The 72,089-nt window shown below is 37.2% G+C and overlaps 1 long non-coding RNA gene across 1 annotated transcript; it reads left to right on the top strand.

Annotated features, from left to right (window-relative positions):
* Positions 1-20,987: 20,987 nt before the first annotated feature.
* LOC112990958 (uncharacterized) lies at positions 20,988-31,291 on the top strand. Its single transcript, XR_003261195.2, has 3 exons — positions 20,988-21,306; positions 29,625-29,791; positions 30,935-31,291. It is a non-coding gene; the product is annotated as an uncharacterized LOC112990958 (long non-coding RNA).
* The last annotated feature ends 40,798 nt before the right edge of the window (positions 31,292-72,089 follow it).

Here is a 72,089-nt window from a genome sequence, read left to right as displayed (position 1 = left end):
ATCTGGCCAACTCAGGAGGCAGGAAGGGAACTCCTGGATCTGCCTTCAAAAGGCCGTGTTGACATACTCTTATAAGTGTTAATGGGAAGGCATGGGTGGTGGTGTCTTTAATTCTGCATTGCTGGAGTTAGGGCTATGGAAAAAAATATCCAAGTGCTTGAAAGGCATTGGGCTGGGAGAAGTGTGAAATAGCTGAACTTCAGTCCATGACATGAGGTAGCCTGCAAAAAACTGTTAGTAGAAGTAATGTTACTACATATTTCCTAATCCAAGGTATGCCACTATTGAGTGTGATCTTCCTCAGTTTTGGATGTTCATGGATGCTCTAATAACTATGGGAATATTTTTCCATTTGTTATTGTCAGTATGCTGCAGGTCTTTCATACATGGACCTTGCTATCAGTCACCTACATTTTTATTGCGTTGGGATGACTTTAATGAACATCACTCTGTGTAGGGCTGACAGCTTAAGACCGTGTAGAAAATAAAGATGTGGTGCAAGCTGAATGCCATTTATTATTTGATGCATGAGTCAAGCTTCAGATCTCTCTATTCTATAAATATACAATACGATATACCATATACTATACAATAATCTATATACTATACTGTAGCATGTCCTAAACAAAGCCGTTTATGTTTTTGGGAAGGAAGCTACATTGCTGAAAATGGGTATTTACTTTTTTTTTTAATGGCATACTATATTGTTTTGGTATGCGTAAATTGTTAGATATACTATGAATTGTTATCTTTTATGTCATTTATTTTAAAATACTCCAGAATAGACGCTTAATAAATCAAATGTAGCAGTAAGTATGTTTTGAATATGTGAATGTAGTGCTTGCACAACCTCCTGCCATAAAGCAATTTATAATAAATCAAACTCTCTTTTTCAGGTATGCTAGTAATTTATCAAAACCAAAATAAGCTGCTTTAATACAGTCAATAAGGGCAACTGAATTGTGGAAAGAAGAAAATAGATAAGAAAGTATTATTTCCAGTTTCCTACAGTTCACTAACTTGAATAACTTCCAGGACAGCAGCAGTGAAAATCTGTTTCATTCATACCTAATTTAAAGCTGGTATCTCAGGCTATGGATTTAAACTTTGTTGGCCATAAACTTAACATCAGCAAAGCTTATTCTTTCATACAGTCACATGTAAATGTTTATGAAAACCCATTCACTCTTATTTGTTTCCATGTCTAAAAACTGGATCTGTCTCATCACTTCAGCCATTTAATTTTCTCTTAAGACTTTATTCCTTTAAATTTCTTCCATTTCTGCAAATTTAAAATACAAAAACAGAGACTTCCAGGAGGCCATGTGAAAATCACTGCTTAGCTCATGTTAGCAAAAGGTACTTATAGGTTATATAAAATATAGCTATTACTCCCTATGTTTTCCTGTATGTCTAATGTACCCCTAGAGTGTTTTAGGGCTTCATCATGTAGCATATGAAATCAACAGGAGAATCTTGAATGAATCTTCATTTCATTGGACCTTTACTGAATCTATTCAGCAGGCTTTTGGATGTGACTAATCTAAGCTTTTGTCAGTATTTTATATCGCAGTGCTTTTAGAAGAATATTATTCCATACTATACAGTATAGACTGCTTGTATGAAAAACATTTTCCTCTAAAAAATGAAATTAAGTCTCATTTCAACCATGTTGATAGAGAAAAAAGAAATCTTTTCCTTAGTGCCTTACTGAAATCATAAGTAACCTGTGGTACTTTAAAATCATAGGTATAGGTGCCATCTGCTTTACTAAAGGGAAGCAAAAGCTGAAAGGCTAAATTGCTCAAAGACACATATTCAACAAAAGGAAGAGTCAGAAGTCCCAACTCTCAAGTCTGTGCTTTAACCAACAAACATAGGGGCATCCATACTTCAACTTCCTGTCAAACCTTGGGCCTGTAATTAATCTTTAGCTTAATCCAAAAGAAACTCCCTATAGACACCTATGATTTATTTCTTAGAAGCCCACCTTCTGACCCTTTCCTGAAGGTCCTTTGCAACTTGAAATAATTTCACTTCATGCACCAAAGACATCATTACAGGCCTTACTGATGAGATGTCATATAGTTACTGGCACAAGTAATTCCTTACATGCCATGGCTTGATAGACCTAGCAAAGTGGAAAAAGCCAGGAAATCTATTTTCCAGTCTTCAGTAACCTGATAGACAAAGGCATCTCTGTATATAAAATCAACCTTATAAATATGTATAGCTCTTCACATATTGAAAACTTGCAGTGTTCCATTTGAAATCATAGTGTAAACATTTTGTAATATGAAGCATGACTTTAAGAATACTAACAGTATGTGCTTATTTTATGCTTAGGCTTGGTGCATCTGCCTATGACCTTGAGTGGCATCTGATGGCTAAAATGGAAATAGTTTTGGGAGTACCTGGGGTGTGTATTATGAAATCTGAAAAGTACAGGCAGGTCACCCAAATCTGTACAAATGTCACGTTCTTCTCAGCAAAGGCCCAGGATTTGTTTATGCTATGCCTAAAATGCTCATAGAGAGGTTAGATTTTCCAAATCAGGCTTCAAGTTGTTGGTGTGGCAGTTGTGGGAACATCCTTGCAGCTGTTTGTACCATATTTGGCCTGCAGTATATGGCTGAACAAAGGACTACAGTTTCCACTGCAGCATTCAGAAAGTAAATGTTCACTAAGAGAGAATTATTTATAAAGGCCTAAAGACTGTTTAATTTATATGGTGCTATTCTTGATTCCAAAATCCCCATCAGGACAAATGAATGCAATCGTTCACATTAAAGCACATTGTGAAAATCATTTCTACCAACCATGAAATCCTTTAGAATGTCTGCTCCTGTAGAAGTTGTTCTAACAGAACAGAACAAACAAACTTGCTTTAAACTACTTTGTATTTGTCTGAAGTGTAGTCTAATAACAAAACTTCCTTACTGTTGGGTAGTGGCTGATTAAATTTGAAGATTGATGTGATCTTAGATGTCATATTGATGGAAATATAGATCATTTCCATAATAATGAACGTTTTTGCCAAGTATAGTTCAAAGCAAATCAGAAGGGAGCAGGTTTTAATGGGGATCATTCCAGAGGATACTGGCAACATGTTCAATAATCCCAGAAATAAATTTATAAAACTGAAGTAAGGAAGTAGTACACTAGGGTGGGTTTTGTTTTTTGTATGTTTCATAAAATGTGTGTTGATGGTCTTATACTATCATTTTACTTCTCATTGCTGAAGATGTAAATTGAAATGATGGATTAGAGAGGATACACATTTCTCATTCTGTTTAAGAATCAAGAACATTCACTATTCGTGCATTTTCAATTCATTAATCTAGCAGGATACTAATTTGCATGCTTCTTTCAAGGGAGAAAATCTAGTTGGTGGTATGTCATTGTTTTTCTAAAGGTGCATGCATAATTTGTGGTGATTGAATTGCTTCGAGAAATTAGATTTTTCTTTCTTACAAAATGTCAAGACAAAGTCACAATTTTTTGAAGCAATTCCTAGCTAAAATATTAGCCTAATCATTTTTCCATCAGTAGTTCCTCTAATATTCAAATTTTGTTGGAAATACTTGATCAAAGAAGAGGTCATAAGTTTTATTTTCTCTTCATAAATGAGCCTTCTTAAGAAACTCTGCATTCAGCCTGTCATGCCTCTTGCTCTGATGTGACAGATTTGTGAAGATCTGAAGTGTGTTGTGTTGTGGTAATTCTCTTTGTATTGGGACACACATTTTTGAAGATGATTTTTTATTCGCCAACTGGAAGAGCTGGAGCAGAAAACAAAAACTTGTTCATTGTGTCCAAGGATTCATTTTTTTCCCCATTCAAATAATGGCTACCCATTCCATAATATGTGATTTTTAGATAGGTTTCTCCAGAATACTATTAATCTTGAACAAATCCCCTGGAACTGAGCCAAACTATTTGAAAAGCATTTTAGAGATCATTCAGATTAGTGAATATTTTGCTCACAGTATTACCATGAGTTAGTGCTCTTATCCAAAAGCATAGATGCTACTGTACAACTTTCTTAAGGAAATGGCTGCATCTCTGTCTGTAATTACTGTTTCATTTTTTATAGACATAGTTTCCAGAATGCTTTCTAGTAAGCTGCTTTATCATGCTTTGTGAAATTACACTTTCCTTTATGCAATCCTATGTTCTCAGTTTGGTGATTAGTTTCAGCTTATGGGGATTATAAGGTGTCAAACTTTTTATTTGATGCAAAAGAAAAAAAAGTCTATTTGTATGCCTCTGTCACAAAGGCTCGTATTATGTTTTATGGCCTCTAGTGCACCAAGACAAAAAAACCTCAAAGTTTATTCCTATCCTTTGAGAAACTCTCTCGGGCTTTTAAAATACCTGGTCACTTGGCTAGACTTCACTATGATCCTGGGCTTCAAAGTTTTATTTTATGAGGAAACCCCACTGTTTCGCTGTCTCGGTGTGCAATTTTTCCTATCATCCACACTAGAGGCCTGCTAAGTGTGGCTTGCTGCACACAGATTGTTTGTGTAGCTGCCAAACGGAAGCCAGAAGCTCAGTTCAGCTGAAAGAGATAAAAACAACATTATTTCGTAGCTATAAAAAACACAATAGACTTGTAAATGGTGCCTTGTACAAACAGGGCTTTTCTTCAGGAAAAGAATAGCTCCTTCAAAAGAGACTGAGACATTTGTATTGTTCATTCACCTCTTGTGCAGTGAGTTGCTATTAATAGCTCCCCATTAGAAAATCTTGCTATAAATAACATCTGAAATCCACTCCCATAAATACCCTTTGTCCTTGATATGCCTTCATCTGGACATTTGTATACTCACCACGAACAAAACAACTTCGGATTAAAAAGATTATGACTATATTCAGTGATTCAGTTCCTGGGATGGCTTTTGTTGCAGGGCGGGGGGAGGAAGAGAGAGAAGAAAGATATAAGCAATAAACATCTCTCTGACTTCTCTCTAATATTCTAGCTAGACTAACAGGCAAACAGACACAGCTTGACAGACAGATGATTGTCTTATCAACTGTAACCATCTTGGAAAGAGTATATCCAATTCTCCTAAAATAGCTAATTAATTGGGAACTAGTCCCTCTGTTCTCTTGATATGGGAACTTTTCACAGCAGATGGTCTGTTCCATGATACAAACTGTATATCAGTTTTCAAGTCTTCCTGAAATGGAACACAATGTATAACAAACCCTTCCAAATGAATGGCTCCAGTAGGAAGAAGTTGATGGTTTATCTCCTGGGAATGATCTGAGAAGATGGTTTAGAAATTTCATTTATACTTCTTGTCAGTCTTTCTGATTGCAGAATGGGTTTGTGGTATGTCTTTTATTACTTGTTTTTCATCCTTGAATATGAGGTGTATACAGTTTCATCTTCTCTGGTTTTATTGACAGTAGTGTTTACTGCAATTGCAAAGGGGCAGATTTTAAGCTTCAACAAATATTTTCCTTAGATGTGTCCATTAGTTGTTGAGGTTGTTAACCACAAATCAAAAATGTTGTATAAATTGTTTGGCTATGAACATATCAACTACTTACATTTTCAGGCTTCTGTTTCTTGCTGAATTTTAACTTCATTGCACACTCCCTACTGTGTCTCACAATAGGGATTAGATTAAAAAAAAAAAAAGGAAAGTGAAAAAACTGAGGAGAACCTGATAAGAGATTGAATCCTTTTCTTCATGTCCACAGAGAAAAGGGCAAGAAACCAGTTTAACTTGGAACAAGCACAGCCTGTCTTTCCGTTGTGTCTCCTGAAATCAGTCCTGCCTTTATTCACACAGAATGTTCAGTCCACCTTTCATTGCTGGGTCTCTCCTGGGTTTGCAGGCTTTGGATGACATCTTTCTAAAGCAGCTCTTTGCAAAATCAACACTACCTTGTGCTGCAGCTGTTTTTCACAGCTGTTTCATTTTTGAGGTAGAAAATACTCTTCTTATTCTACTCCCTTCCTGTCAGCTGGTTTCCTACTTCCAGGATCATACAATATTCAGCCTTTTAGTCACTCCAGCGGTTTGGTATCTCATTGTACTTTCTCCAGGTGCCTCTGCTGTGCACTGATGAGAAAACGTCACTGTTCTAAAGTAACAAATTTGAGAAAGATGATATACTTCCAGAGGATGCCATTGTTACACTTTTTTTTCCCTCATGTCTTTTGATAAAGAAGTCAGCCGGGTATCAAATCCTGCAGTAATACAGCAATGCAATACTACAACTTCATCATAGCCTTTTATCCATGTTTCCTAAGAGGTCCCACCAACAGAAGTCTTACATACACTATTAAGGCAAAACACCATAGTAGGGACAATATATTTTCTCCTTTATGTCTTTGAGCGATCCAGCTTGCAAACATCACATTTCTGTACAGCAGCATTTCTTTTCCAGACACTCCCTAGCGTGTATGTGCATGCAAATATTCATGAAAATATTATTCTTGAAGGTCTCAATCTAGACTGCAACTCCATGGTACCAGGACCATAAGCAATTCAGACAGTTTAGGAAATCACAGTTACTTCTCCTTTTTACAGCTTCATCAGTCACCTATGACTTCTGTAGCCAATAGTGTATTGATAGTGTCTAATTTAGTAGTTCCTTGCTTTTCCTGAGAATGTTTAAGTATGTATTCATTTTTAGGCAATGCCTATACCTCATTGGCTGAGCATGACTAGAAAGTAGCTGAGTGACAAGAGACTAAGAGACAGAATTTAACAACATTTTGTCCAGCAGAGAAAATAAGGTGGTCAGATGAAGAGATTCAGCTAACTCATGGGAGATGTCACACAGCTAGAACTTCAGAAGAGCGTGTATCCTAAATGCTCTATCTTCAGAAACCCTCTAATAATTAGTTAGTAGTGATATGGGACCTGGGTCTAAAAGTCACTTATGATCTTGTTTTACTTAAACTAGGCTACTGGTCATGTTGAATAGCCTCTGGCCAGACCTACTACTAACAGAGATGACTTGTAATATAATGCTACACATGAAGTTTCAAGCAATAGAACATCCTCTGCCATGCTGTGATGATGATAGAGTGGGATGTTCAAGTTAAAATGTATTTGGAAACTTTATTAATATCTCAGTTCTTGAAATCATTACTAGATTATGAATAATTTTGTGTAGAAATTGAAAAAAAAAAATTCTTTTTTCTCCTTACCCCTAGAAATCCCTACTCTGAAGAAAGTCAATTGTTCCACTGCAGATATATATTATAGTACTTTTTATTCTAAGTGAACTGATCACTCAGAATAGCTATTCTTGCATTGCTCTAAGTGAACTTCCTAATATTTGTGAATCCACACCTGAATAATGTTGGTTGTACATTATATATTTGAATTGCCCATTGTAGTTTCCTTCAAACACTTGCAGTCATTGTAACTAAGGTAATAATTTCAAAATGCATGGCTTAGTTAATATCAGCTCTCTGGGATATGATTCTGTGCCTGCTGACCCTGTGAGATACATATTGGCAAAACACAAAGACATGATTCTGATATACAAGAAGAAGATGTTTATGAATATCAGAAGTATCTAGGGTCAATAGGACTTCCAAAGCAGACAGCTTGTCTTTGTTTATTTAAAGACAGTACAAAAAATATTTCCAAAAGAAATCAAGCAGTGATTGTAAAATAATATTGTAAAGTTTTATTTATCACAAGCCAAAATTATTTATATTTCTTTTCCCAAGAAATAAAATGCACTGACGATCTTGAAGAAGATGAATTCTTCAGTGAAACATTTTGCTTTTCCTGATAGTATTGGTGATATTAAATATTGAAATCAACTTATAGAATAAAAGTATATGAGATGTAAATAGAACCTTTTTTGTTGCATGGGATAAATTCTTATTGGAATGAGTTGAGAAGGATGCATTATTCATGAGCTGTAATCCACAAGCAAGTTATCTAATTTTCTCAAGCAAATATTGATAAACTTATTTATGTTGCATATGTTATAGCTGAATAAAATCAAAAAGGAGCTTTTAAAGGAATTTTTAAAACATTTTTGAGGATTATTTTTACATCTCATTTTCAAAGAATGGATGCCTTGGTTATCATGAACCAAATTTATAGGGCTTTGAAGAAACCATCAACCTCTAAATTGGTCTTAAGCAGGTTTATGTTGCATTTAAAATGTCACATTAAAATATTACGCAACTTGTGCTCTCCTGCCATGTATCCCCTCATCATCTAAATCTTGAGATATGTTAGAAGACACAGCAGCTCTCTTCTAGCCAACATGCCTAGATTTACTTCTCAGGGAAACCAGAGGAAATGGGGAGGATGAATGATATATATCTAGCCCTCAGCCCATCATCATGTCCATGACTGGGTAGTATGTATATGTACATCTCACAGTCACAAGGCTGATATCTTCGGAGGCTGGGGAGGAAAAGCTTTTTTCTTCAAGTTCCAAGTATCTTATTTCTGTTTCAAGGAAAAATATTTTATTTATTCTGAGCTTTCTCATTGGTAAGCATGAGGGGTTCCAAACTACTTACTATGTGAAATAATTTGGCAGGTGGTCCTTGCCAGATATTCCAATAATTCCAGAAATTCCAGAAACGCCAAATTCCAAGTGACAGATAATGATACATTAAACTACAGAAAGAAGAAGCTAAAACATGAAGGAAAGAGGAAGCCACTCCATGTGGGGTGGGGGGATTATTTTCCTTTACCAAAATCTTACAAAACCCTAAACAGGTCTGACTCTTTTACAGTGTGAGTGGAAAAGCCTTTTACTTCTTATCAGGCTCATTGAGAAGTCCATGTTCATGTTCAATGAAAACTAGTTTGAGAGGGAATGATCAGCTCCCCTTACTTCTTTTTTCTTCTCTTACTTAAGCAAGGTTGACTTACTTACCTGGACAGAAGGAGGCACTCCAGTTTCTAGTTTGGATAGACTGTCCCAAGATCACCTCAGATAGCAGGTCCACCCAAAACTCACTCCAGGGCTGCTCATTTCTGCCTCTGGTGTTGACCGTTCTCCAGATTATGTTTTAAAATATTTGATATTTTAATTAAAATCCCAGATCATGGAGAGATGTATATCCTGTCTTTCATTAAGAAATAAAAATTAACAAAAAAAGAGTTACTGAGAAAAAAAAAAAAAAACTTGAAAATATGATCTTAAAACACCTTGAAAACACCAGAAGCCAGAAAGCAAATGAAAAATAATCAGCTAGTGGAGTGTTATAACTTTTAACTTAGTTTTGTGACTTTTCAGAGCCTTACTAATGAGTGTTTGAACACCTGACAGTATTCTTTTCTCACTCTTCGGCAGCATTTTTCCTATGTTTACCTATTTTATTCTAGTTGCCAGTAAAATGTTTGGGTAAGACAAAAGTGTATTAACTTCCAAGACATCTGAAGTATGAGTATACCCATCTGGAAGCTTCAATTGCTATGCAGCATTTGTGCTGCAATGCAAGAGCTAGCAAGTCAAGCGGAAAAAAAGAGAAACTGAGATCCCTCTCAGTGTCTCATGAGCTCAGTGCTCTGGTTCTGTGTTAAACCAATGAATGAATAATATGTCTCTAACTAAAGAAATTATCTGCAAATAGTGGCAACTATATGATTTATGAAGGAAAGCTTTGGATGCTAATCTGTTATGACGTGAGTATCTAGCTTTCCAGTTGGGAAAAGGTGATCAAGTTATCGGAACAGTGACAAAATAGATGAGAGAATTTATGTGTTTGGATTAGAAAAAGCTACCAGTACGGAGAATATAGTGAGGTAATAGTGTTTGTTTTGTATATCATCTCTGAATTACAAGGACTGAATGAGAGCAGGATACCATTCTGTGTGTTTCTATCAACTTTCTTTTTCAATAAGGAAACAGCTCACTCTTGAACTCCAGATTTTCATTTTGGTTTAGGACAATCTTTATGTCAACAGTGACACAGTACAGAAGAATAGGAAAAAAAGTTTGGAAATTGTAAATAAAACTGCTTCACTTTGCTAAATGAAAGTAGTAATATAGAAATACCAAAACACCGATTTTTGCTTGGATTTTCATCCTTTTACCTGAAGAAGTAAGATTAGCCAATCTGGCTTCCTGACCGTATCTTTGGGGCTTAGAACACGATTTGAGTAAATGATAAAAATATCACCTATCGGTGTGCATTGTGTATAATATATTTGTATATATAAACTAATGAACTGAGGTATTGCAGGATAATAAAGTCTGCTCATAATTTTAAAACTTGGATTACTGAATTTGGGAAATTATATCCTGAATTTAACCATGAGTTAGTACCCCAGATTAAGTATAACAAAGATTTTTAGGAAGCAGGCAAGTCAAATATTTCAAAATAAATGAAACCTGGAATGTTCAGTTCCCTTAAATACTTGAATTACTATTTAAATAATAAACCAAATATTAGTGGGCACATTACAGAATACTTTGGAAAATGTTTGTGGTCACACCATTCCATTATTTAGTGTCATGTAGAAAATCAGAATGGCTTGATCTATGTATCACAGGCAGATTCTGTAAGTTAAAAGAGATATATATACATACATATAAATATATATATGTATTTGTGCTTAAAATACAAAAGGGACTTTTCCTCTGATTATCTGCTCCAGAGGTGTAGTTTGAGTAAAGAGGTCTGAGAACACAACACTAAAGGAAGCTTCTCTTCTCACTTAGCTCTACCTGGTCAGTGGATTTTCAGTTTAATGGCCAATGAATCTGTATTTTGAAATATTCAGAACATGCTGGACTTCCTGCATAAGTGCTGGCCATGCGGCCATGCAGTAGATCTACTGCAATGTGGACGATTCAGACTATACACTGCAAGGTGCACAGGCCCACAGGTCGGTCCAAGTTCTCACACTGATGGCTGTGAGGCAACATGTCCCAGTATAGGAAGAAGATTAAGACAAGAAGGGTGGTTTGATATATTCACTAGAATAAAGCTGGCTAAAATATGTAATTTCAACAGTTTAAAACTGAAAGAAACACGACAACTAAATAATCATTGCAACACATGCACTTATTTTGTTCTTTCAAACTTTTTATTCTGTTTAGCTATGCTTTCCTATTCTTCACGCAACTCCCCTTTCCCTAAGCTTCCCTAAACTAGGGAGAAAACTTCTGATGGTTGATGATCAAAATTTAATGGTTGATGGATGATCAAAAATGCTGTTTCTGGTGAAATAAATTTATATCTTGTTTTTTCCTCTGCCTTTTTGTATAACTTATTTAACTATTTCCAACTGCTTTTCATCTTGTTCCTATCAATCACCCCTGTCATTCCTTTTTATTTACTCTGATTCCCTGAGCTGTTTCCCACCTTCCCCAATGCAACATGTTCTAGCTCCTGATGGCAGCTGAAGAAAAAGAGTGGTATTTTCAAAAGCTGGAGGAACTATTATTCTGAGTTTCCATTCATTGTGTGACCCTCTATAAAGCTTATAGGGTTTACTCCTCAACAAGATTTATGTATACATATTTATATACACAGATGAACGTAAGACTATCTCATTAATAAATATCCCATTCATTAAAATATATATATGTTTTGTGCTTAAAATGCTCTATAATGTCTCAAATCTGTAAGGGCACATACGTTATGAAATAAAAAATGTAGATGTAGTCCTTATTTTCTTCTTGCAGTACTTTGATTTTAATATATTTTTTGATTTCCTTTCAGCTTCTCATACTTTTACCAATAGGTGTTTAGTCCTGTAAGTGTTTTCTTCATATAACCTTGAAGCCTATTTTGCTTAGATATGCCTACTGATTCCCCTTTCAATATCTTCAACATCTAGGAAACTTATACTGAAGATTGTTTTTTCCTCTTTTGTTCTGTTTCATTTTGCTTTCTGGGTTTTATACGGCTCCCACACAACAGCATGTCCTGTCACATGTCCTTCATCTTCCAAAACTGATGATGCATTTTGCACCTTGCATAGTTGCTTTAAGCTCTGGGGATGCCTAAACACAGCATATGCTCATGTACAGAGAGCTACATATCACATACAGTGAGCTCAGGCAGCACAGCATCCCTGTAGTCCTTTGCATTTCCAGTTTGCTATATAAAGCCTGAGATATGGACCTTGTGAACTCAAACCTCAAAATGGTGCCGGGACTCTGTGGATGCATCTAGATTAGTTACTAAGTGCATAGGAGGGTTTGTTTTTCTGTTTGTTTTCGAGGTGGTTGTTTTTTAAAACAGTTGTGTTTTTACTTAGAGCCTTGCAATATGTTTTTGAGTGAACTCCTGTTATGTTCAAACCAGTTTTCCTCCACATGTCCTTGAGTATGAAGCCCCAAACCTGAGAAACATGTAGAGCACCTCCCTTGCACTGTGGATGCAAGGTTGTGCAGCAGCTGGCTTTCTGTATGCATGACCAATGCACACCTAGAAGTGGCAACTGGCAAGGCCTTTTTTGCCTGTAAAAATGCAACATAATCACACAGTTTTGGAACCATACCAGATTGCAGCAAATCAAACCCTAATACTTCCCTTTTTGCATTTCAGCAGTCACTAAGCATTCTCGTCACAGCTTTATAAAACAACAAAAATTACTTAGTCCTTACTATATCTTATTTGGACAAAAACCTCAGGTTACAATAATCTGAATTTCAATGCTTTCTGGCTTCTACCAGTGTAAATCTTTGACATCCCCACTACCTGCACCAACTACATTGATCATTTCTTATTTTCTTGTTAATTCAGACACCTCTGAAAATGTTTTCACAACAAGAAATAATAATTGTAGCTTGGATCCCTACTGCCGAGCAAAAAAGTTGTTTTATATAAAGGATTATATTCATTTCAGCTTTTACAAGATTCATAAGTCCAACCCCCTCAGAATTCATTGAAATAAAATGTAAGTATGGTGCCTAAGTGAACTACTAATTTCTTGCTAGTGAATTCATATATTCTATGTGGGTGGGCCAAAATAAAGCCCGTGTATATCTATGCAGTGGATCAATTCATTCTTAGATTTATAAGCACATGCTTTTACAAGTGTAGGCTTCACTGATCTCTCATTTTGTGCTGGCTACCAACTAGTAATGGACTGTGTAGCTTGTTCTTGGAGATTCTCAGTCTTGTGGAAGAAAGCAGTTTGGGGCTTTTGTTTTATTTTAGTTTTTTTTTTTTTTTCTAGACTGCAGGAAAAAAAATACAGAAGACAGCACTTCTAAACACTCCATGAAAGCTTTTTATTGTTTATTGCCCAGCCTCTTTTGCATTCACTGCAGAGATGTAAACCAGTCTCTGATACCAACTCAGTGAATCAGTGCTCAATAGCATGAATGAGAATCCTAGAATATGACCCCTTATAGATCTATAAGGTACCTGTTGATGATGACAGATGGTGGATGTTCAACACTGTACTTCAACAGTGGCAAAGAATATAGTAACTTCCAACTGCAGTAGAAACTCCAATAGACAATTTTTTAAACTCTTTCTAAGTTCTCCAAAAACATATTACTCACTGTAAGAGTAAGCATTCCCCTTTTTAAAGAATAAGAAACACTCGTCTTGTGGCTCTGAAAACTGGTAGGGTTTATGTGGTGTCTTGGAAAATCAGTGGAGAAGCTGGAGACCTAGCTAACCTTCATTTATGCATAAATGCCAAAAAGGACAAATGATGTGCGGGTCAACCCCTTTGTCCATAAGTATGAGACCAATACCAATGCCCTAAGAAAAAACCAGGCCTTAAAAACAGGTTGTCATCAGACTTTAAAGTCTCTGTCAATTTACATAGCCCTCTCTTTCCCAGGGCCTGATATAGCCAAACAGAAATACCAATTCAACCATTTGTTCCAGCACTAAAAATCTGCTTGAATATCAAGAAAAAAAAGACTGGAAGACTGGAAAGCAATATGCACTTGTGCTGCTTGTCTAAGCCCTTCTTAACATGATCCTTACTGGAATCGAGAGCCTAGCATGCAAGGTGCTGAACAGATTGCAAGAGACAGTCCTTGGGTTAGTTCAAAGGCACACAACTAGACCATTGGCCTGCATAAGACACTTGACAAATTCACCCCTCAATTTTCAAATAATTTTTCTACTGAAATGAACCATTAAGACCAATGCATGAATCTGTATTGTGTATAGTATACAACCTAGCACTGCATTTTCAAACATGAGAAATGTGAGCATGTTCAGGCATCTCTGAACAAAAATTGCAAGTTATGGAAAATAAACCCCTTTGTCCTAAAGAGCTTTCAAGCAATAATTCACTCTTATAGAAAGGTCTTTCCTAAGGTCATGCTACCTTTATTTCATAATCCCAGAACACAGCAAGAAAGTGAATCTGGACATGACCTCTTTCAACTCCTGTTCATTAGAGCAGATGATGCAAACAACACAGGCCTTTCACTGCAAGGTCTGGGAACAAACTGAAATCCTGGCATAACCTAGCTGACAAGAGAAAGCTCTTGAAATGGAAGCAGCACTGCTTATTAGCTTGTGTTTTTGTTGTAATTATCTTTACCCAGAATGAATTATTGTATCATTTTGGACAAGAACATGGACTCAGGTAAAGCAGACTCTTAATTAGCATTTCTCCATTTAAATGATAATGCATGTGCTATAGTAGTTTTAGTCTAGTATTAGTGGTTGACTATTTCTTAAGTAGGCCCATTGATTTCAGTGGGACTAATGCCTTTCACAATGAAAGGCATCAGAAGCAGGGCCTTGAGCTTCAGGGAAGCCAAATTCTTCCTTTCTGTTTATATATAAACAGAATGAGTCAGTCCTGTCTTAAAAAAGCAGAGAGTGTTTAAAGGCAGACTACCAAGGTAACCAAGAGAAGGGATTTAGCGTACAACTAATGGGATCTTGGGACGGGCAGGCACTAGAGTGATTTCAGGTACACTTTGTTAATTCAGCATCTCTTTTCCCTGCTATGGTAGACCAATGAATTTCTTGCAAACAGTTGCACCAGGTTCCATACATTGTAAGTAGGATCAACTTAATTCAATAGTTTCTTTTTAGACTTGGGACAGCAAGTGTCCATCTTTCATCATAAGTCGCTGAGATAACAGACAGAAAGTGGCTGTGGCCGAAGGGCAGAGTAAAAACAGAAAGCAGACAGCATTATTATTTTCAGCTTATCCCTGAAGAGTGATGATAGAAATGTGAAGTACTTTTAGTTAAATTTAAGAAGTGATCATTCTTTTGTTTGAAACAGTTTATTTCTTACCTATATCAATTTGTTGTAAGTTAGAATCCCTATTAGGATAAAACACTGGGATCATATTTACTTTTTCAATGTAAAACTGTAGAAAAATCCTGGATTCAGAAAACCTTCCAGGGTAGAGTTTATACTGGCAGAGGGCAGGTATCTCTTCCTTTTTGTTCTGGGGAAATGACACAGTGGGACTGATCCTGTGGGTTATGCAGTGTATTTCAAACTCTCCTCACACTCTGTGGGAGTACATGAGAGGAGGTGGTTTTCCCCAGCTGCATTAGGGAGCATGGTGCTAAATGGAGCTAGCACCAGTCTGAGCTTCAACGCACCACAACACCAAGAGAAGGTACTAGATTACTCACTATAGTGTTGACTTGCTCTAAAGCTTAGAAGGTCTTGCTGGGAGACTTATCAGGGCTACACTGTAGCTTCAATCTCAAGCTGGGGCAGTTTCTGCTAATTTGACTATTTCTGAGCCATGCGTTTAGATAGGACGATTGTCTGCTGTCCTCCAGCTTGAACCCTCTCTGAAGAGGCAAAAGACCTGGCAGGCAAACAGAAAGGATTTGATATCTTTTCTTTATGCAGCTTTACAAATATTTTGTATAAAATTCTGGAATATGTGGCCTAGGGAAAAGATTCTTATTTCAGTTTTCCATTTCAAGAGCAGCAACACCGGAACACAGCCTAACCAAACTTTCAGTATGTTCTCTTCCCTCTTTGTGAAGTAAATAGTTGTTAATGTCAAACACAGTTATATTACTGGCTGTTAGATTGCATTCGTTTGTTTGTTCACTTTTTTGTCTGGATAGGCATATTTATCTACAGACAGACTATTAGACATATCATGGGTTATAGAACAGCAGAAAAAGAAAGACAAACTACAAAAAAGGTCTCACAGTTACTATCTTCTATTTACCTGATGAGGAGGATTTGGGGGCAGATGATACAGGGCACATTTTAGAAAGTACAAAACTCCCAGCTGAAAATTACCGATGAATGGGAACCCACTTGGTAATACACAGGAAAGAAAATCTGGAGTGGGATTCAGATATTTAAACATAGACATCCCTTCTGTACCTAAAAGTATCCTCTCTAGACCTAAGCCATGTAATATTCTCTAGTCCCGTGTAATATATGCCAGCTCCATGTGGATGTCTAGGACACCCTAGGGAGTCTCAAATGACCTAGTTACCTCTGTTTAGGTACTTTCTGTTAATCAGATAGATTCACTGATTGCAGGGATGAAACACATGCTTCCCTTTTCTAAGTAATCTGGTCTTTCTTTACTCACTCCTTTTATCTTTTGTTTAACACTTAGTACATCCTCTGGACCCCAGGAAATGTTTGATCCAAGAAGGCTTAATTCAAGGAGAATGCTTGATTCCAGAAACCTTCATGGAAAAAGTCCCTAAATTTTACTAGCTGAAACACAACTCCATGGCTTCTGCCTCTCCATCTATTCTCTAGTGTAGCTGGTGGTCAATATTTTACATGTGCAATACGGATAATCAGGCTTTTTCCGTCAGTCTGAGCAAATAATTATCCCTTTATGTACAGACATCATGCATCCATAATGAAGATGACAGGTTATAATCTAAGTAATGTATTAATTATTCATATTCAGTCAGCTACATGCTTCAACCACATTATGTGAGTAAGAAGTTACATGAGTGGTCTGTCCAGCACTCAGATTCTGGGAGTAGAACTCTTTTTTACCATTCTCTATCTCCTGGAAATGTCACAAATATCCTGAAAAAATAAACAAAAATGATAACTCATTTTACTGTAGTTTTGTTGCATTATTCAGTACAGTTGTTAAAGGTGAAATTAGAGGTGAACTATTTCAGTGATTTTCTTTTCTTAAAAATGAGTGCTGCTTTAAAATTTGAAGAGAACATGCATTTCTAAACACTCCAGTAATGGTGTTAAAGGCTAGAAAATTGGTTCTACTTCTCACTAACTTTTTCTTTAAATATTTTAGGTTTATATAATGCATATTTATAGTAAAGATGTATTTGCAATAATGGACTTAGATGTTGCTCAAAGCAAAGACAGTGAATCTGTTTCAGGCCAGACAGCCTTTAAATCAATTGTCAGGAAATACTGAATTACTAAAGATGTTTCACCTTATTCTAAATATAGAAATTATTTAAATGAGGAGAAAATTATCTACCCAACACTTATGTACCAGCACTTTTTTCTAATTGCTGCAATCATATTGCACATGCTTCCAGCACTAGAACTGATAGCTGAAACTGAAGAAGGGATTAGTTTCACTGCACCATTGAGGACAGTGATACTAGTGCTCTGAGACATATATAAGCAGTGTCCTGGCATTACAGGGCATTATACCAACAAAATGGAAAAAGTGCTGGAGAAGTAGATCAGGAAGCAGCAGTGCTGAACAACTAGTGAGAAATGAAGTTTTCATTATGTGTGTGGATTTTAGGCCACATCCCAGTGAGGGATCTCTGGGCTGTATAAAATGGCCGTCATCATGTGAGTAGGAAGACTAATGATGGAGCAGCCAGCCACTGAGTGTTAGACTGGCCATTCTATAATTGTCAATCTAGCAATTTTTCAGTTTATAGAAAAGTGGTGTGTGCTGTTAACAAGGCAGGGGAACTGGAATTTCTTGCTCTTGAGAAGAAATCCAACCAGCAAAATTAGACATAGTCCACATGACTGAAATCACTTCTTAAAAGCAGTGCAGAAAAAAGAAGTTAAAAGAGTTCTACAGCAAGGGATGGAATTCTATAGAAAACGCACTATTACATAGACACCAATTTTAGTGGCAAATAAATGTAAGTGAGCTATTTAATTTGTATAAAAATTAAAAATGGGCAAAGTTATCTCTTAAGTGTTTCCAGGAAGAAGAGGTTAATTCTGTATTTAAAATCCTATTGAATAATCTCCATTAATCTTCATTACCCTCATCTACACATGCCTACTTCTGTAAACCTGCTGCTAGAGACACAAAAGAGATGGGAGACTTCCTTTCTTGGAAAGGGAGAATTAACATGACTGCTAAGTGTGGGTAGTCAGCTTGGGGCTAAGATTGATGTAAGTATTGGAATAAAATGTTTCTATTTTTCTTGTAGATTTACAGAAAGGCAAGTAAACTGTACTTAATAATGTCCAGTAAGGGGTCATCTTAACTTCACCTCAGGCTTACAGTATATTGAGATGAAAACTCCAAGAAAATGTGAAAAGTCCTCTACTGGTTTTCAGTGGTAGGAGAGCAGAGAGGCTATGCAGGGGCAAGGTATTTCTTTCACTTTTCTTCCAGCTATATTCCCCCTCCTAATTCTTCTAAGGGCCTATGCTCTGGGATTTGTAAACCTCTGACAATAAATTGCGAGGGGAATATAGAAGAGGAGTGTAGGAGACAGGTGTTTGTTCTTGCTGTGTCATCACAGCCTGATGATCCCCCCACAGCTTATCTTCCCCCTCTCCTTAATAAAACTTTCTTTGTCTCAGAGAGGAAAGGGGATTGCCTTGCCTGTGCCAGGATGATGCCAAGAGAACGTTTTTCGTCTTTCCACTTTTCTGAGGCATGTTAACTTTCTGTTGTAACTCTGACAGAAGCCTCTATTAAATCTAAGGCTTTTTAGTGTCAGTAATATGTGACAGAAATGGAACCTTTTTGGGACTGTTAGATTACTGAAAACAAATATCAGAAAGGGAGTCTGGCTGAATCTGCTAGGCAGTATCCAGTTACTTTTTGAAGGTATTGCTCTGGCTCTGTAGTCCTTGAGTATCGATGTGAACCTGGATGTGATGCAGCTCTTGGCAGAGGTGAGCATCCAAGGTTGTGTTTTTAAGACAACCAGCTTGAGGGGAAGTGGGTATATGACCAACCCCTGCCATAGGGAATGAGATTTGGATGCTTTCTTGAATTTGAGAACTTGTTTCCCGTAAAATAAACATAGCCTTAAAACCCACCAAAATAAACAAGAAAATACAGAAAGTAACTCCTTAAACATCTTTTTATCTTTAAAGAAAAGGCATTTAATGATAGGGAACTTCAGCTGGGGAGACACAATGCAAAAGTAAAGCCAATTTTTAAAAAGAAATCTATACTATTCTAAAATAAAATGTATTGCTCTTAACTAAGTGTAGCTTTATGAGACCTAGTTATTTTCAGAACTAATTATGATACATAAAAGAGAATTAATCACCTATGAGACTAAATTTTATGATTTACTGAGGACTTTTTCACAGTAGTATACTAGATCTCTGAGAGCACTCTCACCTTTAAAATGATATAAATTGCATGCAACATTCACTAAAATGGAAAACCCAGTCTAAAAAGAACAACAACAAAAACCTTTGGGAATTATTTAAGAAAATGGCCCAAAAAGTTATGATCTCACTATCAAGAAAGAAAGTTTGACGCAAGCTCATCTGAACCAGGAGTGAAGAGAAGGAAGTAATTAGATACAAGAAAGCAATTTACTGCTAACAGAAAGAAAAGGAAATGCTGTTGAGATAAATGAGAAGTTCAAATGTGTAGAAGTAAAATAGGAAGGTACCAGAGAAGTTAATGATACAACAGGAAAAATAATCAAATCAGGTACAGCTAAGAAACGTCAGGTTGTTTTTAGTGGTATTATGGAACCCTGCTCTAAAATACTAGTAAATGGTATTAGATGGAAAATTATTGAAAATGAAACTAAGAAGGCAGTGTTGTTCAACAGATGTATCTGTAATTTGAAAACAGCAAGCATGGCAATGTATTTCCTTACACAGCTTTAGATGGACTAGACTATAAATTAAGACTATTAAACAGCAGTTTCTAGGCAAAAATATTTTTTAATAGCTAGCCTATTTAATAGCATATCCCTAACAATCTTGGAGGAGCTGAATCTTGGTGAGCTTTTAGCATCCGGATAATTTTAAAACACTTAACAATGTTGCAGAAATACTAAAGGAACAGATATTATGGCAATATTCAAAAACACAAATATAACCCAGATAGGTGTAGGTGGAAGCCTGAGACTAATACAGGGCACTACTATTAACACCTGCTTTTAAAAATGTAGTTTTACTAGATTTCTTTTAAAACTCAGCTAAAGAGGACTTGTTGCTGCTCAACTTTTTTCCTAAGGAAACAGGTGAGGGATGTGGGGTTTACTGTTTGTGGATTACCTAGTGATTTATATGTTCATTTCAGCTATAGAAGATCCATGTTCTTGGGTCTTGTTTGCCTGAGGAAGTTTGAATTCATGTCCCATCTTATGGAAGAGTGCTGGCTCTCTCTTAACTAGTGGTTCCACAGAAAATGCAAAAGCAATGGGAGTGGGAGCAGCAGCCAAAATTCATGGTTTTGCACCAGCTGAGTAATCCCAACACTGAGCTAGAGCACCATGCTCCCACTTGCACTCTCACTTCCTTGACCTAACAAATCTTGAATTCTTACAGCACAGTGTCACAACTTCAACGTGAGGTCAGAGTACATGGGTGAAGTTCAATAAACCACAGGTCAGAGCAAATGAAGGTGTGGTTTCTTCCGGCCCTAAATGTTCTTTGACTTTGAAAGCTGGTTGTCATCACTGTGGCAAAGGTGATCACAAGTTTACTTAAAGAAATTTCCTACCAGCTTCACACAGATATTGATGAAACAGGTGATAAGGCTAAACACTGCACTATCCCATAGAATACAGTAATCAGGACAAAGAAGATCATTTCCTAAAAGTATGCTCTGGCATAGCTCAAAGAGGAGAACTAGTGAAGAGAGATTCCATCCAGCTCTGTGAGTGAGCACCACCTAGTCAACAGCTCTGCCCATACCAAAGCAGGACACAGACTCATAAAGTTAATGGATCATATGAATCTATTTCAGAAGGTAGCTGACCAACACTACCCTTTCACTTTCGGCACCATACGTTGACATCTGGTCAACAGATCTGAAAGAAAAATTCAGTCTCGGTCTATAGATAGGCATAGGATTTTGTTTTGTTTTCAGGCTAGTATGAATCTCAGGTTCAGTGAAGAACTGAAGCTCTCAGCTGTCAGGAGAGACAGAGTTTGAACTGAAAACCTGATTTCTTTCTTCCTGCACTTCTGCGTTAAGATATGCTCCCCATGAACCTGCTTCAAAGTTGAATGGAGCTAAAACACGGTAAGGTGCTTAAATGGGTATTGTGTCAACCAATATTAAGGACCAATATTATTGATTAAAGAATTAATGTAGTAATTTAATAGTGATATAATATCTAGAGTAATACAAAACATTGCCTTTTATATAAAACCAAACATATTTTACATACTAACAGATTGATAGTTACACACAATTTGGGATAAGACACTTTTTTTTCCACTCCAGGTTCAGGTAAAATTTCATTAAAAACTGCACTTCTTGTAGCTGTGAGCTCTGCAGAAAGTCTTGAAAATCAGAAATCTAATTTAAGTTTAAATACTTATAAAATTTGAAATCTATCGCAAATTTAAGGTTGGTCTGGATGCTTGTACCCACTCCTCATTGCACTTACATTTTGTTTACATTACCATAAATAACAGAAAAAGTTATATATAATTAAATAACAAGCAGGTAGAAGCTTTGAATTCTTTTCGCAGCTGCTACAGTGGTATGGAAGTTCAGGGGAGTGGTAGGGAAGTTCATAAAATTTCTCTAGTGGGAAATTATTATGAGAGGAGAAACAAAACTTGACTGGAAATCAGTGTTTATCCATTAATGATTTATAAAAATTTGGCTAAAATTCTTCAGTGAAGATAATTTATTCACAGATATCTTAAAAGTTTTAATTTTCTGGATGAGTGTAAAATATATATATCTATTGCAATTATTATAGTGATGTTTCACCAACATACAGGCCAGAAGATTTGCATGAATAAGAAAAATAATTACGATTATTACTAGAGATATTTAATAATTTCAGATTGACAGGAGAATAATAAATAATGTTTTATATGATCTCCCACAAAAATTCTGACTACACTGTATATTTATAGAGCAAAATTCACCACATCTATTCTATTTTATGCAGTATTTATCAAACTGAAAAAGGAAAATCTTCACCCATGATTCTTTTGATTTAACCATTCCTGATTATCACCACTGGAAATCTGGTAACTTGGTTGCTCAATTATTTCTGTGTATTTTTGTCCTCAGTGGACAAAGATCCGAAACTTGGCGGTGTGCTGATGATGTAAATATTGCTCAGTTCTCATGAAAAAGTAAAACATTCATGCCTGTAGGGAACGGCGATCGGAAGATCTCGCGATGGCACGGAAAGAGGAAGGAAGAGGAAGGATATGACGTAGAGATAGCAGTATGCTTATATACCTACAAGCATACTGCTATCTCTACGTCATATCCTTCCTCTTCCTTCCTCTTTCCGTGCCATCGCGAGATCTTCCGATCGCCGTTCCCTACACATGCCCACATCTCTCATTGGGAAAGACATCATTCATTTCAGTTTTAAAATTACCTCTGTGTCACATGTTGTATGTTGCTTCACTACAGAAAAAGTTATTTGCAAGAAAGGAAAGAATCCCACCACATTTTAATTTTTCTCCTGGAATACATTCTTATTGTGTGTCTCTTTTTGGGTCACTGTCACACACTGCGTCTCATTTTCAGGCCTTGGCAGGTTCAGAGGGATGCTTGGATTTCTTATATGTTGTAATTTCACAAAATTTATTCTAGGAAGTACCAAAAATAGATTACTGATTATCTTCCTGCAGGCAATTATTTGTTCTTCGGGTCTTTTGTCATGAAATCTACTTTCCTAAGAGGAAAATTTTGTATTTCCTTTTCATTCCAGACAGTAAAGCCTCCCCCCCACACCGTTTTTTGTTAGCTCTTTGAAACCTACATTTTGACAAGTATTCTTTACAAGATGCAGTAAAATTAGTACCATTAGCTGGAGTCTACACAGCATCTGACCTTTCAGAAAGAGACTGGAGCCTTTTCTTAATTGCCAGCCTCCCTAATTATCCTTCTTTTCACAATGGTTGTTGCAGTTAGGAAGCATTTCAGCCTGCTAGCCTCTCTAGGCTATTTGCTTCAATAAACTCAATGTCCTTTTTCTATAAACTAGGAGATAGATAATCATGTTGACAAGTCACATTATATAGTGGTTAAACATACAATCCTCTTTTTATCTCAGCCTAAACGACATCTCACTCTGACAGTAAGAAAGCAGTATTTTTACAGGTACGAGTATACATCAGAGGCAATCATAAAACAGAGAAAAAGTTATTCCTTGAACAAATATTCCTGGACACTATTTTATTGTAAGAGGAGTTATATGGCTTCTTATACACAAATGACACTTAATTACTGAATTCAAATTACAAAATGAAATTTAAAATTAAAAACTCCTCTTTATGGGCAGTGTCTTGACTTTCTCACTGGCTAAGCCATCTGATCTTTTCTATATCTTCTTAACTATTTCATATTGCTAGCTAAATCTAGAATACTTCTCTTCTGACATAGTAGGACTCTGTGTGCATTAAGGGAAAGAGAAAAGACACCTCTGTATATAGAGGCACAAGCAGAACACTTTATGAAACTCCTCATCTGGCTATTTTGGACATGGGTCTTACCCATCTCAAACTCTCTACCTATTCCTGCCTCAGAAAATCCTTGCTGCAATTCCCTGTCAAACTAGAGGGACAGGCGCAGGGTAATTTCTCCCCAGATTTCTCCCCAGAGCCAGGCACGGCCCATTGACGGCCCATCTTTGGGGGCACCCTGTTCTGGGGCCGATGGCTGAGGGAAGGTCCACATGCTGTGGTGCACCACTTACAGCTTTTGTCTTCTTCTGTGCGTATCCTAACTGCACAGTTCCCTAAATCTTGACTTTAACTGACTTGGAGAAATTACCCTCAGGCCATAGACACAGAAAGCCTGTATCCTGAGGGGATGATGGCAGAATTTGTCTTTTTATTACATTATAGGGTAAATAGCACTGCTAATAATTATGCTAAAGAAAAGGTACATGCATGTATTTTATTAATTTCCCATAATTTAATGCTGCCTCACAAAATTCTGCTCACCCGGGCAAGTAATTTTTTCTTTTGACAGGCCAGTAAGATATCATTAATTTTTCATTCTCATCAGTCACCATGGTAAAGGACGCCTGAGAAGGTTTTGTGCTTTGGCTGGTAATTTGTCATGACAATTTTGCAAGGCTGTTTTAATGCCTTCTCTTAGCTGATTGAAAATGTCTTATTTACTTCAATTAGTTTTGCCAGTGAGACACTGCGGTTTTATACAAAATGAATTGTTAATTGCTCCCCAAAGCCTAGGTAGACACCTGCTTTTCTATTAAAATCCAGATCAAACCGCATACGTGGTGAGGGCTAAAATCAACTCAATTGTACAGGCAAAGAGGAAACTTAGGGTCTTCTAATTTGTAATACAGTCAGTACTATTTATGTCATAAAATTACTGATTTTCAGTCGGATATTATTTTTGCAATATATAAAAAACAAAACAAGTGAGAGGTAGCTAGTTTTTCCTTACTTAGTAGGTACAGTTATATTAAATATATATTTATGTATATATCTGCATCACTCTAAGTGGTAAGTGCTTCATAAATCCTTTGTAAAGCTGGTGAATTAAACTACCTTTCAATGACAATCTTTTAAGCTTAACTACTCAGCTCTTTATAACCTATTTAATACTGACAGATGATAGAGAAAGCAATAAAGAAGATTTAAATGTCTACATTAAACATCTTCAAGGCTCCATGGACCAGCCTCTAATCATGCAGCAGTATTTGTTTTCTGTACATACTGCATGCAATTCTAATAATGACATTAATATCTCCACACAGTGAGGTCGTACCACCATAATAAGGAAAAGAATTCTCCACAGCTGATTTCACTAGGTCACCAACACACTCTGCAGCTGGTATGAGGCCATAATTAGTGAAATTAATTAGCCTTAGGAAACTAAGCCATGTGACCTATACTTTAATACACATGCTCGTTGCTATGGCATCCCAAATAGGAGTAACTCTCAAGCTGTTAGGGCCCCTGGTTTCCTTTCAAATTGAACAGCTACAGGGTGTGGAGCTGTAGATAAAGTAAATCCATTTGTTGGACATGGTAAACTGCAACAAATAATAAATGAAATGACACTGGTAGCTGAAGGCATCATTTGATAGAAACCTAAACATAGCTTTTATGCTTTTCAGATGAAAATCTTGACTATTTTTAAACTTCAGACATTGTCAGAACGTTATGGCTCCAGTCAGGAAGAGTAGACAGAAAGTGAATGTTAGGCTGATTTTTTTTTCTCTATATTGATTTCTCTGCTTATATTCTAAATTCCTCTAAATTCAAGCAAATATATGCTGTCATGCAGTCTTGGAATAATGACCTTCTAGTTTTGGATCTATATCTTTTTAAACAACACACCATTTCCAGAGCACTCCTATACACCCTGCTCCCTCTTATCCTCTAATTCTCCAGAAAATCAGATCTACATACTAGAGACCAAATTCTCTGTGAGGAAAAAACTGTTAAATCAATAATACTTTGTCAGCAGAAGATATATTCTCATATATCTAAGCATTAAACAATTGCCTTAATGAAATGACACTGCAAAATTTTTCCAGGTACATTTTCCAGGACAGATTTATTTGGAAAAAAACCCAAACATCAACAGTAAAAAAACATAGGATATAAAGCCTAAATATAGATTATTTAACTGTAGCAAGATCTTATTTTTAAAAAAAGGCCCCAGAAAATTCTATAACCTATTGCATTCAGTGCAAACTGTGGGTGACTGACACAGAATTACGTGATATTGGGATTTAGAATACTATTTTTCTCCATTATTTTGACAACTGTGACTTTGAAGATTAATAGTAAACTTTTAACAATTCAAAAAGTTTTGAAAGAAAACAGGTTGAGGATGGTTTGGTTTACACTAAGTATTTATAGTTACATGCAGGTTGAAAAGATAAAAATAATACTAGCAGGTAGCTGGAGGTCTCATGCATTACAGTTGCTGGAATACTCTCTATGTAATAAGTCAGATTTAGCTGTGGGTTATATTTGGCTTTGTGGGTTATATTTGTTTCTTGAGATATAGAGCAGAGGCAAAGGAGCAATACAACTATCTCTTCTTTACTCATGTGTTTAGACAAACAGAACTGGCACTGTTAAGAGGGGAAGATAACGCCCTCTTAACTGCTTAAGTATTTTGGGAGTATAACGCTGGTTTTGGACATTGTATTTAAATAAAAAGACACACTTTCCTGAATTCAGGTCTCAAACTACAGAGGGCAGCTTTTTTCCTCACAGCCCTAAATTCTTTTCCATTTAGCGCTGAGACTTAAATGCTGTTTTTACAAATTTTTAAGGTCTTGTTTTTTGGTTCAAGATACCTTGCTTCTGAATCTGGAATCTGATCTTCCTCTTGCTTTCCCCAGTCTCATAAATACTCACACACAGCTCCAACAAACAGTGCCTCAGCTCCTGAGTTTGCTGAGTAGTTCCTCAAAGGCTTTGCTGACGTACATGGTAAAGTTTTTACCAAGATCTTACACTATGCTTACATTCCAGCTGTGATTCAGTGAAGGAGTTTATCTGCTGTGAAGAAGTTTATCTGCTTTCTGTAATTATCTTGAAGGAAAGTTGGCTTAGGTGTCCACCCACTTCATGAAGGTTTAACATCAATACTGTAAAAGAAAAAAAAAGGGCAGCGTAAATAGATCTTGGTTAAGGACTAAAAATAACTTCACTACTAGAAGTTCTTAAGAGGTTCGTGAAGAATTTTGAAAAGCTGGAAAACGAGAGCCCTTCTAAGAGTTTCTTTATTTCCATCTTCAAGCGGAAACATTATGCTATTATTAGAATTACAGATTTTATAATACCTAGGGTATAGGAAATTAAGAAAATACACTCAAAATTTTAGACATTCCATATGTAAAGGTAAATATTACTGCATTTCTGGAAATACTATCCAGATCTAAACTTCGGTGATAGTGAAATGGGAATTATTCTTTTCTAAGCCAACACAGAATGAGGCTTGATTATCTGAGAGGTGTGGGATGGTGCTCCAAAGTGGAGTAGATAAGGTGCAAACATTTAGGCAAATTATATGTGCCTTCCTCTGTCGCATACAAGAACCTATTACAAATGCCAAAGAAAGAGAGCCTTACCTTGCTAATGTTAGCTAGCTGTTTCTTTAGATCCCACTTTTTATGTTTGCTTTGTAAAACACAAGGGAAACTGCAGAAACAATTTGAAAATGGGACATTCGGAAATGTTTGTGGACTGTTTAATGTTCCAGCTTGAACATTCCTACCCTGTGCTCTGCTGAGATAAATTAAGACTTGTATGCCCACAAAGACTGATCCATGCTAGCTGCTACAAGTCAAAAAAAAAAGACACAAGCTGTAGGGGCTTTATCAAATCTAGTTATAAACACGTTTAAAGATCAACAAAGAATATACATGATTCAATTTCTAGTGATTAGTAAGCAATCCTCAAATATTGTTTTTATGTAAAAGACTGGAAAAAATGAATTTCCTATATGCAAATACTTTAACATAGAGAATGGCATGTCTCTGTCTTACATTTGGAATTAAATACACTGAAATAAATAACAAATATGTCATTAAAATAAACTATATAGAAAATAAATATATGAACTATAATGCAAATTTGTATTGATGAAGCTTAATTATAATTTTTATACAATTAACAGTGCAGTAATGAAATAGTATTGAAGCAGACCTTGAAAGTAATAGACCAAATACAGTTGATACAATTAATACTCTGAAAGGCAATACACTTTTAATAATGTAATAAAATTGTGCTTATCTAGCAGTATTTCTCTGTATATCAGATGTTCTCAGATCATCTGGCTTCATCTTTCTGCTTTCATAAGCCACCTCAATATCTTAAATCAGATCATTTAAACTTTCTGAGGCTCAATGTATCATTTTATAAAACATAGTCTCATTTCTGCCACCTGATTTGTTAAGCAGTTCTCAGCCTCTGTTTCCCGTCTTAGTCATTCTCCTATCTAATTAGATAAATTCTCTAGGGCAGGGACTTTCCTTCACTGTTTGTATGTACAGCAGTTATGTTACCACTAGGCAGGGGCATAAATAGTAATGAACATATAATAATGATATTGATGTTGTGGTTTTAATTTGTCAGTGACTGTGGTCTTCAATACGTGCTGTTATATAAGATTAGCATGTCATTATTCTCCTCCTTTGAGCAAACTGAATAATGCTTCCACTTTTCAGAAAGAGAAGGAGAAAGCAAGACACAGGCAAGAAAGAAGACTATTGATTTAACAAAATATTGCATAAGAAGTTTATGGCAGAGCAAAGAGCAGAATAAAGAAATCTCTTGGCTTCCCGCCCTGTGTCTTAATTATAAAATCATCGTTTCTACTCTTTACAAATGAAGTTATTGTGTAATACCATCAATAGCTTCAGTATGTTAAAAATAGATAATTCATTTAGTGTAAACAGTGCCACTAAAGGAGGGTGACAATGTTGAGATCACTCACTATTTTTTTCCTTGATTAGATTTTTCTGGAAAAGCTGATAAAAATTAGAAACAGAGTGAGTTTTAGTACAAAGAATTTTAGTTAATAGGAGAATGTGGTACTGTGGCAGATGAAACATCACCATTGTGTTGTTCTTGACTTCTTTCTTGACCTTCTCGCATAGATCATGTCCACATACTGAGTGAAGTAATCTTTTTTTAATTGATTTGAAATGTACTTTTTAAACTTAATCTAGATTCTCTTTAGAATCTTTAGTTAGCATCTCCAGAGCAGAATTACACATTTAAGACAAAATATTCATAAATATTGCACCAAAATCATTGTGAAATTGTTAATGTTATTTAAATGAAATTTAAACTCTCTAATTATAACTCAAAGAACACATGACTGAATTAACAGAAGTCAATACGTAAAGGCAGCTGGAAGGCTTTACAAGAAGTTATCTAGTCTGTCTACTTCCATGAAGACACAATTGCCTATGTCTGCACCATTCTTGAGAGTTATTTGTTCAATGAATTATTTTAAAAAAGCTTGAATGGTATTTTGCAACCCTCCTAGAGCATTTACTTCAGTGTTTAAATATTGTCACCATCAGATGTCTGACCTACACCTCCCTTGCCTCTCCAGTCCCTAAGAGGCAAGTACTAGCAAGCCAAAGCAGGTATTTGAGTTTGAAACATTCCTGTTCCTAGAAATGGTGGTATAAGTGAATGTAAGCCTGTGTCTCAGATGCTTGTGTTTACAGTCTGGCATCCTAGCTAAAACCTCAGTCTTAGCTGAGGCCACTGCAGAGCTTGTGATTTAGCCACAGTGGTTTCTTACTGTATTTCTTCTTCTTCCTCTACCTGGGAAGAGTTTGCTTATTCATGTCCTCCACATTACTCCTGAAGCAACCCCCATCTCTCCTAAACCTCTTTTTTTCCCCTTAGATTTATTTATCTTCTGAGAAGATTAAATGCTTCAAATCTTTGATTGCATTGAAGTCTGCTTTGCTGAATTGTGTATACTCTTCTAATATTATGAACCCTTCCAGTGCAGCAAGTATTGCTGGACATACTGTGAGTTTGATTGTTTTGCTATCCCAGAAAACCTCAAGGTAAGATCCCTCTTTCCCACCAGCTTCTTCTTTACGATGATTCTGCTGCTTGTTTAAAAAAAAGTTTCATGACCCTAACGTTCCTAATTTAGTGTTGCATAGAAGGCTTTAATATAAGAATGTCTTTGATCTTTTTCCCTTTTATCCTTCTCCAGAAATGTTATCCAGAATGTATCTCCTCTTACATGCTGGGCCCTAAAATGAGTGTTTTGCCCTTTTGTTCTTGCTCCTTGTTGCTCAGTAACATATATCCTTCTTTACTGATATTCAAGTCATATGAAATACCCCTGCAAGTCTCTCCAGCTGATATGAGATCATGGTTTTGTATTTAGCTCCTTCTGTTTATTGCTTATATTTCTGTCATTATTACGCAGACATCAAAATTGTCAGTGGTTTGACTCACTATGATTCTTGTTTTCTCTCCAGTGATACTATTAAGAATAACTCTGTCCCTACTATATCATCTATTTGATAGATATGATAATAATATTTTGGACGCATACAATATAATTTAGCAAATCCTTCTCAGTCAGTCAGATGAAAACAAGAAACTTTCTATATTTTTTGTTATTTTTGGTGGGGAAAACAAAAAATACATTAAAGTTTAAAGAACCAAAATTGACTGAGATTGACCGTCCTCTGAGATTCAGTTTACACAGAAATGTAAGACAAACTTTGCCCCTCTGGCTTATGAACAATATAGCTCTGTACATTTATTTCTATTCAGATAGACTATATACTTACAGTCTTATATTGAATGGAGCAAATAAATAGAAATGACATGCTTCATGTCTTTGCAATCAGCCTAGACTAACAGCTGCTCTATTACATGAAAGTATATGATGCCCACTGCCTAAGTGCAATGAACTTCAAATTCTTTCATGGAACTAAGGAAGGGCTGCCATCCTCACTTTTATCTGGTGAATTATAGCACAAAGGCTAAGAGTCACTGCTAAAGGTATCTAATAACAGTGTGTCCCTCAAAAATCTGAGCTGAACACCAGTTAACCAAGCCCAACTCTGTACAGTGCATAGGAGATCTAGATTTAAGAATGGAGCCTTTAAATTGAATTAAGAACTAGCTAAACTACCTAATAGATAAGGCTACACAAACTGATGCATTTTACTTCCTCTTTCTTTCAGGAATGTAAAGAGTCATCTCTATCCCCACTTGAAATCTTTTATTTAGGTTATACCATGAAAGACTCATTTCCGTGAACACAAAGGAGCACAGAGGAACAGCAAAAGCTGGGGAACCCCGACAACTAGATCAAGAGCTATCCTGGGAGGGACCAGCCCCATGGACTGGGGATGACACTCCCCAGCCTAAGTCAACGGGAGACGCTTTCCCTGGATCACCCTACAGACTGGCTGGCAGGGTGCAGGATCACCATGGGGTGCAGGGGAGGAGCATTCTGGGATGGTACAAGACTTTTTAGGAGATATTGAGGGGAAGAACCAATGGTGAGGAAAGGGAGGGATCAAGGTGGTTTGGAGAGGAACAAGCATGGAAAATAGAGGGATAAGGGGATAAACAGAGCTGGTTGCATGTAAACGGGGCGGGGGGGGGGGGGGGGGCGTGGCTGGCCAATACGCTGGTCTGGCCATGTCCTGTGCCCAGTGAGCGTAGTCTGTCTTGTCACCTTACTAAACTCCTTTTCAAACTATCTGGGAGAGGGGCTCTCTATTCTGCCTCTGTGTGTGTGTGAAGGTCAAGGTGCCACCACTGGTGTGGTGCCATGAGTCCAGAGGCCCGTGTGCCTGGGGTGCTGGCACCTGGCAACAGCAGAGTGTGTGTGCATTGCACAGGGGTGTGTGTGTGTTGGTGTGTAATCGCTAGTGAACATGGAGCTGAGTGAGCTGGCAAGTAGGACAAGAAGCAAGAAGCCAAGTTTTGGGGCGGCCATAAGTCTAGGCCAGGTCCTGGAGGGACCAGTGAATCTGAGAGCTGGCTACTGGAGGGACCTGGAGGTCCATGCCAGCTCCTGGAGAGGCTGTGGGACCTGGGGGTCAGCTATTGGTAAGGCCATAAATCGGGACCAGCTACGGGAGAGACCCATCTGCATGTGTGAGAGATGGCTGGGAGACCTGGGGATCCAGGGGGCAGCTACTGGGTAGACTGGGTGTCTAAGGCCAGTTACTGGTGGGATCCATAATGCATGTGTGCGTGTGTATGTGCGCGCGCGCGCGTGCGCGTGTGCACAACGGGGTCTGAGTATCAGCAACTGGAGGAGAGCTGCAGGCCTGGGGACGCATATGTCCAGGTGCCCATGACTGGGGACACTTGGGATCAGGGGCAGCTACTGCATCAACTGAATGTCTGAGGTTGGCTTCTGGAGGGATCTGCGTGATATATATGTGCATATACGTATATGTGTATGTTTGCTGCTAACGGACCTTCACCCTGATCAGCCAGAGAGGGGAACAGGGTAAGGTCATTGGTGCTGTTCATGCTGGTGTGAGTGCTTTCTGTCTGTGTTGATCTGTGTGGCTGACCATGTGAATATGTACATATACTCTGTGCATGTGTGCGTGTGTGCGTGTGCGTGTGTGTGTGTGTGTGTGTGTGTGTGCGTGCGCGCCTATACATGCTCAGCCTCGCTACTGCCTGGACCTGGGGACATGGACCTGTGGCAGTCTTGTGTCTAGCGGGCAACTTGACTAGGCAACTCGTAACAGTTTTTCCTAGAGGTAGGAGACTACTTTTCTTTCAGTATAGCTCCTTTCCCAAATGAGAGCAGTGTGCACTATTCAGCAGAAGTACACTATTCTGTATACTTCTCCAAGATGTCAAAGCCTGAGGTTCAATTTGCTGAACTGAACCTATGGAGGAAGATGGACTTCAGCTTTCCTGTTAGAGCTGTACCAGGAATTCTGTGAAAAGAAAGGCTCTTAAACTTATGCAGGAAAAGAAGCAGCTAACTCCTCTGCCCTCCTATGTCTCTAGAATTTATAATTCCCTATGCGCTTCACTGAGGAAAAATGCTAAAAAGGACCTATGGGATTTAGATGCTTAAGTTACTTCTTGAAACAGGCACAGAAGGTGAGAATTTTTACTGTGCATTTCTCCTATTGTTAGTCACCTGCTTCATGCAGCAAGGCTTTTTCTTTGTGTTTTGACAAAGTTAAAGCAAAACCTTGGTTTCTCCCACTGAATAAGAATACCCACCTGCCTTACAGTACTAATATTACACTATCATAATCCTGTCAGTGCAGTTGAAATGAGTTTTTCATCTGATATTACGTACATTTTTTAGGTCAACCACCCTCATATATGACTAAATAAAAATACACCTGCAAAAATTATTATTCCTAGAATAAAAAGAAAACTGTTCCTAAAAATGCATCAGACAGTAACACTCAGCCTCAAAGGTTCAAAAATATATTGTTATGGATATTTTCCCCTTAAGGACATTTCCATTGCTTGAATAGCAATTTTGCCTGGGTATGGAATATTGGAAATAATTCTTGAAGCAGAACAAGATAGTCACATCCATCAATCATTTTGTCCTGCAGGGCCAAAATTAAGACTCTTGTTTTTCTTTTGATGCCGACTGCTTCCTTTTAATATCTAGTCTTCTTCTGCCAAATCACAACCTGGTTTAAACTGTTCAAGATCCATCTTGCCCCTTCTTATCTCATATGGAGAAGTAAAAGAACAGGAATGGGTGAAAGGAGAACGTGATTAGCAGAGGCAAAAAAAAAACATGTCAGTGCTAGCAGGTCAGCAGAAGCACCTGTCTAGAAGGACTCACCAAGTTTGATTAAAGTAAGGGTGACTACATGAAGGCCTGGATGCAGATAATCAGGGATATGCGTTATGGTCATTTGTGGAGCTCATGGGATCAAATGATAATAATCCTAGCATCAACACAGTTCTCTTCATGTTTGAAATGTTTTCCAAACACTGTCCAATTAAACAAACCTAATACCAATTTAATTAGTCACTCCACCCTGTGTGATTAGTGTTTTATAAATAATTTCCATACTGAAAAAAGGCACAGGAACATCAATGCTAGGACTAGAACTCAGGATAAAACCCTCCCCGTCCTGCCTCCCTTCTAAGATCATAGCAAGAAGTTAAATGCAGCCCATTTGGAAATGAAACTGAGCTGCTTTTGATCCTGGAAGAGACCAGCGTGATCATCAGGCACATCCTGGCAACTCTCCAATATGTTTTACCAATTACTTGTAAAATCTATTACTGGATTAAACTGATGTGTCTAGCTCCACATTTAGAACCCTCAATAGACACCCAAAAACTTCTATAACTGGTTGTACTTATCCGTTACCTACCTCTAGTAGCCTTTTCTGGTCTTTATCCACCCCTATCCCCAAGCATTTAACCTACTATCATTATTTCATAAGACATGGGACTCCAGGCACAGACTGGAATCATATTGTGTCAGGTGTTCCACAGGTCTATCAATTATTCTGTCCAATAAATAGAATAATAGGAGAATATACAATTTATTTTTCAGTATATGCACAAACTCTGCCATAGTGATCCCTACTTCTACTTGGAACATCTGAGGCATTACCGCTATGTAAAAGAATAATAGTCAGCAAAAAAAAAAAGTATCTATCTATAATAAAACAAATAAACAAACAAAAGCAAAGAAAAAATATGTATCTATAATAAAAACAAACAAACAAAAGCAAAGCAAATAAACATAAGCTGTTGCCAACATATCAAGAAAAATCCTCACATATTAATATCTAGATTTATGGGAAAATGAGCAAAAGGAGAATGGCATCCTTTTGAAGATGTACAGAGGCAAAAAGAAGAGTTCCAAATGGGTTTTTAACACCTTGAGATGGTATTAAACTGGTTTACTCCAGAGAGTGCTGAGGGCTTGTGGGAACAGACAGCACATTGAGGCAACAGACAAAGGAGAGATAGAAGATGATATTCTTAGTTTTTGCCACCAATTCACAGAAATCATTGTAGACCAATTTTTTGGTAGTTTGTATAACATGAACTAGGTGTTAGTTCAATTTCCTATTGAGCTCCATAGGAAGGAATATTTTAAAAGATTATGGGATATTGCTGTGCCTTTCAAAGGTCATCTGGCAGAACGAGCTGGCTTATTTGAGTTAAATCTTGAAAACAAGGTAAGAAGAAGTAGCAGAGGCCATAATTTGAAATCTGCAGATGTCAGGAAAGGTTTATACAAATAGAAACATATGGAACTTAATCTGCAAACTTTTCCTCTCTGAAAAGTAAGAGGATGGAGCATGAAGGAGATGTGCTGGAAATGTCTAAGTTAATTGTTCAATATTTTGCCTATGAATAGGGTGAAGTGGAGGAAGCTTTTTTGACAGCATCCAGGGAAAAAAAGCAATGGTTCCTAATTGATGAGCACTATGCTGCTCCAGACCTCACATCAGAGACATTATTTGGTGTTATTAGAGGTGACATTAAATATTATATAAATTAGACTTCATGTACATAAACGTATGGTACTTTAAACACAGTGAGAGCAGCTTTCAAATCATGTTTCTACACCACAGAATACTGTGTGATGCCTCTGAATTAACTTCAGAGAAGCTGGATATGTTTACATGGAATGAGACAGCTCAGTGCAGATAAACCAGTGTACCTCATGGAGGATGCTCAGCAGCCTCAGTGTGCCGCTTGAGCACACTGCACTGCCCGCCTGGCAGGCTTGCCCCACGTTTAGACATCTATACAGCTTCCGATTCAGGAAGTAGTCTGGTATTTCTTCACTGTGCTCAGGTTTATTCAGCAGAGTTACTGAAGCAGACCAAAGGCTGACCTGACCTGAACAGATATGTCAGTGAATATTAAAACTGGCTTGGTTTATTTATTTATTTGTTTATTAAGGGGAGGGAGGGATAGGATGCTGCTATTCTCATGAAAATTCTCTAAAATACAGCTATTGCTAGGAGTCTCTAACTTAATGTGTCTTAGTTCAGGATAGAACTGAAGATTGGGAAATCATTTGTACTCACTGAGAGCAAATTCCTGTATTGCTATTGGCTTCCCTGTAAAACACTCAAATAATTGTGTTATTTGTGATGGGTAAAAGCACATATTTCTTGGAAACACTTTGCTTTGTTTTCAAATGTATTGTGACATTCTGGATTGAATAAAACCCTTATTTAGTTTATCTAGGGACCATTATATAATTCAGCAAACATTCGTCATCCTCCAGGATCAAAATAGAAAATGGCATGGAACGTAATTGCTAGTATTATTCCTAAGAAATGTTAAATACTAGGTGTGATAGTCATTAACTCTCCTTATGTAGAGGAAATCATAACAATGATGTTTTTGTTGGGGGGGTGGCAGGAATCATGAGGCTGTACAAAAAACATAATCTCTTACTGGAATGTAGCTTTGGACGGTGCTTGGAATTGCTTACTCATGCTGAGCTGCCCCTGGGAGTCATACGAGACTTCTGTTGTGGTCACATGCTTGCAGTCACCATGGTGCAGTACCTTTATCAAAGTCACTGGGGGAATAAAAGCACTGTGCTTTTTAATGCAGAGCTTGTGGTATGAAATACAGTTGCTTCATTTTTCTGCAGAGTAATCAACTCACAGAAACTGTTACGAATGCTCGTTCGAATATGGTCATCACCTTCCCTGCATTGCTTTATTTCTAGAAGAGAAAGCCCAGTTAGAATGTGCTTATTCATACTAAATTAAATATATATATACATATATAAAAAATGTAGAAGATGGCTTAGCTGTTCAGTATCTTAGTTTTTTTGGAGATTAAAACTGAGAATGCAATTTATTGCATTGTATTGCAGTATATCATATTTTCATATTGAAAAAAAATATTCAGATTATATGAGTCCAGCATGGGGACAGGGGCTCTTCCCTTATGGAAATAATATTCAGTCTATATTTTAGAGGAATCAATTTGTTGTTTCATGTAATTTTATGCAGTGTGCCCAAAGCTTACAACAAAATATTTAGGTTCATCAGAACTGAGGAGAACCTAATTTCACTTCCAGGGGTCATATCAGGGCTTTTTGGCAAAAGTAGAGACAAATTTCTGATGACTACATCATTTATTTCAGAATGCTTGTGGAGGTGAAGGAAATCTTTCCCTGTTGCATACAAAGTTCTTATATAAACATATTGTCAATTATGTCTCATGCTGGATACAGACAGACTTGAGGCAAAATCCTACATCCAAAACAATACTGAATGCCAGTGCTACAAGAAAAAAAGGACAGTGGCCTCAGGGTAGTATTAACTTAGCAGAAATTGATAGAGATTCAGCAGCAGCAAAGTTTGACATATTACTGTGTGACTTCATTTCAAAGTTGTGAAATACTCTGTTGCATCCTGCAAGATCTTTCTTCACTTGAATAATTCATTGATTTTTCAGCACAGTTCTTAGACCTAAGCAGATATTGGAAAGAAAGTCCACACTGGAGAATGGTGAATGGGCCAGTGCAGAACTAGCTAGGCATTATCCCAGCTAGACTGTTCCTAATACCCAATAACTTGAGTATCTCTACATGGAGTAACCCCATTAGAGATATACTCAGAAATCAAAATAGTGCTATGAGAAGAATCACCAACTGCTAATGCAGGACAGCCTTTCTCATGTGAAAAATTCTGCTCGCGGATGTGTCTGCAATACCTCTCTAACACAGAAACAGATCCAAGTACTTATAAATCCTTGTGTAAATAATAAAAGAGACTAAATTCAAAGGTAATATGTAAGAGTATATTGTTAAATTAGACACCCTCTTCCAGAGCCGTGACTAGAGAGCTGTAGGCATCCTTTCTGAGTTTAAACTCTCTGCAGCTATTTATAGCCAGACACCCATATATGTCTTTACATCCTCTTAATACCATTAATGTGCAAGAGATTTAAAGCGATGAAATTTGTATCAGTATTGAGAAGGAGGTGTGGGAAGAGAGAAATTAAACAGAGCTCATCCTACTTCTGCTTGTATCCTTTTACTCCTTGACATAGCATTTTCTCTATTTCCAGCTCTTGCAGATCAGTAGATAGGCTGCAAATGGACTTAAAAAAGAGAGATTTTACAGTATCATTTTTGAACCTGGACAGGTTAAATCAGGATAAATATTAGTGTTAAAAGGTAAAAAAGAAATTCATCATTTCTAACCATATATTGAAAAGACACAAGTATTACTCCGTGAAAAGAAATATACTGACGAGTAAAGGAATGATGATTAAGATAAAATGATACCTTTCTTATTGATCAAAGGCTGCTCCCTATGTTAGAATAATAGGATGAATTAGTGCTGCAGCATCATAAAGTCTGAGCTTGCCAAATACAGGTGGGTGTACTACTGGCGCCATCTCTGATAGCCATGTCTGCCTGAAGACTATCAGATAAATATGTAATTAAATAAATATGGTTACTGATTATCTGAATTTTTTCTGTTAAAGAATAAAAAATGTGGACTGGCTATAGCTCTTTGATCTAAGGGAAAGGTATCTGATTGAAGGTGATTTTATGTTTTATGGACTGACTGTGAGCAGTTGCTTTAAACTATTTGAATTTTGTTCCATCTAAATCTATGTGCAGCTGGATTAAGTATTCTTTGGTGCAGGACATGCAATTAAAATGATAAAAGAAAGTAGTATCCTGATTGGCTACTAGAGATTTCAGATGATAACATGTTCTTGGCGTAAGATCAAGTGTCACATATTGGATGCTCATCACATGTAAAATACCAGAATGCCAACTGCTTTTCATTTAGCCAAGCAATGCATTGGCCTTCTCCCAGCAGCTGGCTGGTACCCATTCAAAATTCACAGGATGGTGGGACTGCGATCCCAGCAATCTTTTCTTCTTCATTTTTGCTTCATTTTTACTAATGTTTCTTTTCCCTTCTCTCTTCTTGTTTCTCCCATGATTACTTTTTTCCTTCTTTCCTTTTCCTTTTTTCCTCCTTTTCTTTCTCTTTCTCTCTCTCTCTGTGTGTGTGTGTGTGTGCCTTCTACCCTCTCCTACTCCAGAATGTCTTTTCTTCCTCTCTTTTTCATTCCTTTTCTTCTTTCTCTCCTCTTACTTTTTTAAATTCATCCTTATCTCTTTTTCTTCCTTGTTCCTTTTCCTCCTTTTCACTTTCTTTTTAAATTTTGCTCTTTCTCTCAGTTTCTCCTTCTGTCTCAAACCAATCCAATCCAATACACATACAATGTATCAAACATGTATGTAATATATTGTCAATACATATGCAACATCCTTTCCATCTGGATAGGGTTCTGTGATACGTTTTGGTTTAAAATCAATTACTTTAAGCACCCTTTCATGTGGGGGCTTAATCTTTCTGTCCATTAGTCTTATTTCCTTCTGGTAACAGTAAATTGCCAAACTGCACAGTGCTGTCATTGCAGTCTTCTTATTCCATAAGGTGATATGCAAATTTTCTTACACTGTTTCTTCAAGAAAAGCCTTATATTATTTTTTCATTAATCACAGCATTGATTAATTTAGTATCACTTCACATAAGGTGAACGTTAAAGCTAATCTGAATTCACATGTAACCTGTTTTTGGCACAGTCTGGAGTTATGCAATAATTTATGCCAGCAAAATTTAATCTCTTTTTATTAATGTTATATTTAACTTGTCCTACTGTTTATTTTCCATAGGAACAAAACCATATCAAGAACATTTGAATACTATACTTCATAAGTCTTCTGCAATTAAAGCTCTTAGGACAAAACCAGAGCAACTGAATCTTTTACAGACTATCTATCTTAATCAGGATAGCTGTACCTGCCTGTAGTTTTTCCTTGCCTCCTCTCTCTCCCTAGGAGATGTTCCTTCTCTTCCTCATAAAATGATCATAGTGCCCCTATTACACAATCATACACACTAGTTAAACAGTATGCTTATCATATATTCCTCACAACATTTATTTTTAGACCATGGAATTATAAGCTTTCTTGGAAAATCTTCTTCAAATCAGTCAGCAAATGCTGACAGCTTGAAATTAACTGATTAATGAGTAGAACAATGGTATATTAGGATTGCAGCTGATTCCTGGTGCACTATACCTCACCATTTCCAGCCTGAAATAGAACAAATCCACTGGAGATTCTTATTAAAATCTTATTCATATGAATGCTATAGAACTAGTCCTATGAACCCAAAATGTTCTGAGGTCAGTTAGCCATTACCCCTAGAATCATCAGAAGCCATAGTCAGACAGCTACAAGATACCATCCTGCAGGGCTTGCCTGTTCAAGTTCCTGAAATTCTGAGAAATAACAAGTCACAAGCTAGTGAGTTTTGATGTCTCTGGGGATGGATGGTGTTTGAGAGAGAGAGAGTAGTCAGTATTTTCAGAGACATGAATTTCTAGAATCTTCCTGAATTTGCATGGGATATAATCTAAATGAAGGAATTCAGGCCAAGAGGCCCTTCTTGGACTTGCATTCCTATATAAGCTACCCATTCCAAAATAACATGAACTTTTTTTTCCAGAAAGACTGTCTTCTGTCTTTATGAGTGACATCTTAGGTAGCCATTATTTACCTGAAGTTTAGTTTAACATGAGGTCTTCTCTACCGGCCTTCTGTATACTTAGCGGCAATATGTTCTACCACCTCCTGATACACTGTGAACATATACAAGTAAGTAACATATACACTGCCTGTATTTTATTGCAAAGCAAAAGCTATAGCAAACCGACTGGTCAGAACCCAATTCATTCTACTTCTCAAAGGCTCAATATGCTATGGAACCACCCAAGATCATGAGTCTGTCAAAATAAAAATAATAGCTTTTAAACTGAACTCCTTAGGGAAGTTCTTTAGGAAAGAAGAAAAAAAAATCTTGACCCAGATTACAGCCTTCTTCACTAGGACACTATCCGTTGGTCATAGCTAGTGTGCTAACAGATGGGGGATTACAAACTACAGCAACTACCCCCACATCTCCAGAAAGCATTCATGTCAACCATTGTTACCATCAATGACTTTAGGAAGGCCTATCTAGATGAGTCTTTGACTTGGAAGTAATCTATAAATCCGCTGTTGCCTCCTGCTAGTGCCTTTTACCTGATCACTGTTTTTCAGCCCTTTAAATCTGAAAGATGGATTAAATACAAAGCAAAATCTCTCACAGGAGCTTTTGCCCTGTTTCTCCTTCACCTGCAAGTCAGCTGTGTGTTTCAAAACTGGCCCTACCTCCTACAGCACATCTTCCAAACCTCTGTGATGTAATCTCAGTGACTGAAGCAAACAACCAAGCAAAGATCTCCTACTTAACCACTGAAGGCTTTAAATAACGAGAAGATGGTATCTGTGAGACAGCTGGCACTACCATTCCCTTCCTGTCTGGACAGTAGGAGAAAGAAGAAGGAGAAAGAATAGGAGGAAGTGGTAGATTTTAGATAGATCTTTCAAAAAACCTTTATCTATGAAAGAACAAAAACAGTACAAGATCAATAGGAAAAAAAAGTCGGTAGTTTAAAGAAAAGGTCAGCAGTACAAAAAATAATAAAGTAGCCACTTCATTTTGAACATCCACAAAGTAGATGTCTATATTTGAATTAGTCATCTTTGTCTCCCTTTATAGTTACTCACTGGAGAAAAATAGGAACTTCTAAGTTGTGATTCATATAATCTATTTTTGGCATCTACATAAGGATGAGGATGAGATGAGTTGTGACATAAATTCCTTATTTTTATCTTTTAACTGTAAAGGGAGTCTAGACAGGCACATCTCAGATGAGTATGTCTGCACTGTAAATGTCTAAGATCACGTGGCTTCAGTACATAGTGCTGGATGAGGGAGAAGGGTGGGTAAATGCCAACTTTCTTGGAATAAGAGGAAAATTAAGGGAATAGGGAGTTGGGGGGAAGGGGGATATTCCTGCAGATGCAGACATACAGACACACTTGGGCAGACAGTGGTGGAAAATCAGCCAGAACTCTATTTACCTACATAGCCAAGCGAACGTGCAGACCCACTCTCATTCCATTTCTGAAATGCAGGTGTTGAATTAGAACAGAACAAACTTTCTGTCAATAGATCATAAGATCTGCAGTTAAAAAGGAAAAAAAAAAAAAAGACTGACTATTGGCCATGTCAAACTTTCTTATCCATTTTCTGATCATAGGTTGGCCAAAATATTCTGATTCCTCCAAATTGAGGGTTGCAAGTAAAATTCTGTAACTAGGTGAATGCAATGTCTTGTAAGGAATTATATTAATCAAATTCAAAACACTAATATTTCCAGAATATTAAACTTGCAGTTACCTTAGCTTAAGTGGCTTGCTTGCCAGCAAGAAGTTGCAGATCTGATACTGAAATAGTCACAGAAATAATGAATATTAACGCAATAATTACAAGAACAGAAAAGGAATCAAACCATTTTCTCTTTTAAGAAATGTGTTTTGATGTTTAATATGACAATCCCACACAGACAACTTTTTCTTGCTAGATTCAAACACAGCTACAAATAAATAACAAATCTTTTCAAAACACCAAAAGGTACCAACATTTGTACAATATACCAATATTTTCTCATCAAATGCTTTAATTTGTAAACCAAAGTTACTCTTCCCTGCTGCAGCTGTACCCCTATACACTTGGGTGTCTAGATCTTAATTCATTATAATCTCAAAAGCTGCATAATTTCCCTATGAAAGATTATCAAAAGGTGAGGTTAGTTGATGCCATTTCTTGAGGGCCCAGTTGAAGCCAAATATCTTGTTCTTCCACTGAAAGCAGGTCTTGAAAACCTAAACCAAAAGATTATATTCAATAACACCTCTGCTTTTCAGGAAAATGCACTTTTTGCCTATGCACCAGAGAGCCAATGTTTTGCAGTAATTGGTTGTGAATACTCCTGGTGCTAGATCCCTGAAGATGAGGGAATTCCACCTAAAATACTTACCAAAACAGCCTACTTTTATTGATGACATCTCAGTATTAAGTTTACTCTTTTTTTGTTGCTGACTTTTAGGTATTATGTTCTTTCACTTATCCAAGAGAGTCATTTAACATCCACAAGTGGTGACAAGAATGATAAAAGCAATATGACGGTGCCATTGAAAAAGAAGTACAGACATGCTGATTTTGATTGTGAAAGGACATACACTAGGAGTTCAGCTCCTAAATATCTAAAATCCTGTTAAAGCATGTTGTTTCAAAATGGAGAAAACCATGAGCTAGAGGTAATATTAGCTATCTTCTCACCTTGAAGGTCAATTATCTGCTCTTCTAGCCCCGGTTTCCCCTTTTAAGGAAAAATATACTATGTAAAATCCAATCTCATTCTGTTTTAGCAAAGCATATATAATTCATATTCTCAGTGTACCATATGTGATCATTGACTGTGTTAAATGGTTGAAAGAATATGTGAATAACTTTTATTCACTGAATAAAAATGTAGCCCATAATGTACAATGCAATGACAGATCATATATTTCAGAAAACAAGCTGACAGAAATATTATGAAAACTATTAAGCTCACAGGAAGTTTAAGCATATGCTTTTAGGGGCAGACGTGATGTTTGTATATAATATTTACTAGAAAATATGAGCTCTTTTACTTAAGTCTCAGAGTCTATTCCTATGCATATCAGGCCAGGGATGAAACTTACGGATAGCTATAAATTCCACAATAAATTAATCTCTGTGCAGTTACTTCTGGACAGCTCCACATAAACTAGCTGTCCACATCACACTGTATGGGACATTCTGAAAGATGCTTGGTGTTAAAATATATATTTTATTACACATATTGAGAATTACTTCACAGTATCCTTGTTCTTTATTTCCTTCTTTCTCCTATTTAAAGAAAATCTGTTATTGTGTCACGTTCCTTTGAACAGATAGTTCTTAGTCATATGTGAATGTGATGATCTCTCTTTTCTGCAGTATTTTCTTGACATTAGTATACAGCAATAGCTTCTGAGAAAGTTTCCAGTATACAATATACACTAATAAGTTTCCCAGAAGCTGCAGTCAGATAGCAGTTCTACTTTTGACTGCCATTAATGCCCACTGTGAAACAAGCTGATTGTTTCTAGTTGGAAAGCATTCACAAAATACTACTGTGTTTGGTACTAATTGACACCTCAGTTCACATCATCAGCTGAGAGGTCAAGGACAGCTTGAGGACTGAAACTACCTTTTCATTTCTGTAAGAGGTTTCCTACAGGTGATGGCTGAAGTGCATTAGTAGAACAACACAGATAAATAAAGGACTCCAGACTCTGAATTTATCCAGTATTTTCTGCAAAAGAATGTTTTTTAATGCTCCCTCCCAGCAAATAAACCCCCTCCCCCTACAAATCCTTAAATATTCTAATATTCAACAAAAATTGAAGATCTGTCATGAAACATGACATGGTGTAAGGACACCTTTATTTCTATCAAATGGACTTCTTCATTTCTCTTTATATTTATAATATACCCACTGATGGTTGTCTTCTTGGTTTTGAGCTGTTAAATTCTGAGGATCGTATATGCAGAGACCAAAATTTTTATTCTGGACAAGAATGAATCAAGACTTCAAAATGTGAAGTAAGCCATATATATAGAAAGTAGAATACAGAGGCCTATTTGAATTATAAAATAAAGATCCTCTTCCATCCATGGAGATCTTATCTTTAAATAATTGAGCTGTTACAAGATGTTATGAAAGGCATGAACTTGCAATTTAACAATACAGCATAAATCACAGTTTGAGTGCCATGGGATTTCAGCTGATGGTCCACAATTCATGAGCCATTTGTTTCAGTAAATCTGCTTGATATATCAGTTCAGAAATGCCATGCTGTGCCATTATTAAGCATTGTCAAGTTGTTAGTGGAAACACCCATGCAAATGGCAAAGAATTTATGATAAAGAAACAGTCAGAATATCCTTAAGGGTTCAGACTTAACATACTGTTGCTCTGTGATCTTCTCATATATTTTCATAGTTGTGTTCTATAACGTACAACACCACGCTTCATTGGATGATTATTTTTTTCAAAGAAGGATGCAAATATTGTTATATTGTCACTTTTCATAGTAACTATAATTAACTCAGAAGTAATTGTGATAGAGAATGAGAACAGAAGATATGGCAGGTGAAGAATGTTCAGCGCAAGCAGATGAAAATAAAGATTTCATATTCAAAATCATTTATATCCCAAAGAAGGCCATGTATCTCCCATGCACAGGAGAAGCAGAGGGCAAATCCAAACCCTAGAAAGATGATGTCCATCATTTCCTTCAAGTTTACCATTAGTGATGACACTAGTGATGGTTATTTTGTAATGCAGACAGAGAGATTTAGAAACAAAAGAATCATAGATGTCATTCTCCAAGTGAAATGAAACTGAAATACAGGAAACCCCATTTAAACATAACAAAAATCTTTTTATACTATGAGGAGGGTAAAACACTGGAAGAGGTTGCCCAAAGAGGTTGTGGAGTTTCCATCCTTGGAGATATTCAAAGCCTAACTGGACATGGTCCTGAGGAACCTGTTTGTTGACCCTACTTTGAGCAGGTGTGTTGGCCTGTAAAACCTTCCATTTATCAACATCAGGCCATACCTCAGCCCTCCATCTGCAATTCCACAGTTCCCCTCTTTCTCCTTTGTTCTACCACTCAATATATGGAAGTTATTCCCAAAGTCATATTATATTTATTTGTATATTTATTTTTCTTTGGCTGATAGGTAGGCAACAAAAATCCTATGTTGGGACATCTGGCTGCCTGATCCCCCCAGACCAGTGGGCATCCCAGTAGCCCACGCTGTATGTCCAATCTGACTGACCACCACATCATAGGAAGGTACAGACTGAACTGGTGCCTTTGTTACACCATCAAGCCATTGCCATCCTGTGCAGGTCTACACCAATTTGTTTTATTCTCACTCAGCTTGTTTCAAGTGTCCTGTCTCTCTTGTCCAGCACTGTACTTAAATGTGTGCATAACTTTAAGATGAGGAGTAATCAAGTTCCTTAAATAGCACTGTTCATGTTTTAAAATATACATATATGCTTGAATCAGGGTCCAAACGCTTCAGCTATTCCTCCTTAGATTGTTTTTGGATCAGATCTAATCTTGTTCTCATAAGCCTCATGAGTAATCATATAATCATGAATCATGCATTCAGCAAAACAGGACAAATCATCAGCTTTATTTGTTATGCAGATGGATCATCTGACTAGCTCTAGATGGTTCTGAATGAATAATTGTTCCTTGCCCACTAGCCAGTGTTGTTACCTTGTCTGTGTTTTTTCTTGCCTCTAAAGTCCTTTTTTATCTGAACTACAAAGGCAATTGTATGTGATCTATCTTAAGGATAGAACTGCATCCTTAAAAATAATAAGGGACTTGATGTTTCTTGCCTATAAACCACTGGAAAGATTTATGACAAACAGCAATCACCCATGAGGTTTGGCAGATGGGGACATTATGGAAGGTGATGCTGGAGGATGTCTCCTTTTCTGAGACTTCATAGAATTTTCCTACCACTTTTTACAGTGAGTCAAAGCTCTGCTTCTGTGGGAGAAATCATTGCATATAGTATTCTGATTTAGAAAGGCCATAGATGTCTGCACAGAAGTCAATACTGCTTTGTGGAAATTTTTTTTCTGGCTCTGCATCTGCACCATCTCTCGGCCTACTCCTCACAGAGTAGATAACTCCCAGACTCAATCTGACAGCCAGATCTTGTAGGTCCAGCCTTTTGTAGGTCCACCCACCTTTTATTTCTTACAACATTTTTTCCTCCAAAGCTGACTTCCACTAGTTTCTTATCAGAGTTTTCTAGTCACTGCTTACATTTTGAGATTGAAGGGCATCCTTTGGCCCAGTGTGTTATTTTAGACATCCTCAGAACTGCTTTTGATTCTCTGTGCTCCAATACAATAATCAATGGATCAAGGTTTTCTTCTAAACTCAGAGGAAACAGTGAGGCTGTGCATACATTATTTCCTCTAACCAATTTAAAGATTGTTCAAAATTCTCCTCTTCTATCTATTGATGTATCTTTATGCCAGATTTTACTCATCTTCAAAAGCCATGGTAGCCATTGTACACAAAAGAATAACCAAAAGAGGCCATGCTGTATGCAGAGCAGCCTTTTTTGTGCTCAGTGCCATGTGAACAGCTAAACTAGTACCCTTCTCTGAAACACTGACTGCTGAGAGAACACTGAGAAAAAGGACAGTGCTTCTTTTTTTCCCTTGATGTCCCATTTACCTTTGACTACCAGTGTCTGACAGTTTGGATTTATCAGAAGCACTCAGAGTAGAACAGCTAGCTCTGTGTCACCCTGTCTTCCGGCTATCAAAGGAGATGGGTGTAGAAGAGAACACAGTTTCCAGGGCATCGTGACCATATTCCAGGTGGGCAGAGCACCGCTGGAGAGCTAGACTAACAGGTCTTTTGTTAGGAATGAAGTTTAATAGTGAGGAACTATCCTTAAATAAATAGCAGCTCCACTGATATGCAGTGCTACTGCTGTGTAAATAACTCAAAATCAGAAAAAGTGAATATTGAATTGTCCCAACAAATCCTTCCCTTCCTTATGTTTGTGTTAGTGATTGTTGGTTGCCCTCACTGGTAAAAAAAAAACAAAAAACAAAAAAAAAAAAACAAAGAAAGAAAGAAAAATATCATTTGACCCACTTGCAGGTATTTCACCTTCAGCCTCAGAAAACCGCTAGTCTCTCTGCAATAATACGTGTGCTGTCAGCTCCTCCTACTCCATCCACGACAAAGGTTGCTCTTGTGGTAAATCTTTTCAGCGTGACTGGCTGCACTTTGTTAATTTACAGTGAATCAGTCTGTTACACTTTCAGTTGCATAAGCTCTGAGGCACCCCCAGACTGCAGCAGTCAATAGGTACAGAGTTATGCAGGAAGGGTGGCTCATAGCATGTAGGGGGAGCACTTAGTCTTAAAATGCTAATTTTTGCGAAATGTTAGCTGCTGACTCAGAGGCTAACAGCACCTACACAGTTTCATTTTTCACAGTTTTACAGTTCCCTCTCTGGCACGCATGTATATTTTTTAAAGAGCAAAATTATTTTTTCAGCAAGTGTATTGTTCACAATAATATGATTATGCTTCACTACCAGTTCTTAAGAGAGTCATTATTTTTTATTAAACTGTTAATCAAAATATTAATACATGGAGAATTTATGCAGTGCAGCTGCTCAGAAGGATGCTGTGATGGATTGTAAAATAATAAATGTGTGGGTGAAAACAGCAATGAGTGACAAATATTGTATTTAAGTTTGGTGTATCAACTATGTTGAGGGTTGCAAAATAACTCACAGATTATCAAGTATCTCATATACCTGGAGTTTTCAGGTATGGTGTATCTAGCTCAAGCTGCACTGTGTTAGTCAGCCTTGTGCAGACATATGACAGAGCAGTGCAGGGCACCTGGGAGGATGCAGGACTGTTTGTCCACTTTGCAGCTGGAATACCTTCAGCCGATGAGCAGAGTCCAGGCACACTGTGCTGGGCGCCTGCCAGGCAGAGGGGCAGCACGTCAGCCACAGAAACACAGAATCATGGAATTACTTTGTGTTGGAAGGGACCTCTGATGGTCATCTGGTCCAACCCTCATTTCAAGGCAGGGCCAGTGTAGACAAAGTTACCTGGGGACTCATCCAGTTGAGTTTTGAATATGTCAAAGGACAGAGATTCCACAGCCTCTCCGGGCAACCTGTTCTGATATTTGGCTACCCTCATGGTGAAAATTTTTTTCTAATATGTAGTCGGAATTTCCTGTGTTACAACTTGTGACTGTTGACTCTTATTCTACTTCTGCACACCTCAAAGTCACCTTCCATCTTCTTTATGCCTTCCTATTAGGTAGTGGAAGACAGCAGTGAGATCCACTTCACCTTTTTATTCTTAAGATCTCCTTAGCCTTCTCTTTTAAGACTGGACAAATCCAGTTCTCCCAGCATCTCCCCTGTATGTTGGGTGCTTCAGCCCCTGACTATCTGGATGGGCCTACACTGGACTCACTCCAGTGTGCCCATGCCTTTCTTGTATTCAGGATCCCAAAACTGGACACAGCACTCCAGAATTCCAGGGCTCAATAATAATAGTTAGGTTTAAAAACAACACTGGTTTTAATATCAGTAGCCCAAGATATGCAACTGAACAGAGAAGGTTATCCATATTATCAAGCCTGCAGAAAGCAAAAATGGTAGACAGCAATTTTCATTACACTTGTCTGATTTTCATATTGTGTCTTAAAGCCAGTTATCTGACTTCATTGATAATTCTGTAAGCAATGGTGGTCATCATTCAAATATTTTTTTCATCAGTGGCATCTCAAGTGGTCATAAAGAGTTTTAAGGATACAGATAATATGGTTTCTTCATCTAGCACATCACATCTCAAGTCAGACCATTTTTCTATGAGTGGACACAGTATGAGAACCAGTAATCTGATTAGAAAAAGTAAGAAGATTATGATATCTCAGATTACCTGACTGGAGGTAATAATGGAAATATTTAAGAATATCTCCATGTTTGGAGCTGGAAGATCCTGATATGTGAGTGTAAACCTGAAATTCTGGCGTTATATGGCCAAATTCATGATTTTATTCACACAATAGCAATTGAAAATCCAGTTTAATAATATAATGCTTGAAAAGGATTTTTGCCACACAGACAAGTTCAGCTGGATAAGGGCCAATAGTAGAAACTGTATTTCAACTGGGTCAAGTGCAAGCGACTTTGGAGATTGCTCGAAAGTGTTTCTGTATGCAGTTAGTTGTTTCCACTGGATGATGTTCAAAGACTGCATTGTGGGACATTATCTCAACAGGAAGGAAGGAACTGTAGTGCCATTCAAAAAGGACTGAGGCCCAGGAAACTATGGTTAGTGACTGCTGGCAGAGTAAAGTTTGTTTGGTGGCAAGAGTCCTTTGTGGTCATTTACAAAAAAGGATTTTCTAGTAGCCTTCCTCATCTCTTCATAACAAAACCATAGCAACCCCCACGCAAAGTATGTGAATGAACGTGCTGTTGAATGCCTGTTTTGTGGGGGAATGGCTGGCAGTTTTGGAGCCGTGGCCCTAGCAACAATGATGCCTGGGTATTTTTCTGTAAGTACTGGAGTTCTCTTGTAGACCCTTGGAGTTAAAGAGCAGAAAGAACCATTATAATCATTTAATCTGACTGCCAGCATACCCCAGACCATAGATTTTCCCTCAAGCCTTGCCTGGTTTAAGCCTTCAAATTGTGGTTGAGCTAGAAACCTGCTGCTTTGCAGCATTTATGGTGCCACTGTGAAAGCATACTTGTGAGAAATAGTGTCATCTTGACAATTCCTTATCGGTTAGAAAAAACTATGACCAAGTTATTAAGATACTTCACTGCCTTTTGTTAAAAGCCAACCAAACAACAAATAAGCAAAAGAAAACAAAAGTAAGAGAAAATCCAAAGCACATAATGGAACAGAAAGATACACCCTCTATTAGAAATAGAGTTGCACCTACAGAGTACCAGTCCAAGTAGAGCTGTGAGATATTTGTGTATGCCATTGCCACAGATTAAAAATCTGAACAGAAAGTTGTGAACCAAAATCCTTTAAAATAAACAATAGACTCAATAACTCATTAACATCTGAAAAGGAGTATAACAGTAAGAACACAAGATTTACCAGATTTTCCCACTTATCTGGATTAGAAATTAAATTGCTAAAGGGAATTGACTGAAATAGGGGGGGAAAGCTTTAGAACTTATGAAAGAGGTAGCAATTATTTTGTAAGATATAGTCCACTTGTATGACTGTATGTCTGTATCTGAAGGTGACTAACTAATACATGATAATTTGTCTCTCTCTGGAGTTGTAATTTTTTTTCCTAAATCATCAAGGACTTCTAGGTTTAGAAGTAATGGCACTCTCAATACATATGTAACACTTTAAAAAAAAAAAAAAAAAAAAAAAAGCCCTGAGTGTCCTATCTTCATGCAGAAGATTTGGAAGGAAGGAATACTGATATATTCAGAACTGCAAAGAAGGACAGGACTGAAATGCAAGACCGAAAGAAGTGGTTAATTTTCATCCTCAGCTTCTACTGACGGTTGAACTAGAGCATGTTTTGCCATTCTGAACTAGCATGACTGATGACTTTCAGAGGTTAGATGCTTACAGTGGCCATCATCTTAGTGTATCTTGGCAACTGATCTTCATTGAAATAATCATTTTGACTCTTCAGGTTGCAATTTTTGAAATCTCTTTATGCCTGGTCACTTTGTTATGGATAGCAAATTCATCAAACTGAATCCCCTTAGGAGATGTAGTACTGATTCGAAATCCCTTTTTAGGACTTATCTTTAAGGAAATATGCCACAAGATGGTCTTTTATACTTTGGAAGCAGAAGCTGTTCAGAACTGTTAACTGCCCAATGATGTTATTTCTCCTTCACATATCTCAGTACATGATGACTATAGACATAGTCTACATAGATGACGGTATACTTGTTATTTGTCATTTAAAATGTGACATAGAGTATAGTACACGGTATTTGTCCATAACAGAATTCAGTGTGATTTTTGTGCTTCACTCTTGGGGACACCTGTAGGTAGCTCTTCTCTTTACCACACAACTGTGGTTATGATTCTTTTCTCACTTTTTCCCATTTTGAGGATGCCCTATTCCACTTGAATTAGGACAAACACAAATGCCATGAATCCTAGTTTGGTCGACTCATCTCTTCAGTCTGACTCCACAGTCTCCTTTGACTGTGCTTCATTTGTGGCGAGGGTGCTGATTTTCTCATTCTTCTGTCTATATGATTGGATCCCTGTAAGGATACTATAAATTTCAATAAAATATAAGATAAAAAAGCAATCAAACTTAAACCAATATTGGTTTCTTCTAGATACTACACTTAAAGTTCAAGGGTCTGGTAAGTACACAGAGCTTTCCTGTCTTTAGTGTCTGTGGCTTTGATGTTCATCAGCCACTGAGAGCCATTTATTGCCTTGTAAACTTGGAAGCAATTACCTTTCTGCTATTATATCAATCGTCACATAAAATGGTCGTCTTTTATTCTTCCCTTCTCTCTGTGCCTCTTCTCAGAGTTATAATCTTTTGTCAGAAATATCTCTTGCTCTCAGGATGCTCGCATTTCCAGTGTTCCTACTTGGAATATCATATTTTAAACAGAAAACAAACCATAGAATCGGAATTACTGGACAAAAAAGAAAAATCAGATAGTTATGTTTTTTATTAACAGAACAATGACAACAAAGCTAACTTAAAGAGTCATTTAGGTTAACTAACCTAATGAAATAAAATGCATTGTGAAAAGCATTCTCAGCAATGGATCAGTCAAGCTCTCACATACTAGGTATATTATTTTGATTAAATAGTATTAAAAGGGAAAGTAGAGTAAATGTGTAGATTATGCACCGAAATCAAATTGGATAGATCCTCTGCTGGAATCTAGTTATGTAGCTTCTTAAAAACCAACTGTCATGTTTTACCCCTGCAGAGGATCTATCTTGATATATCTCTTTTTGGGTTACAAGGACATCAATGAAGGAAGAATTTGGTCCACTAAAGAAAACTATGCTTCCTAAATGTATAGTCAGTAAGCATTTTTTCAGATTACTCCTTTGGAGTGCACTCAAGGGTTTATAAAAGAACAAAGTAGTGACAAATGTGTTCTCTTGTCACTTGCTTGGAAAATTGAGTTCTGTTCAGTGTTGTGAAGACAGAACAGAAAGAACACAGTGTGAACAAGAACATCAAGACCTGAAAATCTGACTTTGATCTCTTTCTTAAGAACTAACCAGGAGCACTGTGACATTCTGTAAGGAGGATGGAGATTTTAAAAGCCGTAGTTGTGTATGATGATGCCTTTTACAAACAATAGAAAAATAATCTCATTTGAGGCTCACAGCACTTTTTTCCTCTAAAAATGTACAGTGTGTATACCCTTTTCTTGGCCAAATGTTGTCAGGCCTCATAAACAAGGGCTACTGACAAAATTCTTTTACTTCTCTATTTTTTAAATCCTGTGACTATGTGAATTAAGCTCACTGTGTATCTCTGGTAACCTACAAGCTATGTGTCAGGCCCTCTTCTAACCCCAAATTTTATTTCTATTATCTAATCCTTTCATGCTGAGCCTGTCCTGTTCAATGGCTGACACCCTGTGCAGTCTGCAGGAAAGAGAAAGAAAAAGGTTAGAAAGAACAGTGGAGGACCTGATATGTAGGAGCCAGTAGGTAATATATTTTCTGACACTCTCAAGAATGGAGCACTGTAGGGAAAAGTGGTGACATGAACATGTCTGTCTCTAAAGAGAAACAAAGCCAGTAGACTTTAAATTATGTCAGCTAGATGATATACCATAGTGTCCTACTAAAAGCTTGAGTCCAGAAAAGGAAAGAAAATGTGAATTGGCACTGTTATTTTTAAGAACTTTAATTTATGTTATTTCTTAGAGTCTTGGAAAATATTTTGAAGTATTTTCCCTCAATCATTTTTTCTCCGTATCTAGTTTAAATGTCCTTTTGATCTCTGAATTTTTCTCCATCTAAAAGGAATTTCTGTTGCAGATTATTTGCATTCTCTGTTCCCACAGAAATGTATTATAAATTAAGTTTTTTAAGGAATTTACACTTAAACTGAAGATAAAAGTAGGCTGTACTGATGGAGAAATTACATCAAACAAAGAAAGCTGGCCTTATCTTAGAGAATAATCTGTCATTATGGGCGGATTTAATTTGAATTTTTGAATTAAAACTGTTAGATATTGAAAGGACTTAAAGTGAAAGAGTCATACTCATTATCCTTTGACTAGGGTCACCAGATGTTACTATTTTTTCCCATGACATAAAGGTCTAGTTCCAATTTTTTATTGCTAGCTTGGATTTATCTGTCCTGCAAGAAATTACCTTTCAGATTATCTTGAACTTTATTATGCCTTTTATCACATTTTTCCAAAAAGTGTAACACAAAGTGAAGCATTACAACTATTTAGTTGAAATGTATTAAACAGCCTTCCTGGAAAATTCCCACATAACTAAATTCCATTAAATGTTTTGTTTTATGTAGGTTTTGAACCACCCTACAGAACTTCACTATAGTGTGCAGTATTTCATAAATAATTATATAAATCTTTACAGAAAGTATCATTCTCAACTGTGTTCCTTGAATCTTGGCCATAACAATCTGACAAAGCAGAATGGAGCTCTGAAAGTCCTGGTTCTGCCCGCAGGAGACTTCGCCCTGTTCACGTAGGCAACTCAATTGAGTCCAGTGGATGGGCAGTCCATGGCATATTTCAAAGTCCTTTTCAAGCTGAATGCAACAAAATGACCCTGCCATGCAGGGAGCTGGAAGATCAAGATGAATACATCTGGGGTAAGCTGTGAGAACAGTGTCTACATGCTGGCCATAATTTAAACAGGCATCAGGTTATGTAAATTAAAGATGGAACTACACTGGCTTCCAAGCAACCAACAGCGCAGCTTCAAGCCATGATGCTTCAGCCAAACTTGCTGTGAATTCCTCATCATGCCTCTTAAAATTGAAACCCACAGTAACATCTCACACACTTAAAATGTAATTGCAATATAATCTTTTCAAATTGTCTCTTGTGCTTTCTGCAGTACATGTGAAGGCCTTGATTAATCATAATAACAATCTATGTATCCTTTAAGAATATCTGTGTTGACAATTGCTTGCCTTGCTCAGAGTGGATTGAGTGGATGAGTTAAAATAACTGAAAATTAAATGATAGAAATTATATAAAAATTGTGTTTATGGCAAATAAAAAAAAGAAAAAATCCCCCCAAGAGAAACCTCTCCTGGTAGTCTGACAATCAAAGGAGCACTGGTAGATTGATTTTTTTTTTTTTTTTTTTTTTTTTTTAAGGAGCACGTATCTCACCTTTTGGATTTAGAAGCCTCTCATAATTATCTGTGTTTTTGTCAATGTGAGTTTAGATTAAACCGTCACATTGTTCATAATCGGCTTCTTAAAGCCATTTTGGAAATCGAAGAAGCGCTGAATGTGCCTGCCAAATTAATGAGAAGAGTTTCCTGTAGGAGCATTATTTCTGTGGCCTATGTCAGAAGTCACGAGATTTTCAAAAGTTGAAGGTTTGCCTTTTCTTACAAAGCATTAAATCATTTGAATCCTGTTTATACCAGAAAAACATCTATCCCCCAACTGCGATATGGCAAGTTTCTACCACGTGTGGGGCTTATGATGACAGCATATGGGAGAAGATTGTCAAGAAGACATCTTTATAGAAAAGTTTTTTGAAGAGGTCATTTTGGTGACATATGGCCAAAGTGTGAGACAGCTGGTACAGTGATACAGAGTATCAGTAGTGAGGAAACAGGGGTATGTTACAAAGCAGGAGAGGACAGAGCGGAATGATCCTGACAAATTTGGTTCCTCTTTTCTCCTTCTTCATCGTAATACAGTTATAGTACGCTTTGCAGTGCAATTAATTTTGGAGCCATTTAATCCACTTCAGAAACAGGGCAATTAAGACATGGGGAGATTGTTTCTCTCTGACTCACATTTTCCTCCCTAGCTGTATATGTTATAGTACACACACATGATTCTCTTTACCTGGTAACAACTGAGCTCTGGGATCAGAGGTTTCATGCCAGTCAATAAAGGAAATGATAACTGAAAGTTTTGACACATGTTGTCCACTTTTGTCCTCATGCTGTGGGCATGTATGTACCTGAGAGCTTGAATTTGGAGACTTCTGAGCCCCCTCAGCCCTCACGGGGAATGCACACACACCCTGTAGTGCACTCTGGCTTTCAGCACTCTTCAGAGTCCCTTAAGTTTTGGAATGAAGAAATGGGCCCTGAGAAAGAAAAGTGGGATGGTTATCAGACATGCATGTGGGCAGCATGACTTAAAGCCTTCTAGGTACTGGCAAGTGTGGTGGAGCACAACTCCCCTCCGCCATCTCCAGCCCAAAGTGTGGTAGAGCGCAATTACCTCCCCACAACCACCTTATCTCGGGCCCCAGCAAATAACTGACAGTGCCCAGTGCTGACCAGGATGAACTAGGCAATACTGGTTGCAACTGGTGAGGCCAGAAATGGGCATGAGAACAGCAAAAAGGGGTATCTTTTCCCCAGCACGGCATGAGATTATCAAAAAAGGTACAGCTCTCCACCAAATATTGTGTGACCATGAGTCAAACTCCATGCCCATAAATAGCGCTACAGCCTAGAGCCCATGGAGCTCTCCTGCACAGCAGTGGGCTGCACGGTGGTGAATCTCCCCTCGAGCTGGGTTGCCTCTCAAGGTTACTCTCCTGGAGTTAAGAGAACCTCTGACAAGAAACCACTGCAGTGGTAAGAAACCGAGACTCGGGTAATAACGAATGTGCAGTAAAATTTGCTTGCTATGACTACACTGTATAGCCATCTTCAATAAATCTGTTTGCAATAAACCCAGAGATAGTAATACCATAATACATAACCCCCACCCCCACCCCCCTGGGACAGCAAGTAACCTTTTCTCACTTGCTTGTCTGTATGTAACAGTGGGCTCTAAGCAGTACCATATTCATCCTCCTGGATTACCTGGAGAAAGATTTCAGAACTGTTTGGAGGATACAGACTGAAGGACTGCTCTGCTAAGTCCTGCCCTATGCTGAAAAGACTCAGAAATGGTGCAAGTGGAGCCCCAGCTGGCAGTGCTACATAAACTGGAGATAGAAACTTCTCTGAGATATTACTGAGGTGGCTTGAAAACTTGTGGGGCTTGAAAACTTGTGGGGTGAAACTACATCTGGTGGTTTCAATTTATACCTAGAAACATGCCTCCATGAAAATAAGCTGCCCTCATTTTTGCTGCTGACATTAATGGGCCATGCTAGCCAAAGGCTGAGGGATCTCTGAAATCAGCCTTTCTTCTTGCGGGACTCGTGTCAATACCCTCTGACTCTTAGAAGTACTGGTTAGTAAGAGCTGGTGTAAAGACCACACAGCAATGTGTATCGCTATGAGAGACAGAAAGTTCAGAGTACAGAGACAGAAAGTCCAGAGTGAAGTTCAGACAATACCTTTGAAACAGAAGAAAGCCCAAAATCCTCAAGAGAAATGCCTAGGGGAAATTGAAAGGTTGTTTTACAGGGGAAGGGGACTCCATTTTTTATCTTTGATTTTGCTTGACCTTATTAGTCCATACTCCCAGTGACTGAGGTCAGAGAAGGCAGACAATGCTAAAGGACGGCTGGAGGAGCAACTCAAGCCTCTCTAAATCACTTCTGAGAGGGCTTCCAAGTAAAAAGATACTTTTGGCAACAGGAAGACTGACCTTCTTGGAAGTTCTCATGCAGAAACTAGAACAGCAAGAACAGGAATGAGAATCCTGAGGATGTTGCCAGATTGTGGATTAAGTCAAACTCCAATTATTAAGTCTTATGAAATAGTAGCACTAAGGAGAAAGTAGTGGTAGTCCTTGTCTCCCTCTGAAAGCCTTCTTTCAATGGCTTTATGCAGGCTAAAGATCAGGCCAAGACTTTAGAAGCAGAGAAGACACAGACAACACAGGAGTACTAGCCCAACTTTACAGTGATATCCATATGCTGAATTTACATAAGTTAGTAAGCTTTCTCTACTTTTCAAAGATATCTGCATTTGTATTACCTGCATTAGTGATAGCAGTAAAAAGTTAAATTATGGTAGCTCCAGCATCTTTATGCTAGAAACTATAAATGCTGTAAGTAAGAGGACAGGTGGGCCTACATTAAGGAGGAAAAAAGCTAGATTCCAATTCAATTTTTAATAAAAAGTTATTTGTAGACAATCTCAGAAACATCTGAGATTTATTTGTAACATCAAGTAATAACACTGATTAATACAATTTATTTCATTATTACTGTGTCTGGCTTGTACTGCTTTGATAGATGTAGCATGAATTAATCAAATAGCAAAGATAATCAGCTCTTCACCAACCTGGTTTCAGTTTGGACTTTCCTACTGAAATAATTTGTGCTATCCTGTGTTCAGTTTCTCTCTCGAAAACAGTCCAGCACAAGTAGTATTAAGACTTTCTGCTCTATATCTTTCCATTTGAGCAGAGGATGTCAGCATCCACAGTTGTCACTGTGCATGATTCTGAAAAGACCTAGAACCAGCTAGGTTCCTACCAACTTTCATCATAGAAGCAATGACATGGGCCTTTTGTCTTACTAAAATGGATGTCGGAAAGGAAAAAGCATTTGCTTCTAATTTACACTCTCTTTAATGCATTCATTGGTTTTCTTTATGATTCCATCCCTTAAGTTCATTCATTTTGAATGTAAGCAGAGTTAATCATGAACATCATGTTCACTTGATGAAAGCAGTATATGGTTCAATTAGAATACCACTCCCCATTACATGGAAACCTGAAAGATTTCGCTTGCGGACTCATACTCAGAAACACTTTGGAAAATCTTAGAAGAGATAGGAAAAAAAAGCAAACTAGCAAATGGGACAAGTTTGCCCTAAAGGAAAATATTCTTGAATTTCAAATGTTCCCTACCACATGGATTATGAGTGATGGTAAGTTTCACTGAGGCTGGTGAAACCCACTTACTGTAATAAGGACTCGTACTAGACTGGTTTCTACAAAATGCTGAGACTCTTTAACTCCCACTGAAGGCAATTCGATTTAAGAGTTTTTAGAGCTCTTCAAAATGAATAAGAAAAGTCAATGGACCAAATACTCAGAAGTTCTTAGCAAGTTTAGGTATCTAATTAAGGAAAATTCCACTATGTATTTTTGTATCTATTTTTATCATTGTGAAAAATTCTTATATGTTAAGAGTATATGTACTAAACTGACAGTGCATTCTACAAAAGCTCATTAAAGCACATTCTCTGCTTTAAATGTGTTCAGTGGCTAAAAAGAAGATACAAGCAGTGTTTCATTTTAATGGACTCCGCTATAATGGATGGTGATGTCAAGGCACATACATATCAATCTGAATGTTCCACCTACCAACATGCGGTATAGGGAAGAAGTACTATTCATGATTTTCAATCAATTTTATGTCTGTCTGCAGCTTTTTTCTTATTGCCACTATTAGAAAGAAATGCAGATTAGTTATTAATTAAACCGTTATGGCTTATGATGGAATCATTTTGTCATTATCAGAATCCATGACTGAAACATTTAACCAGGTAAGAAACATGATATTCTTTCAAAAATCTTGCCTTCAAAATTTTCAATGCATTTCTTGGCACACTAATAATGGGGACTGTCGACTAACAGTAAACTAATTTTTAATCATGAACAGTTATCTAAACAGCTAAAAGGCTTGCACACACACTCCATACACCTCTCCTCCCAGACTTTTCTGCATTTCAGTCCCGTTCCTGTTGTATGTATGTGTACATAGTCACGATTAATTTTTGGCTGCCACGCCAGTCTTTCCCGTACATAACACATAAAGTTCCACTCAGCTGATATATCCCATTTTAGTTTCTCTAGAAGTAACTTGTTTTCTCCCAGCAGTTCCCAAGTACTTCATGGTTGTTCTTAGCAACTGACTTAAATGGGTGAGAATTCATGAAAGAGTGCCAGGGGATGTTAGACTCTAATTGTCATTTCTGAGAAACAGTTCAGCAGCAAGTTTAGATAACCTACAAAATATGGAAAAAGTGGAACTTACCCACCTAATTTTAATCGTACAACACTGACAGTAAGAAACTGCCATGAAAGGAGGAAGTAGACCCTGGGAAGCAAGCTACACAGCAGTGTCTTCTGTAAGTCATTATTTTTCTAGCATGTTTGTAGTACACTGGTTGTGAAATCAAAAGGCTAACTTGTTGAAAGTCTAGGCTAACATCTGAGAGATATTTTTTGGAAAGACTGTAAGAATTTTAATGACCAAGTAGTATGATCTGACTTTCTATTATAAATTCTGTTCATAGTCTTACTGGCACTCCCATTTGTGGTGTGTTCCACTACTGTTAAACAATGGTGTGCACTGGTAACACTGCAAGAAATGCAAAACTTGTCTAAGGTCATAAGCCATACAAATTTATTGTCTGAGAAGTCTTTTGACTGCTATTAATGATGAAAATAAACATAGTTCTTCCTTTAGAAAAGGCAATCCTATTAATATATTTGGATTTCTGCATGAACATACTCAGATCATCTGCAAACCACTATCGTGCCTAATTCTTGCACTCTAACACAGTAAATCAAAGTTCAAAATTCTAATTCTTTTTTTGATGTTGAAAAAGAATGGCTGAAAAATACATTTCAGATAAAACTAGGAAACTGATTGTTTTCACCCATAAAAATTATCAGTTGCAATAACAGAATTTCTCCCTGGAAAACTGTAGAACAAATCCTGATGTTGCATTCTGAGGTATTTTTAAAATAATTTATTTCAATTTCAGTTGATTCAAAATTCATAATTTCCCAGTGGAGAATTCTGTGCAAAGGTTTTTATATTCAATATTGCATAGGGAAATATTTTGCCTTTTCCAGCTGAGTCCAAAAAAATCCACTGTGTTCCAAACTCAGCCCAGGGCCTCCTCAGATGAGGCCCAGAATAAGACTTTCATAGAGCAAGCAGAACTTTATTTGGAGTAAAAGTATTTGAGAAAAGCATAATGCACACACCTTTGACATATGCTACTTACTTTTTAAGCAGCTCTGTAATCAGGAATGATAAATCTAAGTTAGATAAATCAAAACCAAAATTCTGAATTTAGCTCGTACAACCAAAAGCAGACTCTGTAGCTCACAAAGCATTGAAGGTATATGCTTCAAAAGGAAAATGACATTTTAAAATAAAAATTTTCCATTATGAAACTTTTTAGCGGACTCATAACATCAGCTTCAAGTGGTTCCAGCAAATGTTCTGTAGTATAATATTTCTGATAGAATATCCTCAAATTTTCAAGGCATATTTTATGGATACCAAGATATGCAACAGAAATTTTAAAACTGCACTCAGTATGCTGAGCAGGAAAGATAAATCATGTTCCCAGTACTACTGGCACTTGTAGAGTTTCTAGAAGGAAAACTGTTAATGAGACCTAAATTGCAAACACTATCTGCACATTAAGATACAATCCTAGCTGACCTTATGAATATGTTTTCATTTATCCTGACTGAGACTTAGCTTGGTCTGGATCAAGCTTAATCAAGCTGTAAGTCTGGGTCAATGATGTGTTGACTTAAAAACTGAATGAGTTGCGTCTAAACTCAGAATAAATTGTAATATTGTCTTTGCAGTTCTAGACACAGTGGTTGTAGTGCACTCTTAATTCTAAAGGTACAGTTTAAACAGACTTCTTTATTACATAAATGTTGTGTACCAGTCATCAGAGGTGCAGATACCACAACAGGATCACAGCATGAGCATATGCTCAGACTAACATTCCTTGAGATAACAAGACCAAAGAAGGAATTATAATTCTGTTTGCTATTTGAATGCTTAAAGACATCAACACTTTTTTCTGGATATTTTGTACTGAAAGGAACAGAAGATTTTTGAAGTTGTTTAACACACTTCTTTTTAGAGACACATTTGTAACAATTAATATTCAACCTTAAATAAGTTCCAGGTAACCTAACACAGTCAGTATGGATACCCTGAATTTTCAGTGATCAGAAAGTTTTTGATCAATGTCAGTCATTCAGTTACAATTCATAACCCATATCATCCATTGGTTCTTTGTAGATTTATATTCCTCATACTTGTGAAAAAAACATACTGAAAATTTTGAGCTTAACTCTTGCTGTCACTTAAGTCTATAGACTTAATAAAGAATATTTTGAAGGTGGCTTTTGAAAGCAATACTTTTAATTGAAAAAAGTCAGAAGTTCCTAAAATATTACATTTTAACCATTTTCTAAGTTCTGAAATTTGAAATGACTTTTCATTCTAAAAATTTTAAAAGAATTTATGGTAAAAATATGTTATAAAATTCCCAGTCCCGTATTTCTAGATTATGAAGATATGTTTTGTCAAATGTTCCAAAATGTATTTTTAGATTCTGGTACAATTTAAAAAAAAAATTTGGTTGTGTGATTGTTTGACTGTGTCATGACTATGTTTTTCATGGAAAATTGATTTATATTCCATGTATGGAAGGAGTAAATTAATGCAAAAATGACATAAATTTTCACAGATTTTCACTAAAAGTTTTCATTGGATAATTCCAACTCATTTATTTTATCTTTTATTTCACATGGACTCTCTTGCCTTGAAATGTGGTAATCTTCATTGCAATAGAATTCTTTTTATGGGTAACAAACTAATGAAACACAACAAATCTCCATAAAAATTCATGCAATAAAAAAAAAATTTCTAAAAACCGTGCAACAACGTTTCAAATAGTTTTATCATATCTTGTGGATATTTTGTTTTATCTTCTAGGTGACTACCTGAACCCATATTTATGCTTCAAATGTTGAGATGCCTTTTCACTTTACTGAAAGGATTTATTACATTAAAATTATTGCTTCTTAAGCCATGACTTCTTAAACCATGACTGCTTCCTTTACACCAGTGGACAAAAGTCCCCTGATTTCATTGAGCTGTGTGATTCAGGAGCCTGGGGACCAGATTCTGTCATAAATGCTCACTATCAGTAGTATTTCAATCTGTAAGCTCATTCTTTTAAATCAAAGTCTTTGACAATTAGAATTGATGTTCTTATTGCTACAGTAAGGAGTAGGTTTTTCACATTCAATCTTCAGTTATGAAGTTATGAAAATAATGTCATTTTATAGGGTCATTTTGAATCAGGAATTTTCATGTGTTTTTCATTAAAAAAACACAGAATAGGGTAGGTGAATCATGAGTTAAGGCTTTGCAAAAAGATCATACAGTAAATATGATTCCTAGAATTTTCATTTCCATAGAAACACAGAGATAACATTCCAATTATTCAGAAACAGATCTCCAAACTTATACATTTGAAATGTTGAACCATCAGTTTGACATTCTATTACTAACTGATATACATTATGCAAAAAGAAACAATAATAAAAAGTACTTTTGTCTGTCAGTCCTTAAATAGACAGAGAAGGATGAATATGCTAAATATCTTGTCTGTTCCATCTTGTATAGAGGGAAGGCCATAATAACAACGACTGGCTGACCTGAGCTCTGAGCTTGTCACAAAAGAAAGAGGAATAAGAAAGGCAGAAGCAATGCATTATTGTAATACTGGACTGAACAATGTTTTGAAAAGCAAATGCATTTATTCACATATGGCTCAATCAGTTTATGAAATCAGTACAAATCAAGCAATTTCATTGTTGCATAAACATTTAAATTTATCCAACTGGAAAAATGAGGCATTCTACCTACACCTAATGAAACCTCCATCTTACATTACTTACTCAGCCATTACTCTCCCAGCTATAATGAGACAGGAGAAATTTTGCCCAAGTAAGAATAAGCAGTCTGGGCTCAAATGTAGTGTTTGAGCTGGAAAGCTAAAATATAATTTAATTTTATGTTCTTTACCAGAATAAAATGGATTGGGCACAGGAAGGTTATATGCTTTCAGGTTCAAATACCTGATCAATCGTCTCAAATGACATAATGTGATTAATGACAATCTAATGGCACATCTTGCCCTGAACTACTGAATTTTACTGTTCCACTTATTTTGAAGGCTAGCTAAGTGCCAAGTGTTATGCCTGAAGGTATCTGCTGTTTTCAATAGTAAATGGAGATCATAGATACCTGGGAAGTACCAATCCGCCCTTATTACTCCTAACAGTAATTGCCTTTGCTAGGTCTAGGTATGAAAACTAGGAGATTCTTCCTTAACTGTAAAAAAAATAAAAGCAGAGAGCACTGAGTCTTATGGGCCTGTGAACTGTGAATGGTGAAAAATGTCCAGTTTTAGGTTAATAATTACACACACAAATGAAAATCAAATTAGGCTACACACACCTAGCAAAATCTGGCATTCACAATCTACTTCATTGGAAGCAAGGAGTAAGAGGGTAAAGACGCTTTTCTTAGTCTCTTGCTCCAAAAACTTGGATTCTGTTGTACATCCTGTAACTCGTGAAGGTACCATACAAAATCTGACTGCTGCACAGATTAGCAGATGCCCTATCCTCAGCTCTGGGCACTGAAAGATTCAAAAGCAATTTTCCTTCTGAAAATCCAGACTTCCTTGTTTGGAAGCCTCACAAACTTCTCTGGGAATTGTGCCTGTAGGATGCAGCGGATGGTCACAGGCTATCTCCCCAGATAGCTATGCACTGATAATAAGAAACAGTTATCTAGAAACAATGGGATAGCCACAGTCTCCCCATTGCCATCCCCATCCTGCACAACACATATTTGCTGTGCATTTTCACCTATTTCCTTGGCAGAAGAACCAGCTGCAGCTTTGGAGTGGTTTTTCTAGTTTCTGATGATCAGCTGCCATATGGAACTCAGAAGTGAGTCTATCAACTTATAAGTTCATGGCATTATTTTCCTTCTGGCTGGAACCAGGAAAAATCTGTAGATACTGTGATGGAGTCCCCAGTGAATGTCCCTAAAGCTGACTGGGTGGATAAAGGTTTGGCACAGTTATATTGCTTGAGCACCACATTCCAGCACTCATCCGACTGTTATACTGTATCTGTGCTTTATAAGACTGTCTCAGAGGAAGAGAAGCTATAAATCTAGTGCAAAGATAGTGCATTTTATCTTTCTGATGGTACAACTGAACAGTTTTACCAGAAATCTTCAGAAAACCATAAAATGGGGAAAGCACTCTGAACACAGAGATGTACTAATTAAAGTATACAATAAAAATATTAATCTAATGACACGAGCAAGGAGGGGCAAAGGAAATGATTTAATCCCTTCCATTACCCTGTGATGTCTCAGTGACCAGCTGCATGAAGTGAGGGGCAGGTAAACATTAGAAGAGAGGAAAGCTGAGGTCATCTTAGGTGGGGTTAGAGAAGGGGGAGGTTACCCAGGGCGGCGGCTCTGGATGCTGCAGATAGTCATCTTTAACAATAGGAAAAAGAATGAAGCAACTAGAAGAGTTCTCAAGGGCCTGGTGTACATTGTATAGGCTAATTAGCCAGCAATGGCAAACTAGATAAATGCTGGAGAACCCAAAGAAAATCCTTTTTGTTAATTATAATCTTAATAATGATTTTTTGTCATATCTTTTCAGAACTTTGTTCCATTATCTCAAGCCATATTTTAAGTAAACACCATTCTGTCCCCAAATTTCATTTTGTGATGAGACTGTTCCTGGTTAATCTGACAGACGAAGAGCCATTCTGTGCCAGGAGGTGTGTCAGTCCCTAACAGCAGCATACAGTGCTGACCATCCTGGTACATTTATCCAGGATATCTGAAGGATTTGAAGGCACACCCTCACTAAGCTTCAAAGTTTCCAAAGAAGAGATCTGTGATCAACATCTGCTGACAATCTTCTGACACTTTCCAGGATATTCTAGCTAAGATTTTTGGAAGACCTTTCTGTAAAGTGGAGAAAACACATGAATAGAAAGGTTCCAAGGAAGTTGTGTCAGATATCAACATGAGTTAATGCAAATCACTAAAGAGTGTAACAGTGACTGCTACAGTTTTAGCAAGGTGTCTCCAGCTCTTCTCAAGCACATAATATCTTCTTTGATATATAAAACTCCTCCTCTGCCGTTACATATTTGTGTTTTTAGGTAGAAGAGACAGGTAGCCAAAGTATGTGATGATGAATTCTTCATTTTTATTTGAGTTGACTGCTAATATCAGGAAAGATGCTTTTGGCCTGGGTGAGTGAGTAGGTAATATGGATGTGAATTGCATGCAGCCTATATTGGAAGTTTGAACTTTTCAGAATGGTGAGGAAGGAAGAATGTGAGAGAGGAGAAAAAATGCAACCCAGAACCATTTGGCCTAAATATTTGAAAATGAGAGTTGAGCATAAATGCAGGAAGCTAAAACTTCCTAGCTAATATTTCTAATCATTTAAGAGGCATTCTTTTTAAAAAATACATGCTATAAACACATATATCCTTTATCAAAACCTCATTTAAAACTTTTCTTTAAATAAATAATACTGAATATATCTTAAATAAGTACAATTGGAATTTATAATTATGGACTTGTAGCTACCGGTAAAGATAAACTCATAAACTATTCAATAATGTTTATTAAAAATCCAGGAGAATTTGTTTCATTTGTTTAACTAGTCCTGTCTCTTAGATTATATGGTAATTTGTCATTTCACTAACTGCTTACTTGTCCAATGCTATTAAAGAGAAAGTGCTGTACAAAAGCAGAGTTTTGTTTGCAAAGAACAGAATCCCCTCATGTTAATTTAGATAAGGCAGACTGTGGGTGAGCACATAACCATGTTATAACAAACAAGAGATACTAAGATCAGATAACACAAAAAGTTTCCATAGTTTATTCAAATCTGTTGTAGTTTGCAAGGTGCAAGTGCTTGGTTGTTGTTGAATTCATTGTTATAAATAGATTTAAGAAGGTATAAACAGTTAAGAATACTCCAATCCACTTCCAAACTATTGAAAAAATATGAAAGAGTGAAAAGGTCAGGAATCTGCGTGTCAGTCTTTCCAGTTCTACTTTGACTGATTCATTGCATGGTCTTTTTGTAAGCCTTTCCTTGGCTGGAGAGATGCTCTGCTTCTTGAGGTCTTTAAATTAGGAGCATATGTATTTGTGAAAATGGGGCATGGGCCCAAAGAAAAGGTGATCTTGATGCAAAAGTTCCTGGATGGAGCAAAGAAACAGAGAGAGGCATTGCTTTGAGGACTGACCATGCAAACTATTCTAGATAATTATTTATGTGCTTTGTACTTGGAGCAATCTGCCAACCATTGGGCAACCACAATATTTATAATCATATGCTGCTGTCACACCCAAACTGGCACCAGGTTTTGGAGCTTCTACTTTTTATGTGGGCTATTTTCCACTCTGTGTCTTTGCAGAATTTGCTGTTAAGACACAGTAGCAAAGATGTCAATGGGGTTTGCTGGAGCAGGGAGAGCAGAAGCTTGCAAATATGAGTATCTGAAGAGGAGCATGAAGACAAGGAGGCACTTACCAAGTGATGCTGTTTTTAATGGCAATTGATCTGAAGGTAGCTCAGCGTTCTAAATCCAGGAGCATATATAACACACTGAGTTGACTCTGATGGAGACAATCCGGTGTGATGGAGGTATGGGGTGTAGTGTTTATCTCGACTCACTCATACTTTTATACCTATTATATTGGGAAGCTCTATTTTATAGCCTAAGAAGAAAAATAGGCATTAGCAAAGAATGATCTGTTCCACTGGTTTTGTTTCCTACCTTCCAGTGGGAAGAATTGCTTTCTGAAGGTGCCTATTTCTTTGTCTATATTGACTATAATAGCCTATATTGACTATAAAGGGAGTGTATACAATTAGCTTCGATTTAGGACACTAATTTCAATGTAGCTATGGCTAGCTGAGGTGAGTCACATTAGGAGGTGGCAGGGTCAGTAGGAAGGACATTCCTGGGGCTTTGTGAGAGCGTGTCCTGGCACCTGAATGGCAAAGCACCAGGATGAGAAAAGGACCTTCTGGGAAGCTGCAACCTTTGGATGCTGCAGCTCTAGTAGTAAACCATTTGGGATGAAAAATTTACAGGTTGTGTTGTTACTTATATGGTAATAGACACAGCATGGTCTGCTATAGCAAAGACTTTAAGGAATGTCTTTTGTACTCACAAACTTGACTGACTCATTCTTCAGCTCCTGTGGTCAAAAATGGAAAAACAGTCATTCAGTATGAATTTTCCTCATAGCCCATGCCTGAAAAGTGCCAGAATATGGGTTAGAAGTGTAGAAAATGTATTGGTCTGAATGTTTTGCAGAACACACAGTACTGAAACACTTGTCTGGTGCTCAGTGTTCCTTCGGGTCCACTGTTACAGGCGTATTGTCTGGAATAGTCTCTTACATGTCCTTAGGAAACTCTGTGTCTTGTTCCTTCACCACAGAATCTCCATATAAGATATGCTGACTTGCTGGGATTACAAGGTAGAGATTCTCACTTACAGGAAGTGTCAAGGTTTTATACTTGGATTTGGACTACTCCAAACAATAATTCTAGAAAACCAAAATGTTAAAAATTCTTTGAAAAAATGAAAGCTGAAGAAGGCCTGCAGTTGTTCTGTGAAACTGACATTCTTATTAGCTTCACTGTAAATACAAGTAGTAAAATGGACAGGAATATTAATTTCACCATGTAGTTTTGGGGACACTAGGGCACCTGGCTCTCAGACAGCAATGAGGCCAGTGGAAGACAACCTGCAGTTTCCAGGGCCTGCAGCTGCAGGTCAGCCCTTCTGGAATTCAGAAAGTTAATCAAACCCAAGATGTTTCAGACAAAATATTTGGGGCTCATATATCAGTATTTTTCAATGAAACTATGTTTCATAATAATATATCGGATCAACTCTGTACCAGAGCACAGTTCTTTCTCTTTTCCTTTGGATTCTCCTTGTTTTTACTCTCCTTGAACTCCTTGTTCTCCTTTCTTTCACTGCTCTTCTTCCAGCCTTCCCTTCTTCCTGTTTTCTTTTTTAATCTGCTTAAGCATTCTTTATATCTCCCCAGTCTCAAACCAGATCTAATCCTGTTTCACTTTGCCCGCAAACCTCATATCTACTCAGTGAGACTAAGCAGTCTCCAAGCAATCTCTTGTTTTCATTACACAGAGGAAAAAATTTGATCAATGCCATGAATTCATTCAATTTTATTCTTGGTTCTGCAGCTAAAATAGTAACTATTTCCATCTAAAAATGACTCCCCTTTCTTATTTATTTTGCAATTGAACTTCTGGTTGCTGAGAACTTTTCTAAAGAATTTGTCTCAAGAGAAAATAGCTGCAATTTTACAGTCCAGATATGTAAAAAGCTTTTATGGAGAATGTCAGTAGTTTAACGAGCAGTTCCCAGTAGTAAGAAACTGAATGTTATAAGGTCAGGAAAGAAGGAATAGGAACAATGAAGTATGCTGCAACCTTCCTAGATATTCAGAAACAAAGATAGATGTATCTGAAAGATGAATTTTTTCTTAACTTCAGATAAATCTTTCCTTGTTGGGTAATTGATAGGTGATAAGACAAGGACTGGGAGTTACATAAAGAATAAAGAATTCTGTCATTGAAGCATATCAAAGATCCTCCAGAACATTTACTAAAGAAGACTTTGTATTTTATTGCTTTCCAAGAATGGAGAAAAATCAAACTGAAATTTGCATCAGGACATTGGTGTGCTTTTGTGTAGAAGGCTTGTTAAAGACCTTTTTAGATTTTTAGTAGGCTTTCTGATTTTAAAAATACTCCATTCAGACATTCTAAATTGTTGGCTTGCATTTGGCCTCTGTCTCCCCCTTCTGCCACCCCCCCTCCTCAATAATTCTATTTAAGACCGTACTTTTGATATAGCTGTGGTTAGCTGAGGTGAGTCACACTGGCAGGTATGTGAGGGGGGACCACTGGGGGTATGTTGCTCCTAGATTCTGCATTCTCCATCAAACCTAGAAAAGGAGAACTGAGGATCTGGTTGTGCAGACAACCACAGTTGCGTCAGACCACACTGAAACTATATGGAGGATTATACACTAAATTCTTTCAATAAAATGCTACTGCATATAGTCACTGTAACCTGCCAAATTTTTATCTCTTTGCTTTCTCACTGAACAGCATGACTAGGCATTTAAGTTGGGAGCAGCCAGGAAAAAAAAAAAAAAAAAGAAATGACAAAAGGTAGAGGATATATTGAATACTACCAAGTTCCCCACAGCTGAAGCAAAAGTTAGAATGATAAAACATATAAAACATGCTGAGCTATTCATCATGATGACAAATATGCCTGCTTCCTTTACTGACCTGCCTAAGAAACCTCTCCTATGTTTTGCCCAGTCTAGCTCATAAAAGGGAATCTTGTGAGTGTAGTCTGAACTCCCCTTGTCTTTTGGACTCCCTTTTCCAATAGGAAGAGGGAATTGTTTCTAACAGGTCTTTTTAGCAATAAATGTTTAGAAGTCATGCTGATCCCAGCTACACGGATGAGAACAGACTGAGCAGGAGCAAATGGTGCAGTTGATCTCAGCTATGCTAAAATGCAACTTTCTGCAGGTGCCATTGCTTGGCACAAGGCTATGTTGAAATTTTCCACTTTTCAGGGCAACTGTAGTTGTGTTGTTTCTTCCTGATATGCTGGTTGTTCACCTTTTCTTTTATCTTTCACTGTTGCACTGTTGTCTAGTCACCTGTCTTTCACATTCTTTATGCAGATTTATGTTCACTTTGTATTGTTAAAGTTCTGTATTTTGTTCACTTCACTTCCACCCTTTTTTTTTTACATATGATATGGTTGGTGACTGCTTATTGATACACCAGGGATGGGAATACAATGGAGAAATCACAAACTCAGTGGGACTGAATATGTTGAAACAAAGTGGTACAAAAGTGGAACCTCTCTAATCAACAATATGCCTGCCCACTGTACACAAGTGATTATTAGTAGCATAAAATACTAGTGTACTTATAGAGAAGAATTATAAGAATAGCAAGACTCATTTGTAGTGAATTGTGGTGTGTTTTCTGCACTGAGTTGATGTCCACTGAGTCATGTTATGAGTTCATGGTGATAATATTCATCATAGTGTGCCCGATAACTCAGAGTATGGTGGCTTTCCCAGGGTGGTACTTACAAACGAATGGGGATATCTGACTGTGTATCAGGATAAAAGCAGGACTGGAGAGGAAGGTTTGGGACAAGGCTGCGGTACAATGAAGGCAAAGGTTAAATTATCCAAGTAATCCTTCTTTGTCCTCAGAACTATGAAACATTGTTATTATCCAATTTACCAGTTAGTGAAATAGCACAGCATTTACCTGCTTTAATGGCACAAAATCAGGGACTAATAGTGTTTTAAAGTGTTTTAAGTCCTTTGCAATTTTTTGTACAAAAATAAGAAATATTATAAATAGAATACAGAGCATAATCTTCATCACTGGTTTACCTCATGCCTAGTAGCCGTTCAGTTTTTTAGGTGAAAGTAGATGTTGGTTTCATTTCATATTTTAGTGAATAAATGTCCACACAGAAGACAACCAGTGAAAATGGTCAGGAAACTAGGACTGTTGTCATCCAGGTCTATAAAAGTGTCCATCCTCATAGCGAGGCAGATAATTAATACTCTTTGCTTGTGTTAGTCATTATGTGTTTTATTTCAGGTATTAAATAAAGTAATTCAGTAATGATTATTGTTCTGATAGAAAGAAGCCCAGCCTAAAAAGTCAGACACAGGTCTGCAGTCTCAGGTAAGAAAGTTTCACTTGGTACTGGGACTGTGCGAGAGCTGGGATCTGCTCAAGAAAGCAACGTCTTAGAGTATATGGGCAGACTATGGTATGTGGCACCTCATTTTGAATCACCTGGCAATTCTGCAAAGATGAGAGTACCATAGCTTTACTGCCCTCCTTGAAAATACTGATGAGCCTATTACAATCGATCTAGACCCCATAACTAACAAAAGGGTTTATAGGCAATTGCCCCATGCATTCCTAATCACATTGTGTGAGCCTCTGCTACCTGGCAGGATGGTGTCTGGCCAGAACAGCATGAGGCTAATCCGACACAGCTCTAGCCAAAGTGAATGGGAAGGCCAGATCCATAATGAGTTAGTTGCTCTAAAGATCTGTTTCATTAATCCCTTCCCATCTGTCTTTACTTTGTTACCCTGCTGGAAGAGATGCCACTAAATATGATGAATGGAGTGATAGAAACATAGTTAACTGAAAACTTGTTCTTTTATCAGCCACAACAAAAGCAGGATGAATCCAGATTCTCCTGTGATGTTAGAGAAAGTATGTTTGTTTACATGTATTAGATAAAGCACTTTGTAAAAATCTTTGCTAGAATGTTTGAAGACTTTTCTAGCATTTCATTACCAGGATTGCTTTTTCTCTCATGCTCTAGACGACTGATAAAACTTGATTATGGGACCAGTAGTTAGATGCTTTGTGACACCAGACAAGATGATATGGCCTCAGAAGTCTAAATATAAGTGTATATAACCTGGTAGCTTTCTAAGAGAAACAAACTTGCAGCAGAGATTTTCTGCAGCTTTTCAAACTTCTCAGCATCTTTGGAGACCTGTCCCCAGTCCTGAATGCTCTTTCAGAGCAGATTTCCCTAGATGAGATATTAACAATTGTACATTTCTAGGAGTAACAGGGATTAATTATAAGAAAATTAAAAGAAAATTATAAGAAAAGTGTGATTTGCTGTATAATGGGTTTTAGTTTACTTCAGCTTTTAGAAAGCTATTAGCTAGCTGCTCAGCTGTTGT

Source organism: Dromaius novaehollandiae, chromosome 1 (assembly GCF_036370855.1).
Source record: "Dromaius novaehollandiae isolate bDroNov1 chromosome 1, bDroNov1.hap1, whole genome shotgun sequence".
NCBI classification, from domain to species: domain Eukaryota; kingdom Metazoa; phylum Chordata; class Aves; order Casuariiformes; family Dromaiidae; genus Dromaius; species Dromaius novaehollandiae.
The sequence above is the reverse complement of the archived record's forward strand: the minus strand, read 5'-3'. Positions and strand labels throughout refer to the sequence as shown.